This window comes from Lethenteron reissneri, chromosome 39 (assembly GCF_015708825.2).
Source record: "Lethenteron reissneri isolate LAM-NWPU_2019-01 chromosome 39, ASM1570882v1, whole genome shotgun sequence".
Taxonomy (NCBI): Eukaryota; Metazoa; Chordata; class Hyperoartia; order Petromyzontiformes; family Petromyzontidae; genus Lethenteron; species Lethenteron reissneri.
Genome location: NC_083817.1, coordinates 6,674,331 through 6,734,949, shown reverse-complemented (window position 1 = coordinate 6,734,949; position 60,619 = coordinate 6,674,331). Strand labels below are relative to the sequence as shown.

The 60,619-nt window shown below is 46.7% G+C and overlaps 1 protein-coding gene across 2 annotated transcripts; it reads left to right on the top strand.

Moving 5' to 3' along the window:
* Nucleotides 1-6,611: 6,611 nt before the first annotated feature.
* Nucleotides 6,612-49,245, top strand: LOC133351847 (beta-1,4-galactosyltransferase 2-like). 2 transcript variants are annotated; one of them, XM_061567411.1, is made up of 7 exons: nucleotides 6,612-7,695; nucleotides 28,281-28,516; nucleotides 31,994-32,071; nucleotides 32,256-32,443; nucleotides 32,972-33,094; nucleotides 43,589-43,693; nucleotides 44,982-49,245. In XM_061567411.1, exons 1-7 carry the CDS (start codon nucleotides 7,392-7,394, stop codon nucleotides 45,109-45,111), a joined length of 1,164 nt encoding a protein of 387 aa, XP_061423395.1. In that variant the 5' UTR covers nucleotides 6,612-7,391; the 3' UTR covers nucleotides 45,112-49,245. The 2 variants fall into 2 exon arrangements, with proteins under 2 accessions (XP_061423395.1, XP_061423397.1); XM_061567413.1 differs by lacking the exon at nucleotides 31,994-32,071 and having other exon boundaries at nucleotides 6,726-7,695.
* Nucleotides 49,246-60,619: the final 11,374 nt, after the last annotated feature.

Here is a 60,619-nt window from a genome sequence, read left to right as displayed (position 1 = left end):
TTCGCGCGAGGATGCCAGAACCGTCCTCGGATACCGACCACGACTCCGGTGTCCGCTGTTCCTCCGATGGCTCAATCTCAACCCCAACAGGCGAGACGAGACACATCAGATATCCGGACCATTTTGCAATCTCAGACATTTAATGATTCAGGGTTCATCCACACTCAGCATGACACACACATTGACACTGGGCAACTAAATCCGGTTATGCATGGGTGGCCTAGCTTGGGGACACAGTGGAGGAAATTGGCGCGTTGGGTGATCGCAGCGGCTGCGGGTTACTCGGCGATATCTGGCTCTATTCAGGGTATTGAGGTACGTGTCTTGGTAGACACGGGAGCTATCACAAAGAGTTGAGAAATGTTGATCCAATGGCTGGAGTCCTTCTGACTCCGTCGAATATGGCCACTTGTGGATTGGCGCTAGTTGGCACACAGACGGTCCTTCGCCCCGACCTAGTTCCGATTCTTACAAGTACTTAACGTGGTCCGGGTACGGTTGCGGTGTTTAGGCGGGTTTGGTATTGGCTCACGCCATGATCGCATTTTGTGAAAATGATGCCGTTGCGTCGGGAAGTGTGGTTGGTGCAGTAGAGCAAACTGAATTGATGAACGGGATGTGGGCAGAAGCGCTGTGTCAGGAGAATTAGCAGTTGTCTTCGGAGCAGTGACGTGATTTGTGATTGTTCCTGTGCAAGTTCTTCGACGTGTTTAGCAAAAGTGAATGTGATATTGGTCGTACCTCCCTGTTGCAACATCGTATCGACATAGGGGAGGCCTGCCCTATTCATCAGAACTCGTACCGATTGAGTCTAGTAGAAAAGGAACGTGTGCAACGGGCGGTCGACGACATGTTGACCGCCGATATTATTTCTCCATCTACTAGCCCTTGGGGAGCGCCCGTCGTGCTTGTTAAGAAAAAAGATGGCAGTCTTAGGTTTTGTGTTGACTTCCGTAAGTTGAACAAGGTTTCCGTGGCCTTGTCCATTGCATGCTTTTTTTCTACTCTCGACTTGTCATCAGCAGTTGATGATAGTGGTTGTGTGAGCAAGAAATTGCAGGGCTGCACCTGCACCTTTTACAAAATACTTGGTGCGGTTCCATCATAATGTGAGGCTGTTACACCGTGTGTTCGTGCTGCTGTTATACGTTCGGTGGGGAGGGAGTGTGTTCTGACGATATGTCTCGGCCTCGCTGTGCGCTGCGTTGCACCGCTAGCTGAGTAGTTAACCTCGCGTCCAATAAACCCTCGGAGCCAGGATGAACGTCCCACTCCAAACGTCATTTATTGAGTTTAACGAGGTAAAACTGGTAAGAAAACAGCACAGATACAGCATCTGTTAATACCCGGAAACACCAACACAATGAATGAACACTACAGCATCATAACATTGTCTTAGATAACATGTTTCATAACAATAGATCCTGGATAGACCAGGCCCCTACATTACCACTGAATAACTATACAAGAGCATCAGCTGCTGTGTTACATAAAGGCACATCGTGTATTCATCACACTGCACCCCAAATGTACAGTATTACACATAACACTAAATTGTGGATGAGATATTTCGTCATCCTTGCTCTCAGGATCGCAATATAGTTACTTGGGTACAAGTTTGACTCGACTTATTAAATTACAAGTAACATTCACAATAAGGCCTCGTATTTATCATAACAATTTAACGGCATTATAAAGGCATTTACATCATTATAACGGTCATTCTAACATTATAACAGCATTGCCAATATTATAAGAACATAAACGAACTTACAGAATGCTTCTTAAAGTCCCACAATGGACAATTGCGGCTGGCTTCACTGGGACGCGATGTGTGCCGCCATCTTGAATTATGTGTGCAATGGTCGACGCCCGCGTTGTTGAGCGGGAATCTTAAATCGCAACTTCCTGGTCACGTGACCAAAATTAGCATCAAAAACAGGAAATTCCTGTGTACATACGCCCCCCCAATTTGCCGTGAGGCAAAACCCCTGCCGTGAAACACGATATTTGCTGGACATGCACTCTGTCATGATAGAACCTCATTGGAACATCCTGAAACTGAAGTTATTACAAACATAATATCTTTCAAAAATAAGCAGTGGTTTAATATTAGACAATTTTAGCCACTCTCATCATCTCTGTGAGGACACTGTGTAAACATATTTCAACTTTAAAACATTTTCACACTTAACTTGGATAAGTTCCCGTACATTTTGTACATTTGACATTACAAATAAATAAATCAGAAAAGTACATGGGGCATAACTATGGTGACAGTGAGCTATAATAACAACAACCGCCATTCGCCACTAAGTGGCGGTGACGTCACCACGACGCTTGTGCCAGGCCATTACCAAACATGCAAACAGGGCTTATGGAGTTTGAAACTTTTATTTTGTGGGTCGTAACAAATGTTGGCAAGCTTATCGTACGTGATACAGTATGCTATTTCCAATATTTATTGAGAATTATGCGCTGCAACATCAAACAGTAGAAATACGTGGGCTATACATATTGGTTTCTTTACAGAGCAAATAATATGTGTAAGTCATTAATTAATTATTATATTTACGCATGGTCTCAGCTTTGTTTCCAATACTTCATTCGTCTATATTTTAAAGGCTTTGAATCGCTCTGCCAAGCACATCCGACGAGCGCGGTTGGCTACCTACGATGCGAAAGAAGTTCAACGTACATTCGTACAAGCAGGTTAGCAGGTTTCTGAGCCTATTTGAGGAACCGAAGCGGACATTATGCTGCGCCCCCGCCACCTCGGTCTGCATCATTTAAATTGATGAACGCCTCTTGAAATGAGAGAAGAGATTCAGACAAGAGATAGCGATGTAGCACGATGGAGACGTAGAAAAAAATGTAGAGGTGCAGTAGTGGGACGAGAGAAGAGAGATAGATATACACAGGAGACAGAAATATAGTGAAATGAGAGAGATGTTGACAAAGATGCTACATTTCAAGCAACAAAATATGTGAAAACAGGACTCAGCCTTTGTGCAAGATACACGATACAGATGGAGTGAGACTGGTCAAGTCATCTGCAGAGAAGATGGAGATGAGCCACATTCATTAGCATTTACGCTGATTTATTTTCGTGTGAATTTGATGTTTTTTTGTTCAATGCATGTGTAATGACGACTTGACACACTTCTCTTGAGATGGAACTTCATTGAAGACACGTTCACTTGACATCCGGAGGAGATCCCACCGCAACAGCCCCGAGTCTCCCACGAATCTTCCTTATATGTCAACACGAGGCCACGCCCCCCTTCTCAATCATTCTCACTGACTCTGGACGCTCGCTCCACCGGCAGACTCCACCATCCTCCTCCATCACCTGACCACGCTCCCTTCTCGAACATTCCCGTAGCCACCAGTCCCTTCGCACTCAAAACTGATACCCATGTCATTACCTCCCGTGGCCACTAGTCCCCTCAGACCACATGCAGGCTCGATTGTCATTACACATGGAAGCCCTCGAATGGTTTCCACATTAAGCTATGCTGGTGAACTGCCAGATGTCTAATACTAAACAACACTTAATTGAATGATTACCAATCTATATAATTACAATACCCTCCCACTCTCTGCCTCGAATCACTGCACCAGATTGAATTGAATTAAATGATGACGTCACCCTGATGCTGCTCTATTTAATACCGGAAGCAACAGGAGAGCTTCACCATTTTTGCCCGATGAAGCTGATTGTAATTATCATCGAAACGGCGTACTCAAATTTTAAAATGCTGTTGATTCTCTCTTCAGCACACCGGTGGGCTAAAGAAGTGAATTATTTTGTCCTTTAAAAAACGTGACATTTTTTACTGTTTGGCTGTGTCGGGTGGTGGAGGGTTACAACACATTTATAAATAACGCGATCTGACCCAAGAACCTATATTATGAATATGTGTGTGTGTTTCGGTTGTGCCTCAATCAATCACACTTCATTTGACGTGGTAATATCGCCCTCAATAAAGTCGGCACCAGCGCACAAATACATCGCAATGCCCGCCTTTTTGTCCGTGTACATTCTGGTTCCACTGAAAGTTGTTTGCAAAAAAATAACTGTAAACAGGTGATGTACTTTCATCTAGCGAGCAACGTCGTTAAACCCGAACTAAGTGCAATCCTTACCTCGGCAAAAAAACACAAGGGGGCAAACGTTATAAATGTTGTTTCAAATGTATCCCGAGAAAATGATGCTGCAAAGGTCAACGAGTGAATGCGGCGACGCGGGTGCAGTTGATCCCCGGGCCACGGCTCACTGACTCGACAAGTTGCCAAAGCGCATGTTTACCAGGTGTGGCAAAATACTTAACACCCCCCCCTCTCCATGACGAACAGGACGTGGCGAGGCGAACATTGTTGTCGTTGTTGCAATTCTACACGTGATTCCACCCCCCGACGTGTTGATGGAGTGGTGAGTGCATTTCTCTATTCTTGTGCATGATGGCAGCGATATGTTCAGGAGCTAAATGTGAGTGTATGTACTGTTGAACTTCTTTCGCACCGTACGTAGCCAACCGTACTAATCGGAGGTGCCAATGTCGTGGCCTGCTCGCCACGAGCGGGCTTCAGCAGAGAGAGTACGTGTTGTTCTGTTGTTCCTCTGTTGAAGGAGCCATACTACAGCGGGTTACTTCTTCGGTTCAAAGTTTGGGTTGCAGGTCGCGCTTTGGCTTGTGTCCTTAACTTTCCATTTTTGAAGGAGATGTCTGCAGCGACCTGTTGATGTTTTGGTGCGGTTGATGGTCACACAGGTTTCGATTTAAAGCTTTCGTGACTACAGGGATTCAAATTCTTTGTTCGTTCGGTAAAGTCACGTAGAAGGGAAATAATAAAATAAAATAAAAAAATTATAATAAAATAAAATTCTCACGACGTTTCGGCCACAACGCAAGCAGCCGTCCTCAGGTGAAGAACAAAGCTGTCGGAAAGACAGCTGTTTTATTTGTGTTATTTTATTATTTCCCTTCTAGGTGACTTTACCGAAAGAACCAAGAATATGGGTCACACAAGTGTCTCTCGATGAATGTCCAAGCCAGGAGGTGCGAAGTGTTTATTCCGGACTGAGTTTGACTCCCGGTCATGTCTTACTTGAATGACGACTGATGTCTGAAATCGGTCCTGACATGTCCCCCCACCTCCACCCTCTTCACCAACTCACATTGACAAACGTTGTGAAGTATGGCCAAATAACCCCCCACGACTGATACGGCGTGGGGAGACTTTCATCCAGCAGTAGATTGACCAAGGACTGATAAATAATCATCACTATATAATGTATATTGCGGGCAACTCAAACAAATGACCTGCGATATTTTTACGTCAACATTTTACGTAAACAAAAATATATAATCCTTGTAAAATTTCCCCATTTATTAACAATTAACTAAATTGCACCACTTCCATTGCCCCCAATTCTGCCTTTAAAAAATGCTATACAGTATGTATTGAAAGATAACACATACAGCCAGGGGCGGTGGCGCAGTGGTTAACGCACCACGCAATGACACGATAACTAACCACGGCTAGCATCGATGGCGAGTGATGAACCAGTCCTGAGTTCCCTGCTCCACCTTCACCAAACCCCACTGACTGGCGTTGGGAAGTATGATCAAACCTCCCTCCAGCAGTGGTTAAACAAATAACTGTGAATTATCTATATTCCTTTTTTGCCAGTATCCAGATGATGTAAACAAGAATAAGCTCTTTACCCTTTCAAGGTGTAGGCTAATCACTTTCAAGGACAATCCATGCATAATGAAAGCCTGTTTGTTTGCATGGTTTACAAGCATGTGTGTGGTTAATGTAGATTTTGATGACTTGTGACAGACGTCTGCTTGGTGTTTGAACATATTATCGCATGTATTATTTCCGGAAAGGGTGAAGCTTATGTTTTTTTAACCGACCCTATTGACTGTTTAATCACGCATGTGCAGAGGGAGCGGTCCTGAATCCGTCCACTTCACTGTCCAGCACTGGCCAGAGTGGAGAAGTATGGTACAACAAACAATCGTGACCGACATGGCATGGGGACGATATCATCTCGCAATGGATTCACAATGGGCTGCAATAAAAAATCACAAATAATAATGTACATCTTTGGTCAATCCGCTGCTTGATCAAAGCCTCTCCAAGCTACGTCGGCCATCGGAGTTTCTAACCATACTTCATCACGCTGGTCAACACGAGTTAGTGATTGGTGGAGGGGGGGACACGCATAGATCATAAACCCCTTTGCACTGACGTTCACCCGCGTTTATATCGCACTTAGCAAACCATTGCGTCACCGGTTCCACATCAATTATTAAGTGCTGTACAGTTCGTACGTATTATTTATTTAGCTAGCGATTATAAAATAATAATGTGACCTGGATACTTTCTCAAGATGGAACATCTCGTTTGCAAAGGAAGGGATGTCCGGTGCAGCATATTAATAGGACGATAAACAGTTTTAAACACGTGCGTAAATATATAAATGTGTCGTTAAAACCCGCCACCACCCGACACAGCCAACTAGTAAGGGTTGTCACGTAAACAGAACGTGATAATTCGTCACTAGTCCAGCGATGTGCTGTACTGCTATGAAATGGCCTCAGACGATACACCTGAGACCATTTCATAGCATTACTTAATTAACATCCTCGGGGCAATGGCGTAGTGACTACATTATCAGCTCAGAGGGTGTGACAATCAGTCAGACGTGGGGGGCCCAATGTTTGATTTGCGCCATTTACGGAATCCTAAAGTCGCTGCTGCTCTAACGAAATGAAAACAAAACGTGGAACGTTAATTGAAAGCGATCAACATACATAGGCGCTCGCTCTCCTGAGCTAAACGTTCTAACGAATATACCGCTCCATACGGATGGAGACCCTCTTCCGTGGTGACACCACACCCTCGCCGTTGGATGCATTCCACAGATACGTGTCGCTCACGACACCTGGACACCTCCCACCATCTGTATGCGCGTCGGACTCTCTCCGCATTATGGAACACCATCGGTCCCCACCCCTATAAACCCCTCCCCCACCGCCCCACACACACACTTTGTGAAGAAATAACGCACAAAGGTGGGAACCGCGCAAGCAGCGGTGTCTGTCGAGAGGTTCTTTCTGAGTTGCAGCGCCGATCAATCCCCACAGTTTGTCGTCAGATGTCACCTCCGTGACTTTAATCCGCCGTTTTGCCTCTTCCTACCGTAATAGATTACAAATTATTTTGTGCAGCGAGCGAGCAAGCTTGCAAGCCAGCCAGCCGCAGCGGTTACTAATTACTCGTTAACCCAACGTAGAAAGAGAGCATCATCGGCATCAGCAGCAGCATCAAGAGGAAGGGATCAATCGGAGCGGGTGACGCAAAAACGTCTTGAGATGTCGTTGTCAAAACCGCTGGAGACCGTGTGCGTGTCGCTGGTAATCCTGTGCTCGGTCCACCTCTTCGTGGTCTTGGTCGTGTACTCCGAGGTGCCCGCGAAGGCCATTTCGTTCCTGCGCCAAAGAAACCTGACGGACCGATCGGACGCCGACGCCGTGTGGCCCCCTCCGCCGATGAGGAAGACGCACCGGGCGGACCTCGCAAGCGCCACGCTCGGGGTGCAGGAGAACGTCGACGTTTCGGGCCAGAGTCCTCCCCGGGAACCCACGGAGCCGTGTTCCGACGACCCCGCAGGCCTTGGTGAGTAACATCCCGCCCGGCTCGATAACGACAAAAGCAGTAATCATATTTACTTCTCCGGCTCCTCTTCGCTTGTTAACTATACTCGTAACGACCTACAACGATATTGTAACAATACTTTACTCGCGTTTATATTGCGCCCATGAAGTTCATGGGTGGAAAAACCCGATTTTTCCAGCGGCAGGCATCGGTTTTTTTTTTTTAACCAATTAAACCGGATTTATCCCAATCTCAGATGACCGGGTTTAATATAAAAAGACAATTAAACCCGATTGTAAAAAAAACCAGACTGTGCCACCCTTGACGAGGTTACAATGCGTCTGTGAACTTTACCTCGTCTTGGACGCGGTGAGAGGGGCACACAAAAGATAAGTACGACGCAGTCATTGGTAAAACTGTAATCAAATGTTGAACGCTAAACAATGAGTAATAATAATACGATGTGCTCGCCTGTGTGTGTTTGACGCGTTATGATAAAGCTCGGTGTGGTTATTGTTGAAGCAACGTTTTTTACTCAACTTTAGAGCATTTCTACGGGGAGGAAGGGCTGAGTGGATATTGTTAGTGCGGATGGCTCTGTATCCTACACGGGAGAGTGCAATCATTTAACGCGAAATCTCCCTGTTTATTTTATTTTGGGGGGGGGTGGGCTATCTATAAATGGACCGCCGTATATAACATCCACGCAAATCCTCCTTTGAATCTCGGTGGTACGAGACCTCCCCACGGTGCAAAAGCCCCCACGCGTACAACACAATCCTAGTCCGCCATGATCGATTCACTGCTGGATGAAGGACCTCCCCCAAGCCGTCATTTCGCACACGAGCTGATGTAATCGCTTCCTGTGGGTGACCTCTAAGACGCGTTCCGTACCTTGGCTGTCACTACCTCATTATCATTCACCATTGGCCATATTTTATTCTAGCAGCGTCATTTTCTCAAGTTTATATTTAACTTAACATTTTTTTGTCTGTCATTTCTACACGCGGTTAATAAAGGGAATAAAATCAAATACCCCCCCCCCCCCATAACCTTGAACAGACTACGACGATCACTCATGCCAGCAACGGAGCATGAGGAAGTGATTGTACACAGCATTATAATATGCATTTACGGCCGAATCGACTTAGGGGAAGCCCAGAACCGCTTCCGATATTCGTCACCGCTGGTGGACGTGAGCAGCAATGGAACGCGAGTCGCCGCGACATGACATGATATCTCAATATCAACTTCTTGGTTCTTTCGGTAAAGTCACGTAGAAGGGAAGTAATAAAATAGTAAAAATAAAACATAATAAAACAATTCTCACGACGTTTCGGCCACAACGCAAACAGCCGTCCTCAGGTGAAAACCAGATCTGTCGAGGCGACAGCGTCTGAATGAAAAAGCACACGTGCTGTTTCATTCAGACATACTTCCCTTCTACGTGACTTTACCGAAAGATACTAATAGGGTTTTTCCCCTTTTTTCTGGCAACAAAACTGACACCTTTTGCAAGGAATCATGCTTACATTAACCACAATACCTGCAGTCAAATGCAAACCAGATTATTGTTTTTGGTTTGCATTTGACTGCAGGTATTGTGGTTAATGTAAGCATGATTCCTTGCAAAAGGTGTCAGTTTTGTTGCCAGAAAAAAAGGGGAAAAACCCTATTAGTATATTTTGGTACTGGCAAAGGAGATCCCATGATTTACCGAAAGAACTAAGAAGATGAATCCCTGCAGTCACGAAAGCTTTAAATCGAAAAATATCTCAATATCAAGTTTCCCAAATATTTGTAATTGTATTTTACAATTGTATTGTCTTGCATTCTTCCCCGCCCCCCCCTCATGTAATCCCAGCCAGAATAAGGATGACTTAAGTCCTTCAATTGTAATTCACTCAACACGATCCTGCCACGCGTATTTATAATCACTGCAGTTTATCGTGCCGATTGATTTGCTATCAAGTTACACCGAGTAAATCACACAATGACGTGCCACAATAGCGACGTCATGATTAGACGTGCATTAGAGACTTCGAGAGGCGCAACTTTGGCGAACTGTTAACGACCTCGCCTGGTATGGAGGATGCGGTGGGTTCGATCCCGACCCTGACGCCTGCTGTATATTTGGAGTTTGTGTGCCACTCTCTTGCCCCGCGGTCGCGTGCATTTTTCTCCAGGTCCTCCGGGTTTTCCCCTCCACGTTTAGAATCAACATCACGCGTTTCGATTATTTGTCTGCTATAAATTTCCACGTGATAATCCACTTCGTTGAGCTATCATTTGTGGCCAGATCGCTTCTGAAAAAATGCTATATAGCTCGGTGGGCCTGATCTGCTAAAAAAGAGTTTCGTTTGTAGTTTAGTGAAATAACTTAGAGGAAAATGGCAGTTATTTATTACTTAAATTTTAAGTACCTAGTTGTACCTGTTTGCAACTTCAATTATTGTTGGGGGGGGGGAGCCTCAACATTCCATCCATTGCCAACCCCCATGCTAAACCCCCCCCCCCCCCATGCTAACTGCACTACAGCCGTTTGGCCGAGGGCCAGGAGTTGGTTTGACAAGGCAACGTAAGTGAAAAACAACCTCCCTTTGTGCGTATTCAAGTCAAGCGTAGGGGGCAACTTTCAATTTACTAAGTCAGCAGCCAAAGGTGAGTAAGAACTTTGCGTGTATTTGTGGATTTTGACGACAAGAGGATTTAAGAATTCGTTAAACAGTTTGACTGGAGAGTTCCAGAGCGCATTTATTATATTACTGTTTTATATCGTTTCTGAGCTATACATTGTATATACATATCGTCCTTGCACTTATATATTACATGTAATAAGAATTGCCGTATTTTCCACTGTAGACCCAACCTGAACATTTTTCGGCCTCGGTCTATCAAACTCCGCAGTGTACTGCAATGAAATTCAACACAATCTCAACACAGATCTTTATACACATCAATTCATGCTATCCAAACACCTATATATTCATAGCAGCGTTGCCAAGTCTCATGAGAAAAAAACTAGAGGCACTGCCTTTCAAAACAAGCTTAAAATAAGCCGAACAACCCATTTTTAAGAGATAATAGATAATGTATTTATCCAGCAAAGTTACGCTGAGACATAAGACTCGTTTTAATGAGGGTCCTGCCAATTAATGATGAGTGTTCAAACAAATGGGAAGAAAACCGGAGGAACTGCGGAGAAACCCCACGCGTGCAAGGGAGCAACACTATCCCCAGGGTATGGCACCTTGACGTGCACGGGAAGGGAGTTGCATCACATTTTTGTGATCCACCAACACTCACTGCCTCAACAACACTGGATTCCTCCAGGCGTGCATAGCCAACCACGACTGGGCTTGAGAGAGGGTGGAATGTGAAGGTGTTTATAATAACGAAAAAAAAGAAATGTTGTACTGTTGTAGTTTTGCTGCCTACAACATTAAGTTGCACGCAAAATATTTGTAAAATAAATGTGTGTGTAATTAGGTTCATTTTAAAAGAGGCCATCCTCATGCTCTCCACCCTCCCGTGGCCCCTGTTGCCTCAATGGGGCACAGATTGCAGAACATCTCGGACGTGGAACGTAGGATGTTTTATTTAATTGGACACGCCAGAACATTCACAACTGGTGGGTGTTTTCTGATATGAATGGCGGAGTTATGTTTTTATACAGCCAGTCCTCGACTTACAAATGCACGACTTACGAACACCCGTACCTATAAACCAGCTTCCATGGAAAAAATAGTAGTAAAATGTATTTAAAAAAGCGAACTCGCACTTGTTCAGATGAGCGAACCCCCCCCTTTTTTTCGTTGAACCGTAACACGTTTCACAACACTGACCGTATGGGCATTTAAATGTAGTGCATTATTGTGTTCCGACTTACAAACCGTTCGACTTACAAACGAACGTGCCTCTGGAACGAATTGGGTTCGTAAGCCGAGAACTACCTGTACGTTTTGAACTTCTTTCGCACCGTACGTAGCCAACCATGTCAGTCGGAGAGTGTGGATACGAGGATTCTCAATCTCTTAATTACGTGCACAATACATTAACACTTGTCAATTGCCTAAACCGGTCCTACAACCATTATTATCAAACTATAACTTCGTGTTGCAGTCACCTGTAACACAAAAAGATTCCAAATAAAACAGCCTCCAAATAAAACGACCTCCAAATAAAACGAACCCCCGCAAAAAAAACCCATGTAAGCTACTTCTAAAAAAGTTTTATTCCGCTTTTATAAAGCGGGCTTGGCAAAACTGGTGCCAATTGTCGGAGTTACGGAATATCTGGCTCAAACACCCCAGGCATTTGGTCACTCGACATTTGATTGACTAACACAAATGTACTACTGTGCTTTATATACACAGTGCTGTTTTTATGCCTGTGGTTGGTGCGGGTCTTTTTTTTACTTGGGCACTCAGGACCAGTTCAGAATTATTTGGCACAAACTCAGGCCACCAGGCTCATAGTCCGAGTGTGCCAAGGCTAAGCACTGTGGCAGGACAATAAATTACAATACTATCTTATGTAAAGTCGTGTAGAATGCTTGGAGCGCGGTTCGGCAACCTGCGACTTTGGAGACGCATGCGGCTTTTTAAGGACAACCAGAGGCGTAGCTAGGGGGGGGGGGGGCAGGGGGTACATATGTCCCCGGGCGCCAAGGTAAAGGGGCGCCAAAATGAGGCTTACAACGTTACATTATAACTTATTGCGGCGGGCGCGGCAGCCTGAAACTACTGCACAAATCTACACCTCAACCTAAAAGTTTATATATCCCGCCACACACAGCCTACATGTCATGTAATTACATTTTGGTACGCGCGCCTATTAAGAACTTACATGGAAGAACGTCCCAAACAACAGACAGGCGCAGTCTTTCAGCCTTAGTCACTGGCCTGTTTTTTGGTGGCAGAAACTACGATGGCCTATTTTAAGTTCTTATTAGTGACACCACCACGCTCCAGGCGGCTGCAGCAGCCAGAGCAGCCCACGCACGTTCAATTACATCATCATGGTTTAAACGCCGACTAGCGAACGGAGAGGAAGTGAATCGTTCGTGGCTATTATATTCACCAATCAATAAAGCTGCTTACTGTTTTTGTTGTCTATTATTTACATCATCGAGTTCAAACTCACGAGCTTCGTTTGAGTTAACAAACGGTTTTAACAGGTGGAGAAAGCCAGAAAACTAAATTCTCATGAAAACAATCCTAGCCACCGCACAGCTTTTACTGCATGGAAGGAAGCCGAACGAAGGATAGATAATTGATGGTACTGGAATTGACGCAGTGGTTCAAGCTCAGATTCATTTGGAAAAACAACGTTGTTGAGATATATTGCAAAGAATACTCACCTGTATTAAGTTTCTGGTTTCACAAAATTTGGCACTACGTGGCCATGAGGAAAATTTGAATGCGGATGAGGATAAAAATGTTGGAAAAATTATCGCGCTGATCAAACTCGTGCAGTATGACCCATTGTTAGCAAAACACGTACAGCACGCAGGAGAAAATCCGGGATCAGTTTCTTATTTGTCACCGGAAATCCAGAATGAATGTATCCACATATTTGCGTCGACTGTAAAGAACCAATTGTTGAGTGATATCAGGAAAAACAAGTACTACGGTATCTTACTTGACTCAACTCCTGATCTAGGACATCGGGAACAGCTTCCTCAGGTCATAAGATTTGTGGATGTGGATTTTCAAACTAAAAAAGTAACTATCAAATATTTTTTGTAGGTTATATCGATATACATGCAAAAGATGCAGCAAGCCTAGAAAGAGTCATCGTCGAAAGACTGAAATCTGACATACCTCTAGCCGACTGTCGGGCACAATGTTATGACAATGCTGCTGTGATGACTGGGCATATATCCGGCCTTCAACAACGAATATGTGACAAATCACAGAGCATTGTCAACTGTGACAACCACAGCTTAAACTTAGCAGGAGTACACTCAGCTAAACAGGATCCACATTTCGTCACATTTTTTGGAACAGTTGAAAGTATATATTTGTTTTTCTCTCATTCAACAATTCGTTGGGAAGAGTTAAAAAAAGCTGTGCCCATCACAGTAAAGTGGGAGTCTGAAACATGCTGGAGTGCACGATCAGAAGCTGTTAAAGCTATCTATGAAGGACTGGATGAACTAGTAGGGCTGCTAGACAAATTATCGGAGGACGTAACTATGACGCCTGAAACCAGAAGCGATGCAGAACAGTTACAGGCATGCGTATTACATTTTAACTTCATAGTTGTATTACATTTATAGAATGTCATTCTTGGAAAAATGTATCGTGTTCAGATGCGCTTACAGGAATTTTTGGAAAACGGGGCATAGATACAACAGTATCCTACTATGAACTTCAAGGAAGCAGCAACTGATCTTGAATCTTTGGAGCATGAATTTGTCAAGCTACGTGATGAGTTGAGCCAAGTTGCTGTAGAAAACGCCAAAACAAGATGCACAGCCTGGGGGATAGATGTGGACAGAAGAAGATGCCAGGAGAACTGGCAAGAGATGCAGGACTTTCAGCAGAAGAAGAAATTGTGCGCGTTATGAAGAGCGTACTTTATCGACTTCAACAGGAGATGTCAACACGGTTTTTACGACTAAAAGACCTGAACACAAAATATGGATTTCTGCTGGACGTCAAAACTCTTCTATCCGACACAGATTTCGATGCAATTCGTCGAAATTGCACAGATTTTGGAAATTTCTATGACACCGACATCAATGGCCACGAACTTTTCACAGAAATTGGAGATTGAAAAATGCTGCTCAGTAACCGGAATGAAGTTCTACCAGAAACTCCTTTGGATCTTCTTAGTTTTATTGTGTTTTATGGAGACGACATATTTCCGAATTTGCGAATTTCACTGCAAATTTTATTAACAATAGCAGTTTCAATTGCAAGCTGTGAGCGGTCGTTCAGCAAATTGAAACTTTTTTTGTCGTATTTGCGTGCTTCAATGGGACAAGATCGTCTCAGCGATCTTGCTCTTCTTAGCGTTGAAAGAGAAACATTTGAAAAAACAGATTTTGATTACGTGATTGACCAGTTTGCGACAGTGAAATCAAGAAAAATTAATCTTTTGTAGACTATGTCAACCAGTCTACGACAGTGACTGAGTGAGCCATGTAATATCATTTCTATAAATTTGCTTCTTTAAATACAAAGTTTCATTAAAATTTAAATTGTTATTCCTTATTCGATGTAATAGGAAAATGTGCGCCAATTTTATAGTTCGTCCCCGGGCGCAAAATATCCTAGCTCCACCTCTGGGACAACTACTTTTATTAAGGGCCCCACCATCTCCTATTCCCGTGCTTTGCGGCTCTTGAAATATCGAGTTGCTTTACCGAATCCGACAAAATGGCTGTTCTTGTTATTTTGTTTGCCGACTCCCTGGCCTCGGGTGTCTGCAACAAGTACACGATATTATACGTCATCTTTGACTGAAGTCAAAATAATGCATTGCCAAAAATGCAATGAACGCAATTATCGAATGAATGTAAGCGTTACGCAAGCATCTGCCCCATCGGGAATTATTGTCAGGCGTAGTGTCCTTTTATACTGTGAAAAACATCCGGAAGTTAAAGAGATCATCATTTTGACTCTTCAGAAAAGTAAGGGTGCTTGGCCACGACACGTTGCGAGAAGGGATTATGGCCTATTGCCGAGACATGCGACGAGGAGATGGAGTGATGAGAATTCGGCTTGTGTGCAGGTGCTCGGTGGATCATTACAGCGCAGAATCGTGAGAGATGGTGACGGCTTTTGGAGGCATTCATCCAGCAGTGGATAGATCATGACCGATGTTGTTGCTGAAAAAGCACCCTCGAACATATAATTCATGCTAAAAAAATGTGCTGAAAATAGTCGACCGGTTTGTTATTGTGAACTCATTTGCTATTATATATTTTTTTACTTTTAAGGCAGTGTCATTGGCGAATGATTTTGATTTTAAGGGTGGTAAAACAAATACTTGCTCCCGACAAGTACATCGCTTGTATTGTAATTCAGCCACAACCTCGGGTGAGCAAGTGCAGTAATAATTCAGGTTTTTCCAGCCCATATGAAATTGTGCCACCTCAACCAGCATTAGAACAGGACTATTAAATAAAAATAAAAACATGGTTTGTCAGCAAACAGGGATGTTGTTTGTGATATTTGTTGTAAGGCATTTTGAAAACATAATGTGCCTAATATTGGTCCACAGGAATTCTTCCACCACTCAGACCTGTTGCATTTTTATACTCCATAACCAGTTTACAATTCTCTCTCAACCTCTTCACCGGTGGGTAACATCTATGTGGACTCAGAAATCGATCACTGTACAAATATAACCCATAATGAACAGGGGGCGATGGTAATTGTCCACATTTATGTATTATGAAGAAGCACGCTCGCCTGAAACATCACCGGTGTTTTTTTCTTTGAAGGTAGTGTTATTGGCGAATGAGAGTTTTTTTTTCATTATTCCCATTGCGATTAATCATCATCAGCCATGATGAATCAACTGCTTGATGACGGCCTCCCAAAGCCATTACATCTCACGATTCCGCGATGAAAAAATCCACCTAGTTACCTACACGCAAGCCAAGTTCATCGCTCAATCTCCCAAGATCATGTACATTTCTTGACAGTTTGAAACACATTTAACGGTGTACGTTTTCCAATCCATGTCTCTCTACGTAATTCCAAGCGTGCATCTCCATGCTTCTTGGCACACTTAGTTTACAGTTAACATGGTAAATATGTATTATCATAATCATAATCAAACATTGGCTATCCAGTGCAGAATAAAGGCCTCTCCATGCTCTGTTCGCCATTGGTTTTGCTTGACTATACTTCACCATGCTGGTCGTGCAGGTTGGTGATGAAGTGGCACAGAACCGGTTAAGATATCCCTCAACTTAGGCTCGGAATCAAACGTTTTTGTTTTCTGTAATGAGCTAAATGCCAAGTCCATAATCAGCTATGATTAATCCACTGCTGGATGAAGGACTCCCCAAGCCACCACCATGTTTCCCTATCCTGCCATACAACAATCCACCTAGTGCACCTGCCCAGGAGCTAATTTCAACACTCCACCTCCTTTGTAGATGTGCTATACTGAATATGTTAATTGGACACAAGTTAAAATAATTATTTTTCCTTCGTATGGTATTGTCATAGCTGCTGGTGACAATCTAAATGTGGTTCTTTTTTGCCGCATTACTCTTATACAGACCACATTCAATTGTGTGGCTTGCTTTTTGTACTCTGTAATGTGAGGAAATATCCGGCTCACTGACGTACTTCTGTTGGTAATAGACCACACACAGTGCAATGCTGTACACCACAAGAACAAACGGATTAAAGCATACTCGTGCCTTATTTGTTACAAAGAGGTCTACACCCTATAAAACAGTCTGCATTCAGCAGCTTTCCTCCTCTTTCCTCCTGATGACGGTCGCTTGTGTTGTGATATAGTTTTTTGTTTATTTAATATTTAATATTCTTATTAATTTGTACCTATCTACGTGGTTTTCCCGAAAAACCCAGAGAAAATATAGCCCTTTATCAGAAAGCGACCTGGCCAGCAAATGATAGCTCAACGAAGAGACTTATCATCTCGTGGACATTTATAGTAGCCAAATACTCTAAAATGTGTGTTTATTCTAAATGTGGAGGGGAAAAATCGGTGGACACAGACAAAAACTACAGATGACCAATGGTGAAAGAGACATGCAAACTCCAAATATTCAGGTGTCAAGGTCAGGATGGAACTCAAGGCCTCCTGTTTACCAAGGCAGTCAACATCTTGCCACCGTGGCGCCCTTGCCATCGATTTCGGCAAGGGCTGACATCGATGGCAATGTTGGCAATGGGCCGGTATGTTAGACATGGATAGCCGGCAGGGCTGGTTCAGATATCGATGGCGAGTGATGTCTGAACCGGCCCTGCTGACACCCATCTCCTTCACCAAGCCGCATTGACCAGCGTGATGATGCATGGTCAAACAACTGCCATCACCGAAACGTTCGTGGAGGCTTTCATCCAGCAGTGGATTGATAAAAGGCTGTGCTTGATTATTGTTCATCCACATCTACTAAATACACTCTTCACGAGACGGAGTAATCGGAGAACATGTACAATAAACTGCGAACACACAGAGTAGTAGACTTTCGTTGAATAACATTTTATAGCAATTTAAAAGTGGCTCTTTTAGAAGGTTGACTACACACCTCAAGGACATTAGGAGCGGTACCATTGACAGGAAATCCAGGCTTGTGATGTGAAAATGAAAGAAAAAAAATGTCTAAACATTATCCAGGCTTGTGTGTAATACAGTACGTGTCAGGCGGTGAGGCAGTCTTTGTTGAGGTTAGGTTTTTTTTTGCTGCTGACAAACACGTTTTCTCAAAGAACGACAGCCCCACGGCAAACGCAGGAGGCAACAGGCCCTTCTCTATAATCCTACCGCTCTAATTCGGCACAAGGAATGCTGCCGTGGCGGTGTTGTAGTGGCCAACAAATTTGACTAGCATTCCAGCTGTCGCTGGTTCCATCTCCCGGTTTCTTTAACCCGTACAGAACAAGGAGGAACGTACAAACTCGACACAGGCGCACGGGTCTGAAATCGAAACTAAGCTCTACTACATTATGCATGCGCATTATGCGAGCCGATTGATCTTGTCCTTCCTGTTAATTGTGTGTGTGGTAATCCCTATTGAAGTATGGTGGCCTGTATAGGCATGCATTTAAACAATGTATTATTTTATGATTAGCTTCAACGCAGCACTATCCGAACAGTTAAAATTATTTTTATTCCTTTCAATTTCGATAGATTCTCTAATTAGTCTTGGCCAGTCGTAACTAGTTTTGCACAGAACTTCAACATTATCAAAATTAATTGTGTCCTTTTTGGCACGCGTGTTCTGCTACTTTTAACAGTTTGGGAGTATCTAATATTTATTTGGTCTTCTTTTAGTCTCGTGCTGATCAATCGTCCTGTTTGCCCAACATGGCATTTGTCACAAGTGTGGACAGGAAGGACAAGATCAATGGTCTCGCATAATGTGCGTTGACTCATTAATCCCCCCCACGCTTTGCGCAAGAAGAGCACACAAGTGTGGTCACCACATCTACGCCTCTATATAATGAACGAAACAGGTGGACTTCTCCACAAATCGGGCTGTCGCTTGATGAAGCTAGTTGTAATTACTGGCAAAACGTTGTGCTCCGATTGTAGATGTGTTGGAGAGCCAACACATCGGTGTGCTGTACTCGTGACGAATTGGCACGTTCTGTTTACGTGACAACCCTTACTAGTTGGATGTGTCAGGTGGTGGCGGGTTTAACGACACATATTTACACGATCTAACCCAAAAAAACCCTCTTATGGATGATATTGTTCGCGAAAGCCTACGTGTTAAACCAATCTCAAGATGATTGACCACCCTAGTTCATCTTCTTGGTTCTTTCGGTAAAGTCGCGTAGAATAAAAATAATAAAATAATGAGAATAAAACGTAATAAAATAATTCTCACGACGTTTCGGCCACAATGCAAGCAGCCGTCTTCAGGTGGAGAAACAGGTCTGTCGAGAAGGCAGTCTGAATGGCACGCCCCAGGCTTGGAGCGACTATTTCTGCTGGGATGGAGGGGCGAAGAGCGTCTTGACAAAATAATTTCCATATCAAGAGGAATTTAGCATATTTATGGGAAATGCAGATATGCGATTAGTACTACTTGTGAAATGCGTCGGAGGTTTTGCGAGGGGTTTAAAGTCATTATGGCCATACATTATGCAGGATTAGCAGTATCAAAGGGAGGGAGTAAGGTTATAATTAATAAAGGGAAGGAATGTTAATAATATGGCGCCGCAGCAACTAATATGCTTATAGACTATACATTGTAATATTACACTATGTATTATTTTACCCACCCAACTGTATACCACACTGCTGTATATTCACTATACAATTACGATACTATTACCTTATACATTGTATTAACCATTACATTTTAATACTATTTATTATTGTACAATATGCTATACACTATACCATTGACCGTCGCGTGAAAGGTACTAAGAGGAAGCAACAAAATATGTTAATGGGAGAGTGGTGGTAGGAAGCTTGCAGTGGAGCAAAGAATCCATTCCCTGCGGAGAATATAAGATATATAGTCAATGTCAGTGAGTGGACTGCGGTCTGAAAGTCACCGTAAACGTGAACACAATCAGTTAAGATCCTAAATGGTTTATTACGTCCTTCCAATGATTGCTGAGCCAGAATCCATCTTCTCGGTTGAAATTTTCTCTGTGTTTGTATATGTGGATCGCCTCATGGACAAATCTCTCATGGTAGCTGGATGGCTTGCAGAGAACCTCTGTCTTGGAGAAGTCAATGTCATGCGAGCCCACTGAATTGTAACAGTGATCTGCCACGGCTGAGGTGTTTGTCCTACCGTGTTTCAAGTCTGCTTCATGTTCACGGATGCGGTCCGAGACATGTCGTTTGGTTTCTCCAATGTAACTGCTACCACAGAGGCAACTTAGTTTGTAAACGCCAGGGTACTGTATGTCTGGAACTACGTCTTTTACAGACGGGACCAGATCACGGATTTTATGTACTGTGTTGAATCGGACCTGGATCTTGTGTTTACCAGGATTTTGGAGATATTTTTTGTGACCCCAGCAATGTAGGGTAAGGTGATGGTTTTGAAAGGCTCCTCAACAGGATCCTTCTTGATGGTTGGAGTGATGGCTTTGCGGATTGTGTAGTCGGAGTAACCATTAGCCTTAATAGCTTGGTGTACGTGTTTAATCGCATATCTGCATTTCCCATTAATATGCTAAATTCCTCTTGATATGCAAATTATTTTGTCAAGACGCTCTTCGCCCCTCCATCCCAGCATAAATAGTCGTTCCAAGCCTGGGGCGTGCCATGCAGACTCTGCCTTCTCGACAGACCTGTTCTCCACCTGACGACGGCTGCTTGCGTTGTGGCCGAAACGTCGTGAGAATTATTTTATAATGTTTTATTTTCATTATTTTATTATTTTTCTTCTACGTGACTTTACCGAAAGAACCAAGAAGATGAATCCCTGCAGTCACGAAAGCTTTAAATCGAAATTCACCCTAGTTCAGTCAAGTCATGGCCCTGGGCCAGAAGTGGAAATTCCACATTCAAATGGCAAGGATAATTTCTCGTATAGGTTAACCACTGTTTATTGTTTTCATCCATGAAGGGGTACTTATTTTATGAACCCCATAGAATGATGTGCTGAATCGGCTGAACTCGCACGCCTCTATTTGTGACTTGAGGACCTTAACCACCACGCTGTCTGACTGCAAAATGGATATCCATCAACATTTACTCTGTCATGGCTTGGGCGGAGGCCTTCATCCATCAGTGGAATGATCATGGCTGGTGATGAGTATTTTATGATAGGCACAATGTATGGAGCAATAATGCAATAGTCAGTGCCCTGTACTCTGATCCCAGAATACGGGAAAATCTTTAAAATGCATTCATAAATGATTCATCTTTATGTTACCTGGAGTGTTTGTAAAAGGTCATGTTTGTTTACTTCACGTTGATTCAATAACAAGTACACTGTCAAAGAACAACTGTTAGCAGCTTCCACATTCTGTAAAAACAACTTTTATCTCACCCCTCAGCATTACAATGCAAATGTAAGTCGATTGAAATAGAATTAGGTTTGATACTGGTGACAATTACTGTATTCAGTAATCAACTACTTTATTGTGATTAATTACTCGTGCCTTTGAAGGCGAAAAACTCCCTTTGAGCAACACCCAATATGAAGCGGCTGATGACGCCGATGATATCACCATTTGACTCTGGGAAATCAGCTTTTTGGGACTGGTGCAATTAGTTACCGCTTTGTGGGGAATTAAACAGTGGTTGTCCTATGGATAGACTTAACCCCGTCATAGGAATGTGGAATCTCCACCACTGGCTCAGAAAGGTAACAAGATATGAGCACTGCCTTCAATGCTCATTTGAATAGGAAATCACTTAGGCTTGTTGTTATAGCAACCGATCTGAATGAAATCTGATCGTGTTGTGGTTCACATTGCATTATAAGGTGTGTTTTGCCAATGAGTGATTGCCCTTGGGCACATCCTGTATTTGGATCTCCCACACACACACACTGGTAAACACAAAATAACAATTGCGGGTCATTGTGGAGAATAAAAGTAACATATGCCATCATCAGCAGGACAAATGCCTCTTTCACAAATCTGCCTTTCCACATACAAATGTACATTTACACACAGCCTTCTAGTACGGTACTTTTCAACTTAAGTGTATCATCAGCAGTCAGATGCTAATGATTGTTTTGTGTCACGTATTATATGAGGGTGCTACGGTGGCGAGATGTTAACTATTTTTCCTGGTATACAGGAGGTCGTGGGTTCAATCCCGACACTGATGCCCGTATATTTGAAGTTTGCATGTTTTCCCATGGGTGGATTTTTCTCCGCGTCCACTGGTTTTTCCCCTCCACATTTAGAATGAACATGCGTTTTTAAATATTTAGCTTCTATAAATTTTCACACGATAAGCCACTTCATTGAGCTATGGTTTGTGGCCATGTCGCTTCTCAAAAAGAGCTATATAGCTCAGTGGGTCTTACCTGGTAAACTGAAAATAGCTTCATTAATATAGTTTTACATCACAAGCACCCATCTTTAACAGAGAGGAAGGCTTCGTTGTCTTTTGATATCTGTCAGGTCACCAGCACCAGTTCCAGCAAGCCGTGGGACGAGGACTTTTAATTCATCCACAACCTTTCCGCACTGCACTACTTGTGCTTCATGTAACTAATGTAAACATTTCCGCGTATTCTTTTTTACATGATTTATGGGGAGCATTTCCGTAAAATCGGATTTCCATAAGTCGGGTCTTCCACAACCCAGAGACTGTCTGTATATACAAAGAACATGTTTTTACATGGAACAACATATATTGGAAGGTGTATTATTTGCTTACTTATATTTGTTACTGAAGTAAAAGTTCGGTACAATCGACCATTGCAGTTTGAGAGGATGCAATATATCAGCCCATTCCAATTTAAGATTCTCAGCTGCAAGCAGCAGGAATTTTGTGTAATTTTAACTCCAGGTAGTGTAAAACGAACCTCGTTTGTATTCTCACAACACTGGTTCTCCTTTGAGCTGATCGGATTTCTAGTTTCTACAAAAAAACTAAAAGGAATGCATTCCAATGCAGCAATTGCGCAAACAAAACCACTGGCCTCGACATTTTAAAGTTGTTCACGCAGTGCCATATGAAATGACCAAATTCATCGCAGCTGCTCACGCCATTGCTGATTTGATATGCTAAGGGTCCACTTCACCTTGACCCGCATTGACCAGGATGAAGAACAACCCAGAGCCCAGGCCTACTGATAGTATCATAGGCCTTGACCAGGTCAATAAAGCAGAGATGTAGGTCTTGCTGGAATTCCCTACACCTCTGGTGTAGCAGATGGACAGAAAATATGGTGTCTGTGCAGGACCGCCCTTTCCTGAAACCACATTGAGGCTCCGAAAGCCTCTCCTCAGCGTGCTTAGAAAGGCGATGTTGAATAATCCTTGCCAGGACCTTTCCCGGCACACTGAGGAGTGAGATGCCCCTGTAGTTGTTACAGTCTGTGCGGTCCCCCTTAAAGAGGGGGGGACCACCAGGGCATCCTTCCAGTCCTGCGGAACGTGTCCAGTGGGCCAGACTGTTGTTATGATGTCATGTAGGCCAGTTTGTGCACAAACGCCACCCTCCCTCAGCATTTCGCTTGGGAGATCATCTCTGCCCGGTGCCTTTCCTGGTCTCAGACTCTGGATCGCCTTTAGTACTTTCTCAACAGATGGCACCTCAGCCAGCCACTCACTTCAAATATTTGGGGCACCACAGCCTCTGCATTGTCATCCCCACTTTGTCCCACGATGTTTCCTATGTCAAGGGATTTCCCCTCCCCCAGGACTTCACAGAAATGCTCAGCAAATCTGCAAACCTGTTCCTGGGAGTCGGAGATTGGATCACCGTTTTTTCCCCTAATGATGGTAATAGGTGTGGCACTGCAGGTTACTTTTTTGATGGAGTTAGGTAAACACAACACAACAACACAACAACCGCCATTCGCCACTAAGTGGCGGTGACGTCACCACGATGCTTGTGCCAGGCCAAGTGCACCTTGAGGCCACGTGAAGTGTCGAACGCCCGCTGGCAGGAGGTCATGGGGCAGACCCAGGTGCCACGGGTTGACTGACCGAGATGACCGAGATGACTGGCTGATGCACCACCTGTGCCCCCTACTGTGCCAACTTGCTGTGCTTTAGCCACCCGGCGCTCCGCTCGTTATTGTGAGCGTCGCTCCTCCGCCCTCCGTTGTTGTTGGAGGGCGACTGCCTCCAACTGCCCAGTAGCGTCCTTCACGAGCCTCCTCCACTGAGGCCGATCTTGACACCGCTGGTACCAGTCATCGGCAAGTCCACTCAGCTCCACGTCCTCCTGTACCACATCACTCCATCTCCTCTCCAGCCCGTGCCGCGCCCGTCTAGCCCCCTTGATCCGGCCGAACAAAAGCTGTTTAGGCATGCGGTGGCTGGGCATGCGGGCTACATGACCCAGCCAACGCAGCCTTGCCTGCCGGAGGAGCTCACTGATGGGACTTTGCCCAGATCTTAGGTAAACACATACTTATACACATACATAGTTCTTGTTCTACCTAACTTTCTACTGTTCTATTTTTTAGTTTCACTTTGAGTCAAGTTCTGGATATGTTGGATCTAGATGACCTCCCAGACCAGGCATGCAACATTGCAGTTATCCCTCAAAATGAGAAAGATGCTGTCCTCAGTGATTGTGATAGCGATGGGTGAGATATGGACTATGAGGGGGAGACAGGCCATTTGCCAGCCAATCTGTTGAATGCATATGCTGAACTTATGTAAACAGATCATGACAGGAACAACGTTATCAGTGATGATGACCTACCCCTCCCCCACCCCCCTCCACTGTTGATAATAAAGAGCCAAGGGCCTCTATAAGCCATATTGGGCAGCCAGAAGAGCCAAGGGCAAAGCTGCAGTTGGTCAAAAATAAAGATCAAGTGTTCAAACGATCGAAGAGGCCTGCCACCGCTGTGATTCCAAACCACATAGTATACAGCCCAAATGCTGCAGAATGTGTAAAACAAAGCTGCCCCAACCCAATGGATGTTTTCCTACTAATGTATCCACCCATCCGAAGAGAGATCACCATTGAAATGTCCAACCTCTACAACCACCCAGACCAAGGACAAGCAACTGTATCTGAGTATGGATGAGCTCCTTACATTATATGGCATCATTATCACATCTGGGTACAGCTTTATTACAAGAAGACATGTACCGGTCACTTGACAGTGATGTACACAATAATAGCATTTCAGATGCAATGGCGGAGAAATCGCTTTGATGAAATAATGGCCTCAGTTCATATGGTTTACAACACAAAGTTCACTCACGACCCGTTTTTTTAATGCTAGGCTATTCTTCTCCGAGCTCAATCAGTCATACAAAGTCATTCCATTTCAGGAATGGCTGTCAGTGGATGAGAGCATGATCTGATACTATGGCTGACATGGATGTAAGCAATTCATAAGAGGTAAACCAATCCGTTTTGTTTACAAGCTATGGAACCTTGCCTCATCCAGTGGTTACATGTATCACATTGAGCCATATGGTGGATCCCACACTTTCCTCCCTGAGACTGGGTTGGGTCAGGGACCCAGTGTCGTTCTCGGTCTTGCAGAACAATCTCAGGTGCCTCAAGGTTGCAAGTTCCTTAATGACAACCTCTCCAGTTCGCCTGCACTCCTTGATGAAATGACTAAAAGAAGATATGGGAGCTCTGGAACGATGAGGAAAAATCGTCTGTTTGACGTTTTATTATTCAAACCACAGAAGGACTTCATGAAGTTACGTCGGGGAACCTTTTGAGGTTCTGACCCAAGGAGACAAGTTGCTAGTTCGTTGGAAAGACAATAACATTGTCACAGTGGCAACAAACATGGAGGAGAAATACAGTGAAACCCCTCTGTCAAGAGATGGAACAAGGAGCGACGTGCCTTTGACAAAGTCCCACAACCAAAATGCATAAACCGATACAATGAGCACATTGATGGTGTTGACCTTCACGACCTACAGGTTTCAAGATATCATATCTCGATCAGGTCTAAGAAGTGGTGGTGGCCCATCTTTGCATGGCCACTCAACAGTGCACTCGTAAACAGCCATTTCCTTTCACAGAGACGTTATGGGAGGGACCATCGACCTGCTCACCTTCTCATGGATAGTGGCACAGTCTCTTATGCAAATGTTTGGGACGAAACCACTGAGCCACGGAAGGAGATCTCTACTGGCTGCCACTGTTGACGATTGGGCAAGATATGACAGCTTCTCACTGGCCAATCAACACGATGCACCGGTTCCAGGGATGTCGTCATTGTGACAAACGCATACCTATGCATGTGATGAATGCAAAGCGCCACTGCACATTGAGTGCTTCAAGATATACCATGGACACAGTAGCAAAGGAGATAAGTGAATGAAACACAGCTGAAAAATCCAATGAAAGAAAAATAGAAAAGTCAAATAAGGGTGAGGAGAAGCAATACAACGGACTCTATGAAGAAAAGAAAAATCGACGAAAAAGGGAAAAAGACAATCAAAATGACTGAAATGTTTTTGGAAAAGAGTAGGTCTGACTGATCGTGGTTCAAAATAGTGATGGACAAACTAAATCGTGCACTTGGTTCTGAAGCCTACTGCCAGTGACAGAGTTAAATGTGTTAATAACTGGGCTGGGATATATAAGAATTTTCATGACTGGATAGGAGAAATGTGTTAATGCAGTATACATCACGTTATCCCACCAGTCACAATTGTGACCGACCATAAACACACTTTTTACACATATTTTTCCATAAAAAATTCAAAAAAATGATTGCTTATTTCACAGGGTTACTAATGGCACATGATTTGGATATTTTCATGTCTGGGAAAAATTCGGGATTGAATGGGTTAAAGCTCTGAAGTCTCCTGCTCTTAGCGTGACGTGAGGATTCCCACAGTCTAATGCTAGCGAAGTGAAATTTCGCACAAATCTAGTACCGGTAAATATCTCCACAGCACCTCGTAACGTAGCCATGTAATGATTCGCCCTCCCTTGGCGATTTAATTTAGTTGCAATTCAATTCAAGATTGTATTCTTTTATTCGTCTCATTTCACCTAATTTATTTGGAGTTTTATCCTTTTTTCTTCTCTCATTTGCGTAAGTGTTACCCCGTGAGTTGAAATTTTAACCCTGCAATTAATTACTGATCCTTTGGTCATGGTAGGGCCTCCACTGATCCCCTCTAAAAAAATCTAACATTAGCTTGAAAAAATAAACATTTGCATATCAATTTAAAGCTTTCGTGACTGCAGGGATTCATCTTCTTGGTTCTTTCGGTAAAGTCACGTACAAGGGAAGTAATAAAATAATAAAAAATAAAAATAAAACATAATAAAATAATTTTATTATTTTTATTTTTATTATTTTACTACTTCCCTTCTACATGACTTTACCGAAAGAACCAAGAAGATTTGCATATCATTTGCATGAATTGTGCATAGCCAAATATCACGCGCACAAGAATGTAATTTCATTGGTGGATAATTTTTAAATATAATTTCACCCTTTGACATTCCACTTCTGGGGTTGTTTGACCATGCTGCAGTGCACCGAGGAAGACCAAACATGGCAACTGTCTGCACAGTGGATGTATACCCATTAAGATTGGTGGGAGGTGGAAGGCAAAGATTTTACACCCTCACACCAGGATTTAGTAACTGAGACACAACATTTCAACTGCTTTAAAGAGCGAATATTTTTGTCTGCTTTAGAGGGTGACTTTAAAATTCCAAAGGCTAAAACTTGACAGTAATTCCACCGCTTGTTGTCAAACACACTGAGACTGTGACAAAATTTTAAAAAATGCAGACTAAATTAACATTGAATGCCCCCTTCAGAACCATGCCAGCCTGGGACCATTGTTTTCCAAGTTGAGTCGGGCCCAAACTGTTAAACTGGCCTCATCAGTAGGGGGCAAGGGACAGCGTCAATTATTTCTATAACTTTTTACCAGTCGATTGTGTGAATCAGCCATTCCACATTCATTGCACGCGACGTCAGCAGAAACCTAGCACCTCCTGAGCGGCACGGAGCTAGCTTGGCATGGCCCCGCCGCGCGGCTCTGTTGTACAGTGGAAAAGCAGTATCAGTCTCATAACGAGCTAGCTGAGTGTGACCTGCTTAACACATATTACATTATCATGATAACATTATCATGATAACACAGTATTGATTTTGAAGGCGTGTAAATTTGAGAGGAAACAAGATAAAAAATATTTTTTTTTCCTGTGTTTCCAATCCACTGTGTAGTCGTTTTCATAATCGATTACTGGTTCTCAAAGTCAGGAAGCGGTCATTGGTTTCAGTGGAATTTTAGTAATGAATGCACTGTTTGTCACACGTATTTATGCAGTGGGGCCCCTTCTGGTGGAATTCAACATTCCCGTGACCTTGGAGGAGACAAAGACCATGAACCCAAAGGTGCAAGAAGGTGGCCGGTTCCGTCCCGCAAACTGCATCTCCAAACAGAAGGTGGCCATCATCATCCCCTTCCGGCACCGGGATGAGCACCTCAAGTACTGGCTCTACTACCTGCACCCGATACTCCAGCGGCAGACCATCGAGTATGGCATCTACGTCATCAACCAGGTAGGAACGGCACACCACCCGCATCCGTGGCTGCCCCCTGGTTAAACAACGCAGGAATTTTAGCCGCAAAGTAAATGGGCGGCCGTCCAATTTCAAAGTGGATGTTAAACGTACCGTGGCGTTATATATACAAACAATTATAACCCGTAAAAACAAAGTTTTTCACTATAAATCCTTTATATGCGTGGCGGCTAGAGTCCTCTCGTCCTCTGGCTTGAGATGGCTGCCACCTATGGGTCAGATGATTGCATGCCACCATTAAGCAATTGGTAATTAAATATAATATTTTTGTCCTAAAAAGTGTAAAATTTTGGGAAAAAAAATTCACGAACATTAATTGTCACGTACAACGAGTCTGTGTGCAAAATGTCAGCTCGATTGGATCACGGGAAGTGGGTTAAAAAACGACTGAAAGATTTGCACGGTCGTAAGCGCGCAAGCAAGCAAGTGAACTTAATATAAAGGATTTAAAAATATATTCGCCTGTGGAGGACGCGGGGATCGATCCCGCGACCTTTGGCATGGGAAGCGAGGGCGCTACCAACTGCGCTACTCCGCCAGGGCCTGTGGAGGTGTCACGCTCTGTGTAATATGTTTAATATAAGTTGTTCATAATAAAGGTTTTTGGGTTAGATTGCGTTATTATCAATGTGTCGCAACCCTCCACCACCCGACATCGCTAATCAGTAAAAAACGTGTCACGTTGACAAAGACAAATAGTTCACTACTTTAGCCCACCGGTGTGTTGAAGAGTGGATCCATAAGATTTACAATTTGAGTACGCCATTTCGCTGAAAATTACATCCAGCGTCTTCGGGCGATTTTCCAGAATAGTGGAGCCATCCACCTGCTTCCGGTCTTAAATAGTGCAGGATGATGTCATCATTGTTGAACCCCATCATGATTCGAGATCAGGGGTGGTGGTGTATGCAATTATGTAATAGATAATTTTATTATTATTTAGATTTGAACATCATAAAATGCGTATATTTTCGTTCAAAACCACTTGAATCTGACATATCTCAAAAAGAATAATATAGAACAATGGTTTTCGTTTAATTTTAGTTGCCGTTTAATGCTTATCCAAGAAAAAAAGCAATCTTATATTTTGAACGGTTTCTGAATGACACACTAACATGTTTATGGGGCGTTTAAAATCTAGATTTGGGGGCCTTAAAATAAAAAGTCGGATTTTCTGATTTTTCTTGAAAGCTACCAATGTACCAAATTTCATCTTTCTACCTTGTCGGGAAGTACCCGAGAGGCTTATCCATGTAGCACCTGCCCCATCGCTCCATATCCCCGGTGGATGTATGCTCGAGTACATTCCACGCCTTGACTGCCACTATAATTATTCTTGACCATCGGCCATCTAACTAAAACTTTTTTTTTACCAGGTAAGGCCCACTGAGCTATGTATCTCATTTTCAGATGCGACCTGGCCATAAATGATAATTCAACGAAGAGGCATATCACCTGGAAATGTATTTCAGCCAAACACATCACTCGAAACATCATGTCTTCTAGCCACCACGTGTCCTGCCTAATCCCACTAACTTTTCTGACCATTTTAAAGTATGTTATTGGCCTGTGTGTGTGTTCTCTAATCCATGCGTTCACATTCCGGTCCCACAATGTAATTCAAAGCATGCACCCGACCCCTTTCTTCTTTGAGCATTTAATTTTTTGTTGTAATAACAACTAATTAATACACACCATGATCCTAATATTAAGTCTTGACAATTCGTAGAAGCCTCTCGAGCATAGGCGGAGTTTGACTTCTATATTTGGGGGGGGTTTCGCTTTGTCCCTTACGTTATGAATGGCGGGTGCATATAATTAATTTATTTTTGTTAATCTTAATTGTAAACTCCTGAAAATAAATTAATAAAGGTGCCCAGTTTGGGCGGGGCATTGACCCCCACGAGACTCTGTCATGTTTGGGAGCAAGTTACACGTTCATTAATTCTGACCTTGTTGTTACAGTGCCACCTGCTGCTTACTAAGCGAGTTTTACCAAATATCCCCTCAATTGATTTCTTAATGTCTATTGAAAACAAGTAGTACACTTCCACTGATTTAATATGCATCAAATCATGCATTTTTTATTTTCCACTGAATGGCAAATTGCCTGGGATTTAAATGGGGTTCCCAATTATTGTGAATTGGTTATCTCAGTTGCCAATAATTGCACAGAGAAGGTTTTGTTCAATTTGAGCTTACGGCAATGTGGAATGATATGGTTTGCGGTTGATTGCTACGCAATGACCAACTCAAAAGCAGGCCATAGAAGAATGTACTCCCCCTGCCCAATGTGGATTAGTGGGAATTGAAGGGACCCTGAGATGTGGTTCTATGATGCCATTCTCCACAGGCCGTTCTCTCACAGGGGATAAAAGGTGAATAACATTGCTCTCCGTTAGGCTTCTGTGCATTTCCTTGTCTCATAACATAGAAATTACCCCCCCTCAATCATTGTAAGCTGAGTTTGTTTTATAAGGTCCCTCTGATGAGTTTCAACAGCACGTCTGTGTACACTGGCGATCAATATCGATTACGGCTAGTGGGTGACAGGTGGGGGCTCTTAAGTACTGTAATCGTGTACTATCCACCCCAACCACGTGTCTCGTGAAGGCCTGTATGTCGGCCTGCTGAGTGTGAGAATACATATTGTGGCATTTTACAGATATTCAAAATAAATGTGTTTCCATCGATCTGGAGGCCCCTCGTCTCTTCAAATCGAGCGTGCAACAAATAATAGTCTGTTATAGTTCATTATTATTCCACTGCTAGGGGGTTGTTTGACCATACTTCACCACGGAGGTTAATGCGGGTTGGTAATTGGCAGGGGCCTCTGACCAGTTTAGATTTCCACTCGCCACTGATGTTAGCTGTGACCGGGAATCAGACTTCGGTTCCCGAATTCATAACACCGTGAGTCAACCACTACATGTCACTACTGTCCCAAATGCTAAAAAAAAAAAAATTCTTGACTCGAATCACACGGTTTGAAGCCTAGCATGTAGAAAATGCCAGATTTTTTCATGAGAACTACTCAGGGTGTGCATATTCCAAGTTACAATCATCTTCTCATTGTACTAAAGTGGAGGATGAGCCAAACAGAACAAGCAGGTCCCTTGCTGAATGAATCGTGAGACTCAGTGAGGCATCCCTGTGTATGAACTGGACATTCGTGTAATTATAATTGTTAACATTCGGAGCAGTCAGTGCTGTAGCATTGAGGCTGGTGAGCCGAGTTTGATTCGTGACCAAAGCAAACGTCGGTGACCAGTGTGGTTATACATGGTTAAACCACCCATTAACTGACAGTGTGGGAAGTGATTGACTGACAAAGGGGGGATGGACAATTAGTATTTTCTATCATCAATGTCACTTTGTGGGCAGAAGATGGCAGCACATCAATTCCATTGTTATATTATTCTTTGCTTCCCACAACCACAAATCCACACTGACTAGGTCGATGACGCATTATCAGATAAGCCCCATGACCGACACAGCGTGGGGAAGCGCTCATCAAGCAGTGGAGTGACTAAGGTCTGTAAAACGTTATTGCGAATTATTTCATGGTCGTTAATATGAATGTCGGCGCGTAGTTAACGTGCATTTCTCACGGTCACACACACGTTACGTTCGGGTGATCAACTAAACACTCGCTTTGGCATAACCTATTACCTCCTAATGTCTGGCAAACTGGACCATGCGCATGTGGTGGCTGCAGTTTGGAGAGGGGGTGTTCAACCGAGCCAAGCTCATGAACATCGGCTACGTGGAGGCCCTCAAGGACGCCCCCTACGACTGTTTCATCTTCAGCGACGTCGACCTGGTGCCCATGGACGACCGCAACCTCTACCGCTGCTACGACAACCCCCGGCACTTCTCCGTCGCCATGGACAAGTTCGGATTCCAGTAAGGGTCAACACCAGCCATGTAGTGTCGGGGGGGGGGGGGGGGGGAAGGAGCTGAAGGGGAATAAGCCCACCCTGATGAATGGCCCAACTAGTCTAAATTCCTCTTCATCGTCGTCATTATCAACCATGGTCAGTCCACTGCTTGTTGAAGGCTTTCCCCAAACCGTCACCACCACTTGGGATCCCGCGATGCAAAAATCCAACTTCGCATCCCCTCGCACAAACCGATGTAATCGCTCAATTTTATTGGCGGACGTCCTCTTGGATGCGTTCCATTCCTTGGCTGCCATTCCGTTATTGTTCCTGACAATTGGCCATCATTTGTGTACAGGTCCTCGTGTGTAAAATTGCACGCAATGTTGTGTACGTCTTGTCAACATTGCGGGTGCATAGGCTTACCAAAGCATGTATGTGAACACCCACACCAAACAATTTATTACTAAGATTCTATATCAAGTGTAAAAGTAGCGAACCGAAGAATGCCGCAACATTTTTTAATCGCATTCGTGCCAATGTTTATTTTCAGCCTCCCGTACAACTCGTACTTTGGCGGAGTGTCGGGCCTCTCCAAGGCTCAGTTTGAGAAGATAAACGGCTTCCCCAACAACTACTGGGGCTGGGGCGGCGAAGACGATGACATCTATACCAGGTGAGAAGCCGGGCGGCCGAGCTGCAAGAATGCCCCTTGGTGCTGCCCTGGCTGCCCCGCATTGTCGTTGTTGATTCCGGGCCCTGGTGGTTTTGTCCCGGGTCATGCCCTGGTGGTTTTGTCCCGGGTCATGCCCATGGTGTTGCTCACTCTGCTTCTCTTCCGTGTTTCCCTGCCCCTGACTCGGGAGTGCTGATAAAACACAAACAAAAAACGTCCACCAGGCATGAACTTGTCAGAAAAAGTAATGCAATAATACGTTAAAAGCAATGTATTATTATGTGAAACACCTTTGTGCAGTATAATAAACGGACAAGAAGCCCCCTTCCAATATCTGCCACTCCATTATTTTTTTCTTACATATCCCACCAGCAACATGACCTTCTGAGAGTCATTTTTGTCAGCGGCTTTGGTGTCATACAAGAAAACCCTGGACTAATTTTAACATTCATTATCTAAAGAGCTTTCTTGAACCATCGCTGATGTACTGCCATGGTTGACTGCGTAAGGTGCAAAATAGGTTCAACATACGTATAGGCAAGGACCCTCTCTTTTCAATATGGGTCCTAGTTCAACGCAAAACTATATAATACATCACGCAAAATAACCATGAGCATTATTGTGGGGAATTATGAATGACAAAATAAGTAAAAGTACAAAAGCTTGTGGAATTGAGTACATCCATTTAATTTGTGACAAATGGCATGTGGAGTTGTACGTAATAAGCTGTTCATATTTATTGGTGTTGTAATGAAGCAACGCGATTATCTGGTTCCCCTGTACGGACACATTCATGTCAATAGTAGCAAGGCTGGGTTCTGATGTGTACTGAAAATTTGTGGCTAGCAGACCTTGGCATTAGAATTTAGCGACTGAAGGTATTGCCACGAAAGAATGCAACTGTAAATTATAGTGAGGGGCGACAGTGCATTATTACATCAATGAATGTGCAGAGGACATCCTTGGTGAAGAATATGGTTCTGTTTATTTCTCTTTTTTCTTACGCAATCGTCACTGCAGCTCTTATAGAGTTCACCTTTGACGTCCACGTATCAAAATAATTGTTCTTCCACAGCAAAAAATTAACAAAACCTGAGACCTATCTATATCCCCAGAGCGATGGCATTGACCTGTTGGTGAAACAGTCCATTAAACTTGAGCATTCCACGATTAAGACTGGCCAAACAAATCGGCAAGTGGCTGTAAGTACGTTTGCTCAACGATCCTATTGACAGTTGTTACTCAAAGTATTTAACCTGCATAATCCTTTGAGATGGGACGGCTCTTTTTCAGTGGGGTCCCAAGTCCTTAAAGCTTGCAAGACCGTCTCTGTGGAGTTGTCTTTAAAGGGAAAATATAAAATAGACAATGTTTTGGGAAATGTCCCAGAACACCACCTGTTGTGTATTTTATTTTACTTTTTTTAAGGCCACAGTGTTTTTGAAAAATGTGTGTTTTTGGTTTTTGTGTTTGTGCACCACTGCCAACTCAACATCGCCAAATTATTCTAGCCAAACTAAACATAATTTTGTCATGTCCGTTGTGATTTGCGCACTGGTACCGACAATCATATTCGCATGCGGATGCAGCACACGATTGGTTTCAAACAATATGCAAAAATGCGTAAATTGTAGTTTCATTAAAATAAGTATTACGTATTGCGTACATCACGTCAGTGTACATAATCTATGTAAATGGTGTCGTACATGAGACTAATGTACATAATGTATGTAATGCATTATGCATATTGGGCGAATGTCCACGGCTTGGGCCTTATTATGTACATTAGCTTAACTTTAGCTTGATGAACACATACCTGTCAACCCCTTATCAGTGCCTACTTTATGACAGACCAATTCAGACCTCATTGGCCACACCGTGCCCTTATAAATCTCAACGTTTATCCCACAAAGCCCGTATTGAAACGGCTGTACACCATATTAACCTAAACATTTCCCAGGACAAGAATACGGGTAAACCGTATGGGTTGACAGGTATGTAAACATAAGGACCAAGCAGTGGATGCCAGCCATTTTGTACATGTGCAAAAATACATCCACTTTTCCTGAAGAAGTGCATTGTGGTCCTCTTGTGTTATAAGGTTTTACATCCCACGCTGTTATTCTGTTATCTTGGGGTTTTTTAAAATCACCATCTATAGTTTTGATGTGTGAGTAGGTTTTATTATGAATCCAGGCAGCATTGCAACTTAGGGCTGCGTGACTCATGGCGAAAAGATAGCTGAAATATGAGCTGTGGAAAATGACCACGTGAGCTCAATAGAATGTCTGGGGGATGGGGGGGTTATGTGAATTTGAGGAAGTGGGTACATTTTGCTTATCTGCCACCGTGCAAAAACACATGCAGTTATTATTACGGTATTATTTATTGTAGATGTGGTAAGAGACAGGAATGACAAGAACCACCTATGTTTACAGCAGCTAAAGCAGAGTTTTTAAACACACTCAGGACTGGTACTTGCACTGTTGCACATACGCTCAGTGATAAACGACATAGATTGTAACAACAATACTGTAAATAGGGCATAATGAATAGCGGTCACATTGTAAACTGTCCTGTGTAACCTTCAAAGGCTGTTGGGGCAAGTGCTGTTAGCGAGTAGTGCCTATGAAGGCCGGCATGGGACACGAGGGGGTGGGTGGCTCGCACCACGACCGGCCACCTTTAACTCCCCAGTGGTGATGTTTGCACGCCACACCAGGTAATCATTTGAGGCTGAGTTGACCTAGGGGAAGCCCAGAATCCATTCAGATAATCGTCACTGGTGTTGGTCATGGGCTAGAATCGATCGCGGGTAGCCGGGTTGGCAGCACAGAGCGCTAACCATTGCACTACTTCTCCCGACAAACACACACAAGGGCACGCACGCACACAACAACAACCGCCATTCGCCACTAAGTGGCGGTGATGCAACCACGATGCTTGTGCCAGGCTGTGTGCACGTTGAGGCTACATGAAGTGTCGAACGCCCGCTGGCACGAGGTCACAGGGCAGAACCAGGTGCCACGGGTCGACTGACTGAAATGACTGACTGCACCACCTGTGCCCCCTACTGTGACAACTTGCTGTGCTCTAGCCACCTGGCACTCCGCTCATTGTTGTGAGCGTCGCTCCTCCACTCTCCATTGTTGTTGGAGGGTGACTGCCTCCAACTACCCAGTAGCATCCTGTACGAGCATCCTCCACAGAGGCCGATCTTGACACTGCTGGTACCAGTCATCGGCAAGTCCACTCAGCTCCACATCCTCCTGTACCACATCACCCCATCTCTTCTCTAGCTCGTGCCGTGCCCGTTTAGCCCCCTCGATCCAGCCAAACAAAAGCTGTTTATGCATGTGGTAGCTTGGCATGCGGACTACATGACCCAGCCTGCCGGAGGAGCTCACTGATGGTACTTTGTCCAGATCTTTCAAGGATTTGTGAGCTCCTCACACAATCCAGCCTGGTTAAACCCAGGATGGATTATAGGCAGGCCAGCCTAAATGTTTCTAACCAGCGAAAATGTTCCATTAGGGGTGGGGTCCACATTTTGCAAGCGTAAAGAAGGGAGGGAATGACTGTGGCTGAGAAGATCTGAAGCTTCGTGGGGAGTGACAGACCAGGTAGCTTCCACACAGCGTTATGCAACCGATGAAAAGACAATGCCGCTCGACTGATTCGGAGTGAGACCTCTGCTGTCAAACCAGAGCTGATCATGAGCACACTGCCCAGGTATGGGAAACTCTCCACTCTCTCCACAACTGCCCCATCACCAATTGGGAGTTGTGGGGTGGAGTGTCCGATGGTACAAAATACCCAGGCAGGTGCTTAGTTTTGGTGGGGCTGATGGTAAGTGGAAAGCTCCAGGTTTAGCAGCAGTGCCTCTAACTCCTCCTCTGAGTGAGCAGCAATTACTAGATCATTGGCATACATAACATGGTTGAGCAATAGGGAGCCATCCCTTGACCGCACCCGGGCATCGATCAGCCTCCCATTATATCTGTACCAGATGTAAATTCCTCCAGTACAGCTATTGAAGGCTTCACGAACTTAGTGGTCAAAATAGATGTTAAATAATGTGGGAGCCAGAGGACATCCCTGTCACACCCCAAGGTGAATAGGGAATGGCTCCGACTCCTGGCCACGTAGTTTTACCCGGGCCCGTTCATCATCATGAAGGTCCTTAATGATCACGAGCAGAGGGTCAGGGACCCCGAAAGTACGAAGAACAACCCAGAGCTCAGGCCTACTGATGGTATCATATGCCTTGACCAGGTCAATGAAGCAGAGATGTAGGACTTGTTAGAATTCCCTACACCTCTGCTGTAGCAGACGGACAGAAAATATAGCATATGTGCAGGACCGCCCTTTTCTAAAACCGCATTGGGGCTCCGCAAGCCTCTCCTCAGCATGCCTGGCAAGGCGATGTTGAATAATCCTTGCTAGGACCTTTCCCGGAACACTGGGGAGTGAGATGCCCCTGTAGTTGTTACAGTCTGTGCGGTCCCCCTTCTTAAAGAGGGGGACCACCAGGGCATCCTTCCAATCCTGCAGAACCCGTCCGGTGGTCCAGACTGCTGTTATGATGTCATGTAGGGCAGTTTGTGCACAAACGCCACCCTCCCTCAGCATTTCGCTTGGGAGATCATCTCTGCCCAGTGCCTTTCCTAGTCTCAGACTCCGGATCGCCTTCAGTACTTCCTCAACAGATAGCACCTTAGCCAACAACTCACAGGGGGTGACTTCTTCTTCCAATATTTGAGGCACTACAGCCTCAGCAGGGTCATCCCCACTTTGTCCCATGATGTTTTCCAGGCTGAGGGATTTCCCCTGCTCCAGGAACTCCCTGAAATGCTCCGCAAATCTGCAAACCTGTTCCTGGGGGTCAGAGATTGGATCATCGTTCTTTCCCATAATGATGGTAATAGGTGTGGCGCTGCAGGTTACTTTTTGATAGAATTAAAGAGCGATTTGTGATCACGGGCCATTTCGGCAGACTCCATCTCCTCAGCAACCCGCGACCACCACCCATCCTTGCAGCACCTGACGGCTTTCTGAACCTCTGAGTGAAGGCTGCGGTAAGCCTCCTCATTCTCTGACGTGGGATGCTGTAGACGATGAGAATGGGCTTGTCACTTTTTCTCAGCCAGCCTGAACACCTCCTCTGTCAGCCAGGGTCTCTGGGGAGGTCTGTACTGTGTACCCAAAGCAGGCATTGCAGCTGCATGAGCCACAGTCCTAAACCTTACCCATTTTCCCTCGACATCAGGAGTGAGGGACGATGCCAACCCCAGCCACAAATGATGATGAAATTCTCGCTTGCAACTTTCATCAGCTATCTGAGACCAATCACACTGTGTTTGAATGGGGTTCTGGGTGTACACCCACCACTGAAGTGGAAGAATGGCAGGCGCATCTTACAGATGACAAGTCGATGATCAGTGGGCAGATCAGTTCCACGGTCGGTCCTGATGTCAAGGACATGGGCCTGCAGCCACTGTTCCGCCACTATGTAGTCCAGCAGATGTTCTTGCTTAGACCCAGCATGCATCCATGATGTGTGGATGTGCCGATGCCAGAAAAGCTTGTTGGTAATTACAAGCCCATGGGCTGCACAAAAATCAAGCAGCTTCCTGCCGTTGTTATTGAGCTGATCTGGCTCATTCCTTCCAATCACTCCAGACCAGGTGCCAGCATCATGACCAACTCGGGCATTGAAGTCACCCAACAAGATCACTCTATCCCGAGGGGCCACTTTAGCTAGCACCTGTGACAGGAGGTCATAGAAGGCATCTGACTCATCGGCCTTGCCTGCATTCCTCCACGGATATTCGTCTTCGTTGGGGGCATAAGTAACCACGACCACCACTCTTCACCTCTGGTTGATGGGAAGACGAGGCCAAAGTAGCCTGGGGCTTACAGCTTCCCACAACTCGCCACCACGCTCCCACGCCCTCTTCATTCTTTTGTTCAGAAGAAGAGCCACTCCCTGTTGTTTGGCAGTCTCCTGCCCCAAGTAGAGGACTGCCCACCCCTCATGGTGGCAGTAGCCAGAGCTGGTCCACCAGACCTCCTGAATACCATAGAGATCCAGGCGGTACCAGTTCAGCTCCCGACAAAGGAGTGGCAGCCTCTCCTCCGCAGTGAGCGTTCGAACATTCCACGTGACCACCCGTAGTGTTTTTTAGTTTTTTTCTGGAGGAGACTCCAGGGTGAGGATTCAGTCTCCTAGCTCTGCCAAATGGAGTTTGGCTGGGAGACGTCGTAGACGCCTGTCCCACCAGGGACTCCAGCACAAGCTTAATGAAATGTTTTCATCGTGGTTTTGTGGTAATTATATGAAGGTGGAGAGGTTACCAGCCCCTCGCACCTGTACAGAGCCCCCATTTGGCCGCTGTGGTGGTTACAAATGCCATGAGGGGAATGGACAATCTAAATTGGCCCTCCCCCCACGACACTGCCCACCACAGCGTTGTCGTCCAGCACCAACGAGAAGGTAGGGGGTTGTTTTTACCAGACGTGCATACATGCGCGCACACACATGCGTGCACATACACACTCGCAGCGCGAGGCTGACTCATTACATCTTGCGGAGGATCGCTCCGCTTAACAAAATAGTTCCACAGTTCACGTGAGAGTTCGCGTTTTAAGTCTATGTTAAAATATATATATATCTCGTGGAACCTGGTTCGTAAATGCGGATGTGCATAAGTCAAGGACTGCCTGGATAGCCGATAATGCTGACCTTGAATTCTGGGTTAAAACAAGTGTTTATGGTTGAAGAAACTGGTTGTGATTGGAGAAGCTGGTTATGACAGGGCACTGATTATGAGTTAAGAAACTGGATCAGACTGGAGAAGCATAATCTGGACAAGCTGGCCATTTCGAAAAAAGTATATATTAATTTAGCGAATGCTCTTTGACGCGACTTACCACAGTCAAAGCACTAGATACATTTACAATATTTCTAGATAAACACATGTTATTTGAGCGAACGTCAGCCCACATAGCCACAGAGCCATTTTGCAGCCTCCTCCGGCACGTGCAGGGCAATCGGCTCACCCGGCATACCCTGACACGTTTCCACCTAGCCAAGTGGAAGGTGCCATGCTGTTGAGGGTCGTGTACCAAGTGAAAATCGTACTGTGATGCTCACTCCACAAGCGCCTTGCCATTGTCATCAGACACTGCATATTGCCACTCTGTATGGTGGCTGTTAAAACTCCAACGTATATCGCAGAATGCTGAAACTTGGGTAGACTGACTGGTATACCCCATGAGCAATTTTGGGGGTTATATACATTGCAGACTGTATAAGAGGCAATGCGCACAGGACCACAGATAACAGAGGGCGGCAGCAGTTCGACGTCAACCAGTTCACATTTTACATACATTGCACAGCCATATTGTGGGTGCAGTGAGCAACAGACAGGGGTCATATTCAGCTATCTCGAAACTCTCTGCTTGGTCGTCAGAAACATGTGTCTCCTGTAAGCAGACGATGTCGATATTGTGTGAAGTGGCTACTTCATGAATGACATCACGTTTAGCCTCTGATATTCCTTCCACATTAAGCTGAAGAACACGGAGTGCTGGCCCCACAGCCCTGGAGCCTAAGCCCTGGACAGGAGGTGTAACTGGTGTGACTATAGTCACGTATTGGCCAGGATCATGACGATTCGGCCAGCTAGCTGCAGCTTTGGTTTTCCCAGACATAGCTCACATGACTGGGTACTTGCGGAGGACACGACGAGGACATAGCTGCATATGAACCTTATGGCGGTACCCCGGCTCTCGCATAATGTCCGTGATGCGGCAAACGACTCATCTCGAAGAGCTGTACACGATGCACTATTCAAAGTAGATTTTTTTATAACGGATTTTTTATGCTAAAGTTTGGCATTTCGACATCGCGGAGTAGCACTGATCTCGAATTCATTGGTACCCCAGTCGCGGAGTTAAGTACACCCCTGGATAAAAAGTGTCCCAGAAATCAAATATTTCATTGCCTCACCATTTTGTATTATTTGGTACCCCGAGGTACTGCGATATGAAATAAAAGTTCGTTTTATAATGCCAAGGCAGCTTCACTTTTATTTTTTATACATCATGCTACATTAGAAAAAAAGTTTTGTTGACTGGCTGCCCTCCTGGCTGGATTCCTGACTGGCTACTACTAAAGTGTGCGTGCACAGTAATAACATTACCGCGCATATCTGCGCGACACAGTCATCTCGCAACATTGATCCGGGTCCATGTGTAATGTAGCTCTGAGACTATATACACTTGGGTAACTTAGATAACTCTATTCTGAGACAACATAACTCTCGACTTCCAAGACTACAAGGTGCCCACTCCAGGATGATGAAAACGACCTGCTCCAAGGTGATGACGGCGACGGCAGTTCCCCCACAACAGCAGCCCAGAGCCCCGGTTCACGGCGGCTTTTATCCCCCTCACGACCTGGCCACACCCCTTTTCCCCAAGCCCTCTCTCATAGCACCTGGTCCTGTCTGTCTCTCCCCTTATTATAATTTACCACCGTTAGGTCCCGTGCTTCCCCTCACACGACCCTGTCAAAGCTTGTCACATCAATCATTATTAGCGACCACTTAGGTTCCATGTGACACTGTCTGTTCCCTACGTTAATTAGTAACCATGGCTATGGGGAGCCGTACTGTCCCTACATCACCCCGTACTGCCCTTACACATGTAAAGACAGTAGGAGGGATAGAGGGACAGTGTGGTTCCCCGGGACCATGGTTACTAATGGATGTGCTAATGATGATTGATGGGACAAGCGTTGACAGGGTCACGTGAGGGGGAGCACGGGATCCAATGACGGGAAAGTGTAATAAGGGTGGAGATTGACAGAGGCAGGTGTGGTGAGGAGAATTCAAGAATAGGTGCGTGGTCGGATCGGGTGAGGCACACACCGGACCTGGGGGCTGTTGGTGTGGGGAATCGCCTTCGTCGCCATCACCTTGGAATGGGTCATCTCTATCGTCTTCGTTATCTTGAGACTAGAAGCTATGCTATCCCAGAATAGAGTCGTCTAATTTCCCAAGTGTATATAGTCACTCGTGGTTACTCGTTGAGTTGTCAGCGGACTTTATTCATAATAAATATACAGAAAGACAAGACGGTGTCTCTGAGAGCTACATTACACGTGCATAGTACAGACATCACGCCTACCCACCCTCCACCCCGGCCATGGATCCCGTGCAAATGCGCGACCAGTGCTATGGTATCTAAATAAAAAAAAAGGTTGTGTGCAAATATTACACTAAGGATCGTGAAAATAAGAAGGAAACAATAAAACTTAATACTACCAGCCACAAAGACCATACCACGTGGTGTTTATGCCATCTATGCCCCGAGTCTTGATGCCGAGTGTACCGAGCTACTTCGACAATATGAGCAGTCTGGCTACCTGGAGGTAACGACTCATCTGATTGGTAACCTCAACATCATGCGGCGTTCTCGCTGGAAGGAACTCGTCACCAATGCACACTTCTGTAAATGAAGCAGGAAGGGCCTGAGCAACTTGTCCGCAAGCTCGGTGCTGCCCAGTGATCACCAGGGCGCAATCGACCACCGGTTACACCAAATCAAGTCGCGAGTCACTGGGTGCAGGTTGCCAAAACCAGCTGGACCAAGGCACATGAGCTTGATGTATGCCACGAGTGGCGGAAATGCCTGCATCTTAGCTTATTAAACAGCCTCGACATAGCACGGTGTGCTCGCTGGGAAGAATTTGAAAACTTTTTTTCTGGTTGGCAGGACGCTAAGTCCGGAGGCAGACAGTCATATCCAAAGGAGATTTGGGCTGCTCATTAGAAATACATCTAAAGGGGAAATGTATGTCTTGTACTGATTAATGTATAATATAGTTACAATTCTAGTTTGTTTGTTGAACCAGGTGAGAACTCAAGATATCTGGACCCCTCTCACTTGAAAGTGGCCTAGATCACCAACACGAAAACATAAAGTACAGTGATTGGGTGTATTCACTGGTATGTTAAAAAAAGTATAGAATATGGGATTTATTCTTCGGTCCCTTTCTATCACTTCTTGATGTAGGTGAAGACGACATGTCTGAGAGTGTTGGCTTGCACAGAGTGCATAAACAAGGTCAATTCCGAAGCAACAGGTCTGCACTAACGCTCACCGCATGTGCCGCCACCAGACTGAGTCGTTGTTTTGGTCGTGGCGCACAGCGTCGCTCTACGTGTATGCCGAAATTGGACCATTCGGTATGGCAATTCGGCTCATGGTGAATTACTCGTACTGTATATATACGGAAAGTGCAGCCGTGCCGAATTATCCCCAATTACGAATGATCAAATACCGAAATAACGAAGTTTTACTGTATTGTGATATCTTAGCAATGAATGTTGTTTGTACCTCCTAAAGGGTGCAACCCAAGTTGTGATGTTGCAGGCAGGATGGAGTTGCATTTTCCACTTTTGTCTTCCCCCGCCACCCCCACAGAGTGTCTCTGGCTGGAATGCACATCTCTCGACCATCGGGCGAGATTGGCCGATACCGAATGATAAAGCACACGAATGACAAGAACAACGAGCCGAACCCACAAAGGCGAGTTGGACCAGCATCGGCTCAGCGCGTGGTGTGCGTTGCGTGAACACAGTTCATATGCGTGAACACAGTTCCGTTGCATGAGCAGAAACGAGAGGCAAATAAATGGCATTGTATGGAGTCCTATGATCCTTGTGAAGTAACACAATCGTATTGCTTTTAGACCAGGAAGCCACGATATATACCGATTAGAAATGGCCAACAGCAAGCTTTAAATGAGGTGATCCGGTGTTCCCAATGCCCCAATAATGAGCGGTAAATGAATTGGATCATTGGAAGGGTGGTGGGTAGGTTGGTGTGTGTGTGACTGGTGGGCGGATGAGTGTGTACGTGCACGTATGCACACTGTTGGCATCAGCACGCTGCTATAATCTGCTCAGTGCATGCGCGTGTCTGTGTACTGTGCGTGCACCCGTGTGTGTGTGTGGTGCGTGCCTCGAGCTGCCTGTGAGAGCCCAGCCTCTGAGCCGCTCAAACAAAAGTGCTCCTGGTGGACGGCTGCTGCTGCTGCGAGTGCTGGCTACGCGTGTGCTGCTTGCTGCTGCTGCTCGCTAGTTTGGTGGTTTTGGGGGGGAAGTAATGTTTTTCTTATTCTTCTCCGTCGTCTGTCTTATCCCCCCCACCACCACCACCACACCCCTCTCTCCCCCATCCTTGCTTGAGTGTGCGTGTGTGCGTCTGCCATCAACCACCGCCGCCGCCGCTGCCCGGAGTCGCATGCGCGAGTGTAGTTTAGAGGCCGACCAAAACTGAATTTCTGGTTTCAGCCGAAAATTAAACCAGACCGAAAGTTACAAATTTACTTTTGGCCAAAACCGAAAGTAAACCAAAAGTAAACCGAAAGTAAAAAATTGACTTTTGGCCGAAACTATGCCAAAAGAGGCCATTTGACAACTTTCAGCGCCGAAACCAAAACCAAATTTCGTTCGGCCTCTAATTCTTGGTGATGCGGTCGTAGGCACCGTGTTTAGTGGACTGCGTTGTAAACCCAGTCACCCGGGTTCAACACCAAACTATGTCTAACAGTGGTGATGATTATGCTGACTGGTCATGAACCTCCACTCGGTTTATTTAGTCCTAAATGAGTATCTAATGCATTGTGTATACACCAGCACTCGAGAGACAAAGGTGGCCGGGGAAGGTTCTGGCCACACCCACATGCTCATGTGCCATTCCGGCCCTCATAGGTGCTTGCAGCACTTTCCACAACCACCTTTGTAAGTTACATGGCGAATCTTTGTCTTTGCGTGTGCTGTGCGTGTGCTGTGCGTGTGCTGCGTGTGTGTAGGTTCAACTTGATTCAGTCAACCAGCAACACGATGTGGAAAGACGGCATCAACTCACTTCAGTACTCGCTGGTGGAAAAAAAACTCGACCCACTCTATACGAACGTCACGGTGAACGTCGGCAACCCTTAGGAGTAGAGACCCAATGTGTCCACCTTTCCAGGTTTGACTGGTATGACCTGGGTTTGACCCAGAGAGTCCGGGAAATTGGTATCTGTTGTCAGGTGGCAAGAATTGAATTTTACCGAGATCTGGTGGCGTCGTGTTAAACTTTCTAACAGCATTCCTGTCAACCCCTTATCAGTGCCTACTTTATTACAGACCAATTCGGACATTATTGGTCACACTATGCCCTTATACATCTCATCGTTCATCCTAGAAAGTCCCATCACAAGGGAGAAACACAAATATAAAAAGATGTTGCCCATATTGAAACAGCTGTACGCCGTATGGGCATGAAAACTATTTTTCCCTGTACAAGAATATGGGTTGACTGGTATTTAACAGTGCACTGCACAGTCTCGATAGACCTCGGCTGACTGAAAATGTCCGAGTTTGGTCTCTGGAAAGTAAAAAGGGTGACAATCTTCTCTAAAGGGACCTCACTATATATCCGTGGTCATTTATTCCACAGATATATAGTGAGTTGTGTTTATATTGTAAATTAAGTATTCTAAATTCAGTGGCAAAGCCTGGTTGGCATGAGCCCCCTCCATTTTTTTTGTAACCCAGAATCTGGGCCCCACTGACATGTAAGCAACGGTGCAGTTTCACCACCTGCACACTTGATAGCTGCGCCAATGATTGGATTTACATGCAAGGTGTGAGTGCATTGTATAAATTACGGTTCGTTTTTGTTTTTGACCTGGCCTGAGAGGCTCTGTATTTGGGGTCAATCGCGGGGATTATAAATGCCCGAAAAATAAGAGTAGGTTCTACCCTTTCTGGCAATACTACAGGTATTAAGATATTCAAACACCAAATAGAAACCTTTTGCAAGGAAATAAAGTCTGTATTAACCACACGTACTTATGTTGAACATGCAAACAAACTCTGATAATATATGCATTATCTTTGAAACTGATTGGCCTACACCAGAGACAGCCTTCTTTATTGCCTAGTCTCACCGGGGTCAGACCAGAGAACGCCAAAAGGCGAACAGCACAAAGGCAGTGCAGGGTGAGCAGCAGACTATCCCGAGGGTGAGCAGCTCCTCACCCCGAGCTATAAATGCTGTGATACGTGCATTGTCTTTGTACTGTTTGTATGTTCACCACAATCACGTGGTGAATACAGACTTCATTCCTTGCAAAAGGTTTCTATTTGGTATTTGAACATCTTAACACCTGTTTTATTGCCAGAAAGGGTAAAGCCTATTCTTATTTTTCATACTTTGATACTGACAAAAAAGGTATCATGATATAATTGCCTCCTGTAGCGATATAGAATCTGCTGAATATAGACAGTGGCTAATAACAATCCTTGTTAATACATATTTTTACTTTGTAGAATTTATTTTTATATTAATGCTGATGGAAGGTCTCTTCATAAACACACTTTTCAGCGTGATGAAGAATGGTCAAATAAGTTCCCACGACCCCCCGCACGGCACGGAGACACCCTCGTCCAGCAGGGGATTGACGTGGCTGTACATGTACATACTGAATGGTACTTGGTGAATATTTGGTAAAGACACTTGGACATTAAGACATATACATAAGAATCCAAAATAGTTTATGCATTTTGTCGAATTACCAAGTATTTAACTATCTATGTTTACCTGTGGTGTATGTATCAGTGTTGAGTCCAGGCTTAGTTAAAGGGAAACATGATCAAAGTGAAAATAATCACTAAAGTCTACCAGTATGATACAAAGTGTTGAGTTGTTATCTCTTCATACCCATACAGGTTGTATTATGTGAGACTTTGGAAAGATTTCAGACATGGGGTGGAATTATATTTTCATCGGTTTTAGGAGTTGGAGAAAATTAATGTCATCCTCCACTGCCTTTGGAATTGTCGCTCAAAAGCACAAAAAAAACAGACTTGTTTTTAAATCCCGTGCAATATCGGGCATGTAATTTTGTAAACATTTAAAGTGCATGTGGGCAGTAGCAATGTTTTCATCTGAAAATATTCTGATTTATAAAATGTGCTGGTAAACATATGTAAAATATGGCCTTGAGCCAGTTTGGTCTACAAGAATGTGTATTAGCCCAGAAATATGTTTCTTTATTTTGTAATTTGCTTCCTAAATGTTAGTTGAGACACATTTACTGTGTTGTCCTTTAATTCCCACAGCTTTCCATTAGCCAAGCTTTGAGATTCTCAATCACTGGGTTCGGGTCCCTGAATCCCTTAGCTCAGAGGTCGACAACCTGCGGATCTTTAAGGACTGCTTCGTGACGTTATTTATCAAGGAACGTCTCGTATTCACGTGCATTGCGGCTCATAAAATATGGAGTTTTTTTTACCGAATTCGAAAAAAATGGCTGCTTTTGTTATTTTGGTTGCAGACCACTGACCAAACCCACATGTGCAGAGTCGATATCAAGCCAGTGGTGCTGCCACTGGGAGTGTCGTGGATGTCCCCAACCCTCTCAGCATTTTGAGATAAGGCCAAGAGACTCCCAAAACATTATTGGGTACAAGTTCAGTGTTTTTCAGTTTCCATGGTTTTTCCTGCCTTTAACAATGTGACGTCATTGATAATGATGACAGAAACTTTAAATGCATAAGGAATCGTTGGCTTCGGAGTCAGAAGCCAATAGTCGCATATATTTAGTATAATCAAAGCATAAAATGCCTCGTTGATCAAGTGGGGCTTGAAACTCCCAGATCCCATCTGCAATCTAACTTCCACAGAGTGTCTGGACCCCTGACTAGCATCACTGTCCTGTGCAGTGTTGATGGGGTAGCTCTTGCACAGTTGCACGTGCACACACACACACGTAAATGATCGTGCTGTTCTACAAGGACTAGAGAGCTGGCCTCAGTAAACTTGCTCTTGCAGTCTATGGATTTACGTTTAAATTACTTAATACATGTGAAAAGCGGTGGTGCAGTGGTGAGTACAATGAACTACGAACCTGGTGACCTGTGGTTGATTCCCCGCCCCGGCTAACGTCATTATCGAGTTATATCCGAACTAGTCGTGGCCTCCCCTCTTCAATAATTATCGCTACTAATAATCAGTGTGGGGAAGTATGATCACAAAACCCCCGTGACAGACATAGCTTCATCCAGCAGTGGATTAACAAGAGACTGGAAATTATCACTTGTTTTCAAACACATAAATGATAATCACTGACATAGATTCTCATGAAGTTCGAGAAAGACAAGAGAGCTGAAATTTGGCACAAGTAATGCTTCGATCTATAAAAATGTGTTTAAATGTATGCGTCAACAAATATGAAAATATAATATACATGCCAATTGATGTATCGATCATATTCTTAACAATGAACCTTACCGGTGGCTTACAATTGTTCGTGGCTGAATTTAACATCGACTTTTCGCTCAAACTGCTTTGAGCTTCATCAGGGGTAGTCTTCTCGGGAATCGGGTTGGTGTACGGTATTGGTTTTTTTATTTTGTTAATACACGTTGGTATCTAGGCCATGTTTCACAAAAATATATATTTTTTAAACATTTAAGCACATGTTGCTGTGGTGCAAGCTGTTCTTGTTGAACAATGTGAATAAACAACATAGCTAAGACATTTAATATTTGTTGGGAAAAATGTAACTGTAATAGACAAAACTGAACGAGTAACTGTAAAATTACGCTCCTATGCACATACTTGTGACTATATGTATTATGGTGTTGTGTTTTAAATGTATTTATATGTATAATTTAATCATTGTCAAAAGGTAGAAATAATTCATTATAACATCGTGTTCTACTCCCTTGGTGTTTTGGCCTATTGGGGCATGACCATTCCTTCACCAATTTCTTGCAGCAATCATTCCACTACCCGTACTCACAATCCATTCGATCTGGTTATCCTCTCATGAGCCCTGGCAGAAAATAATGTGTTTTTTTTATCTTTTGAACAATGTCCTTAGAATACATGAACATGCGGTATGGATACTTTAACTGATTTGCACTGTGTGGTGTGATGTGAGCCGTTTAATATTATTTTGTTTATTTGTATTTCTTAATGAAAAGATGATTCAGAATGTTTAACCATTCTCTCCAGGTAATCTTTATGATTATGGTATAATGTGGGCAATAGTGCGTGGCACATTCACAATAAAATTTGATATGGTGATCTCATGTTTGGACGAGAGCAGTTTAATATAATTTCTTACAGGTGTTCATCAGAGGTGCATCTTTGTCGCTGCCACTTTGTGCTGTCGCCGTTTACCGATTGACGAGAAGAGCAACTGCAGTGTCAGGGTCCCAGATTTGCCCAGTTCAAATATCTACAAATTGTTCAATTGGGATTACACACGGCAATCATCACCTCTTACTGGCACCTGCAATTTCCCCCGCACCACTGATCGGCACGGTTGGCTTCGTACGGCGAGAAAGAAGTTCATAATACATACAAATACAAGTTTGTAGGCCAGGTGTTGAGTCACGGTGGGGGGGGGGATACACGTTCACATATTTGAGATGCGATTTAAAGCTTTCTCAGGCGCCTTAGAATATTGGGCGCTATATAAAAAAACAATTAAAATCACGAAACTCATGTAGGTGCAGCCCTGTAATTTCTTGCTCACGCCACTGCTGGCAGAATGGCCTCTGCTAAAGGGATCTCCGTGACCCTCGTGATATAACGGGATAGGTGAATTAATGGATATCAAAAGTGAGTTTTTTATACCAAAAGGCAAACGGCAATAGCAAATGTTTGTTTAAAAATAAAAAAAATACTCTCAAAGTATGTGAAGAAAGGACAATACACATACATTCACTATTTTTCCTCCTGATGACGATCGTTTGTGTTGTGATCGAAACGTCGTAGTTTTTTGTTTCTTTTTTTTATTAATTTGAACCGATCTACGTGACTTTACCGAAAGACCCAAAGAATACGAATTCCTGCAGTCACGAAAGCTTTAAGTCAAGATGGAATAAATGTTATTAATTAACCTCAATTGTAAATACGTATTCATAAAAGTACTGTATATCAAAGGAGGCTTTGCCGGAAAACGCCCTTTTGTATTTCTAAGAATTCCATCTTCAGAAATGATTATGCGAGTATTTGTCAGGAGTGGAAAAAAACTTTTTTTTTCAGATCCGAATTTGAGGTTTAACGTTAGAACCTTAATAAACCTAATAAACATCGTGGTTTTATTCGCAATACTCCCAGATCAGTACTAGTCCTCTGACGAATCCATGTCGTCGCCTTGGACATAGAACTGCATTCGGCGAACGCCGCAAGTTGCTCTTGAGGCAGACCAACTTCTCCACGGAACTGGGCGCCAAGCTGTTCCTGAGCTTGCTGTGTATGAAGCCCATTTTTGAGAAGTTGCGCTCCGAGGCTGCAGAGGATATCGCCATCGTGAACAGCTTGATGCCGATCTTCTGAAGATCGGGCCAGGCCACGCCGTCAGACTGCCAATACGGCAAAGGTGTCTTACGTCCCTTGAGCAGCATAATTAATCTAAACCCGCCGGCATCCTCCTGCTGCGCCGAAATGACGTACTCGGTGAGCTGCATAAAGGGCGCCTCTCGTCATTAACTGCCGTCTCATCCTCGATTGGTGTCTCCAGTTAAATGTTCTCCAGCTCTTTTCGATTAGCCAGGCTCAAGCCCTCTCCAATGAAGCGAGGATCTAACAGATACGCCAGTCCATGGGCCTTTCCATACATGAACTGAAAGCGACATGCTGCCAACTTGATCAAGTAATTGATCTCTTCAGTGCTCGTATGACCGCCTTCGTGCAGCTTGGCAACCTCAGCAGGGAGGGCGTGAAAATCCGGCAAGACTTCAGAGACTAGTACGGAATCGGATTGATATTTGACAATCAATGCGTCGATGGTCGTGAGAATGACGAGGGACATCTGCAATAGAGAGACGAAGTTGTCGCTCGTAATGATGGTCTTGATTCGCATGCGCTCGGATTTTTGAGCTGCCATCCCCTTGATGAAGTCGCGAGCTGTGACAATGGAATGCAGAATCCTCTCCGACGACAACAGCGTCTCGCAACAGCCTTTTATCGTTCCCCAACGTGTAAGAGCCGGCCGGACTAATGCTCGAACGCCAGCGATCTTCTGTTCAGCCTGCAGCTGTGCCTTGAGAACGTGACTTGTGAAACAATTTGACCGTGTCCTTGCACCCCACTATGAACTCAAGCAGGTATTCAAACAGATAGTCGATCAAGGATGTGTGTTCTGATTGGCCGGCTTTCATCGTCTTCGTGGCAGACAATGTCTTTGACAAGCAAATGCAGAACATGCGACGTACAGCCTTGGACATCGGATGGGTGAGCATTCGAGAGCTGTTCCCACATTCTTGTTGGTGGATGTGTTGTCGGTGACCGTGCCAGTGAATATAGTCTTCAGATGGGACGCCACCACATGTTGAAGATCCGAGGCGATCCAGTCAGCGTTGTGGCCCTGCTCTCCAGTGGACACCGACTCGAGAAACAACGGTGTGGACGGCGATGTGATCATGTACTTCACAATCGGATCATTCTTGATGCTTGACCACGCATCAGATGTCAGGCAAACGGACTTATTGTCCAGGACGTTGTCAACCTTCTTCATGTCGATGTACGCCCTGTCGAGCAATGGTCCGGCCAGCCTCTTCTTGTTCGGCAGCACTGCATCTGGGCGAAGGGCCTTCACAGCGATCACCAGGTTCTCCTCCTCGACCCGCTGGAACGACGTGCCCGAGATAAAGTAATGCATTGCTATGGCCTGCTCGAACTTTTCCTTCGCTTATCGAGCTTGGGTATGAGGTGATCTTTGATCGATCCTTGCTTCATCGACGAGGCATTCGATATAGATGGAGTTGAGCTGCCGCTTGCCTTCAATGGCTTCGCCCACTTCTTGTTAGACGCATACTACTCAGGAAAATCATCTATCTCGGTGCCATTCATTGCCCTCCGAAAAGTGGCGCATGCATTCAGGTGCCTCCACCTGCTCACTCTTCTTGTGATGGTTGAATCTGGTGCGGCAATGTTTGCAGATGGCGCTCTTCAACTTGTGCGGTTCCGGATCATCACTGAAGTAGTGCCAAAACTGGCCCATCGAGCGTCCTCTGGCCTTCCCTGCGTTCGCCGACACCTCGTTGGCCACTCCATTCTTCTCCATCACATATATGACATCACTATCACATTTTTCGGAATCGAGTGAATCCTCATCAAGGTCCTGATCCATGATCCTGCTCGTGGTGGAAATTGGGTTCGTTTGATGACACTAGTAACTCAGGTAATGGCAAGATTTCTGATTTCCAGGCTCCGGCCTTCCGCAGTCTGTGACTCCAGTCAGACTTCCTGCAAACCAAAATGGCGTCTTTTTATAATAAACCTCAAAACCTCACCCTAACTGGCCCTTCTGGATATTATCAAACCTAATTGTTTTAAACGTCACCTTGCACCAATGGTATGTGTGCCTTCCATGCAAAGCAAGCTATCGTAAATTGTCAGCTTTTCAACCTCTAAGCAGTCCCCCTTGCTTGCAGGTGTGCGGTGTATGTGTAAAGTAGGAGCCGACACCAGATTGCAGGGGTCTCGTCCTTTATTCCTTTCCTTCCATCCACACCTGTCCCCCAGCCGTCCCAATATCGTTCCCGCCAAAGGCCCCTTCTTCCCGCCCGTTCTCTCCTTATATCTCCTCGATCACCCCTCCCACTAACCCATCTATTGGTGGGAATCCTTCCCCTGACACCCCTACATCACCCCCCCCCCCCCCCCCGGAGAAAAAATAACCGTCCTCGGTTCTGCCTCCCCCATGGACCATTTAAATCTCCCCATGCCTCCCACCACTGACAGTGACGACAGCCCTTCCCCCCCCCCCCCCCCCACAACCATACAATGCAACATAACACAACAAAATCAATTGCGCGGCCTGCCCAGGTCTCCAGCCAGCATCCCGTAACAGCCCGGACATCCACAGGCAGCAGATGACCGTGGCGGCCCCCTCCTTCGAAGGCCCTCTCGTCGCGGTCCCTGGTTCGGTGGTGCCGGTGTCGCCTTGCCTGGCGCCGCTGTCTCTCCGGCCCCCGCTCGTGCTGCCGCTCCGTCAGGCCTCACATGGGGTGCTGTAGGTGACAACGGAACACAGGGCACCGAACCCCCTGCCGGTTGGCGCGTGGTGGTCGGCGACCTTGGCCTGGGTAGGGATGATGATGATGTTGGCAGTGATGTTGGTGGTGATGTTGGTGAAGATGACGGTGGAGAGATGTATGGCTTAAGGCGGGTGGGGTGTACAAACCATCGTCGCTTACCCAGTTGGACCTGGACGCACTGCGGTCGGAGTGCTTTAATGACCTCGACCGGCCCTTTCCAGGGTCGGTGCAGCTTTGGTGAGAGGCCAACCGGCACCTGAGGACAGTGTAGCCATGCCTGGTCCCCGACTTTAAAGGGCTTGGCTGTCACTGTCCTCTCCCGTATCCGTACATTACTCTCTTGGCTCGTGGCCGATGCGGCCTCGGCTGCTTGGCGGGCCTCTCTCAAATAAATGAGGGAGGTCTTTAGTGCCTTCGGCCATGCGTCGGCTCTTGCGGGAATGTCCGTCAGCTGCACCTCAATAGGCGGAACGGGATCCCGTCCGTACATCAGGAAAAACGGCGAGAACCCCGTCGCCGCGTGTGGGGCCACCCTGTACGCCGCTAAGACAGATGGAATGTGGAGGTCCCAGTCGGAATGGTTTTCGTCCACCACTTGGGACAGCATGGCCGCTATGGTGCGGTTAAGCCGCTCTACCATCCCATCGGTCTGGGGATGATACGGAGATGTTCGGACCTTTTTAGTGCCCAGGATAGAGCAGACGTCCTTCAATAGCTGTGAGGAGAAATTCCTGCCCTGATCCGTGAGCAACCGCTCCGGTGCCCCCTTATCAAGGACATAGCCTCCCACGAAGGCATCGGCGATGGTCTGTGCCGTTTGGTCCGGGAGGGCCCACGCCATCGGCCACCTCGTGCAGTACTCGACTCCGACCAACAGGTATTTATTTCCCCGTGGCGTGACCGGCAGTGGTCCCAGGATGTCCAACGCAACCAATTCGTTGACCCTGGTCACCGTGATGGGCTGTAGGGGCGCCCGGCTTACCCGGGGTGGCGGCTTTCGCCGCGCACATTCGACGCAGGTAGCGACCCATCGATGCACGTCAGCGGTCATACCTGGCCAAAAGTACCGACTCTGTAATGTGTACAGTGTCTTCCGCCCCGCCAGGTGCAGCAGCTGGCGGCCGTGTACGTCCATAACCAATTGTTGACGCAGCGACTCCGGAACTACCAGGCATCGTCGGCGCCCTGTCGGGTCCCATCGCATGAGGAGATCCTCCCATACAATGTACTCCTCCCCCCCTGCCTCTGCTGAGGCGCGTAGTGTTCGCAGTGGGGCTTCCTCCAGCTGTAGCCGTCTCCAATCGTCCAAGGTCAGCCCCAGGTCGTGATCGGCCAGCTGGACCTCACCCTGTGCGCCCTCCGCCGTGCGTACGGGAGCGATGACCGTCCCCTCCGGCCTCACCTCCTTGCAGCGTGCCCCGCCTGTGGTGCATGCACAAGGGCCCTGGGGCGCCAGTCGGGTCAATGCGTCTGCGTTGGCATGTCTGGTCCCTTTGCGATGCACTACTTGGTACCTGTACTCCTGCAGGCGCTCTATCCATCTGGCCAGCTGGCCCGAAGGCTGGTCGATGCGGAGCGAATACTGCAAGGCCGCGTGGTCAGTGCGGACCGTAAATTTGCGACCATACAGGTAGGGTCGAAATTGCTGCACGAAGTGAACGACCGCCAGGAGTTCCCTACGTGTGACGCAGTAGCGCTGCTCCGCTGATGAAAGCACGCGACTACCATAGGCGATAACCACCTCCCGACCCTGCTGGACTTGCGACAAAACACTGCCGATGCCCACATCGCTGGCGTCCGTGTCCAGGATAAAGGGAAGGCCAAAATCCGGAAAGGCCAATGGTGGTGCATCTGTCAGACATGAGCGCAGCTGCTGGAATGCCTCTTCCTCCAGAGGGCCCCAATAAAACCTCTGGTTCTTCGCCGTCAACACGTGCAAGGGCTTGGCAATGGTTGCAAAGTTGGGTACAAACCGGCGGTAATAAGAAACGAAACCCACAAACCGGCGTACCTCTGGAACCGATGTGGGAACAGCCCAGGCCCTCACGCAGGCCGTCTTTTCCGGGTCTGTAGCCACTCCAGACTTACTGACGACGTGGCCCAAGTAGCGTACCGACGACTGCATAAGGTGGCACTTCGACGGCTTGAGCTTCAAGTTCGCGTTCCGGAACCGCAGGAATACCTGACGTAATCGGTCAATGTGTTCCTCGAATGATCGGCTGAAGACAATGACGTCATCCAGGTAGATGAGGCACGTTTCCCATTGGAGGCCTGCTAAGGCCAACTCCATTATGCGTTGGAACGTCGCCGGCGCAGTCTGGAGGCCCATAGGCAGGCAGTTGAACTCGAACAGGCCCTGTGGTGTCCGGAACGCTGTTTTAGGCCGGGAGTCCGCGTCTAGTGGGACCTGCCAGAACCCAGACAATAAATCCAGCGTACTGAAAAATTTTGCTCCCGCCAGTGCATCCAATGAGTCGTCGATACGTGGTAGGGGATATGCGTCGGCCAGCGTGACGGCATTTAGGCGTCGGAAGTCCACACAGAATCTCAGTGACCCATCTGACTTCTTGACTAGGACCACCGGTGCCCCCCAGGGACTCGAGGATGGAGAAATTATGTCGGCCCACAGCATCTCCTGCACCGCTTGTTGAATGTGCCCTTTTTCCATTGGGCTCATTCTATATGTGTTTTGGCGCAGGGGTGCGGCATCTCCCGTGTTGATGTGGTGCTGCGACAGATTTGTGCGCCCTAGGTCGAACGGTCCCCGGCTGAACACGTCCGAGAACTCCTGCAATAACGAGTGCAGCTGCTGTTTCTGGTCGGGCGGCAATCCCGGCTCAGGCCCCGCCAGCTGGTCCATCCACGATTCGGCCCCTCTGTCCTCGGACTGGCTGATGCTGCCTACCAGCTCGGGCTCTGTCCCTGGGGCTCCTAGTGACAAGGGACTAACGTGGGCCAGAACTGTTCCCTTCTGCACCGTCGCTGTTCTATCGGAGGTGTTCAGCACCTGAATGAACAGATGCTGGTTCCTCTGTACAATAGTTTCGGCTCCCACCAGCGCATGGCGATCCATGGCAGCTGACGCCGGAGACACCAGGATGGGTGAGTCTGGTCGGGCTGTCACGAGGGGGGACCGATATTGCAGCGGAACCAGCATCTGGGCTGCCGGGGGAATGGAGACAGACTTACTGACCAGAGCCTGCACGTAGGGTACACCCCGGCTGGCCCCCTCCGCCTTTAGGAAATGGAGATGCATTCCCTGGACTTCCACCCGCCCATTGGCCAGATCGATTTTCATTGGCATCCGCCTCAGAAAGTCCGTCCCCAACAGGCAGGGTACGGGCAACGTTGCGGAGACAAGGATGGGTCTTGCTACCGAAAGCTGCCCAATCTGTATCGGGGCTTCAACCTGGCCCAGGAAGCCCATGCTGCCTCCATTTGCTGCAATGAACGTTGTCTTGACAGGGACTAAAGGTCAGATTTTATCCGGCAGCATCTCGTGCATGGTGCTCGATATGATCGTGGCTGATGCCCCCGTATCCAGCAAGATACGTGCCGACACTCCCGCGATTTCACCGACCAGGACCGAGGTTCCCGACGTGGCCGCTACCACCCGCCTTGCCAGCTTCCTCCATTGTGTGGCTGAGTCCGGCCACTGACCAGGCGGCGTCTCGTTATCCTGTGGTGCCTGGTGAAATGATGGGGGATGGATGTGAATGGACTGAAGATGGGGTTCCTCCCTTTGGAGTGCGTCGCAGCAGGGTGAGCGCGCCCTTGTTACATAGTGTGGGCTTACCCGTGGGTTGCGGGCTGGGCTCTCTATGTGGTGCAAATTGCCCCCCCTTGGTGACGTAGGATGGGCCCCCCTTGTGGTGTGGGGGCCCCCCCCATTGTAGGGGGCAGTGGGGACTGGGGGGTGGGCCTTCCCGTGAGCCCCTCCCTTCTCCCCTCCCTTCCCTTTGTCACGGGGGCGTGGTCCCCCTGGTTCCGTCTCGCTCTGCCGCAAAGCGGTGGTGAGGCGGGCCGTGGAACTGCTCCAGGGCGCAATGTCAATCTTGTGGACTGCCTCCGCCCCCGGGCCGTTGCCCCTGGCAACTCGCCGGCGTCGCCAGTAACTGGTGACGTCACGCCCGCCGGCGACGTCACGCCCGCCCGCGAAACCACGCCCGCCCGCGAAACCACGCCCGCCCGCGACGTCACGCCTGCCCGCGACGTCACGCCCACCCGCGACGTCACCTCCGCCCGCGACGTCACCTCCACCCGTGACGTCACCTCCGCCCGCGACGTCACCTCCGCCCGCGACGTCACCTCCGCCCGCGACGTCACGTCCGCCCGCGACGTCACCTCCGCCCGCGACGTCACGTCCGCCCGCGACGTCCCTCCCGGCCTCGGCGCGACTCCCGACGCGGTCTCCGGCCCCGGCGCGACTCCCGACGCGGTCTCCGGCCTCGGCGCGATCCCCGACGCGGTCCACGGCCCCGGCGCAATTCCCAGCGCGATCTGCGACACCACTTTTGGCCGCGACGTCACTTCCGGATGCAACGTCACGTCCGTTCGCGACGCCACTCCGGGTCGCGACGCCACTTCTGGTCGCGACGCAATCACAGGCCCCGGCGCTATCCCCGGCGCGATCCCCTTCCCTCGACCCGGACAATGGGGACCGGGGAACGACACCGACGGCGCCCACCCCGAGGAGACTCCCGGTAAGTTCGCGGCGTCGGAATTGTAATTGCTCGGCCCGACCGAGAGGCCGGGCGGGACGGCGTCACTCGCCTGGATCCTGTCGGCGTTCGGCCCCGGCGGGTTCCAGGTGACGTTGGCGGCCTCCGGCTCTGTGCGGCACCCCCTCGCCACATGCCCCTCTCGACCACAACGGTGGCAGACCCACGGGGCGTTCCGTCGGGGGGGCTCGGCGCGATGTTGTAGAGGCGGCTGCCAGCGACGCGGCGGCTGGTCGCGCCCATGGTCCCTCTGCTCCGCCAGTCCCCGGATCGCCGCGTACACCTCCCGCAGCGATGGCTCCATCTCAGACGTCGGGGGTCCGTCCCCAGCTGCCCCACAGGCAGCCTGTGGCGACGGTGCAGGTTCGGCGGTTGGTGTCGCTGGACCCAGTAGCGCCGCGGCAACGGCTCGGCTGTTCCCCCCCGCCGCGCCAGCCACCGGGCCCACGGGTGGCGCCCGGCCCATGACCTGCTCGTGGGCTTGGATGGTCCGGGCAGCCCACAGCGAGGTGCGTTCCCCCGGCGTCACCACGGGCATTACAACGCCGGCGCGGCAAGCGTAGGCGATGAGGTGCTCGACCACGAGGTCCTCGAGCGCTTCTTCAGCCAGGCGAGGGAAAGCTCTCCTCGCCAACACGAGCAGTGCACCCCTGTAGGCTAAAGGGGATTCTTTAGCCCCTCGCTGGCGATCCTGGAACCGTTTAAAGGCTCCTTCCGCCGGGCAATAGATCTCCCCCAAAGCCTCGTAGGCCGCCTGTAGCGTGGTCTTGCTGTGCGAGGGAAGGGAGGTGTAAGAGGCGAGTGCTTCCTTGCCCAGAACGGATGGCAGCGCTCGTAGTGCCTCTTCGTCTGTCCACTCGAGAGCGTGGAAGGCAGCCTCGAATCGGCAGACAAACTCCTCCCAGTCTTCTTCCTCAGCCACGAACTTGTCGACGGGCCCCAGCCGACGCGGCCGTCCGGCCACCTGCTCTCCGTGTTGGGTGTTTAGCCCTGGGGGTTTTGGCGGGACCGGCGGCGGCTGGCGTGACGAGGTTGGTTGCGGCTCTTGCCCGGCCGGCTGGTCGGCCTCCGGGTCCCGTGGCCTCTCCTCCCGTAGTACGCGTGGGGGTGGGGGTCCCGGTGCTGGCGGGCCCCCCATAGGGAGCCTCTGTAGGAGCTCCTGGAGTGCCCTCTCCACGCGGGCCATGCGGTCCTCCATGGGGTCCTCCAGGCGATCCGGGCCCCCTGCTGCTGCTTCTGATAGCAGGCCCTCTTGTTGCCCGGGATGGGAAGGATCCCCGGCCCCTGCTTCCTCCTCCCTTGGCTCCTTCCCGCGGGGATTTTTCTTTGTAGCCATGAGATCCCACCGCTGCCACCAGATGTAAAGTAGGAGCCGACACCAGATTGCAGGGGTCTCGTCCTTTATTCCTTTCCTTCCATCCACACCTGTCCCCCAGCCGTCCCAATATCGTTCCCGCCAAAGGCCCCTTCTTCCCGCCCGTTCTCTCCTTATATCTCCTCGATCACCCCTCCCACTAACCCATCTATTGGTGGGAATCCTTCCCCTGACACCCCTACATATGCAAATCCACAATGGTGGTGGAACCGTCTGCCATTAGGCATTCACTTCGTTGCTAAAGTTTACGGTTCAGTTCCATTTGCCACCCCTATTAATAAACTGCGGGTGTAAATAACCATACAAATCCGCTTTAGGCCCCACTCTTTCCTGCTTAGGCCCCACCCTATAGTGGGGGGGCTGTAGGAGGACAGGGGTCTGTAGGGAGGGCGGGGACCTTTCGGGGGGGGGGGGGACAGTAGTGGGGGGGGGGGCTGTAGGGGGGTATGTAGGGGGGGCGGGGACAGTAGTGGGGGGGCTGAAGGGGGGGCTGTAGGGGGCGGGGACTGTATGCGGGGGGGTGGGGATAGTAGTGGGGGGATGGGGGGGGACTGTATGGTGGGGCGGGGATAGTAGTGGGGGGGACTTCACGACCCAACAACAATCGCCGCTATTCGCCACCATGGCGCGTGTACCAGTCCAGGTAAACTGCGAGGCCACGTGAAGTGTCGAAGGGCTTGCTGACAAGAGGAATCATGGCACAGACCCAGGTGCCATGGGTTGACTGACAGATGCACCACATTTTTTTCAGTTTCATTTATTTGGTATAGCCCTGTGAGCCATTCGGCTCTTGAATCAGGTGCAACCGCAACAAACAAAAAACAAAAACATGAAACAAAACATGAACAAGAAAACATCTTAAAGTGACTATGTGACTACTATGTTGTTGGGGGGCGCCTATGGCCTGCGGCAGCCCCCAACAGACTGGTCAAGTAAATCCTTACGATCCACTCGCACAGCGTGCGGTGGGCCTTCATCCAGCAGTGGATTTAAGCACCCCAAATACTCCAGTACTAATGTAGAACCGTGTGCATTGTTTGTCAGGTTTAATTTTTAAAGAACTCACCTTCAACTACTTTTTAACCTAATGGCTTGAGAGACGATCAGATGTACGGCTGATAGTGAATTACGATTAAAAAACTATAAAACAACGTGAACAGCTTCGCTGTACTTGACGACTTTTAATAAGTCGAATAAGAGCGGCTTTACGCGGCTTTCACTTAAAACTTTCACTCTACAGACCTTTTTTGACGATCCCGCGATGTCACTTTAATGTGAATGAATGAAAATGTATGTAAACTTTAGT

What these genes read in the sequence shown, in the direction of transcription:
- LOC133351847 (XM_061567411.1), top strand. Translation starts at nt 7,392, where the DNA reads ATGTCGTTGTCAAAACCGCTGGAGACCGTGTGCGTGTCGCTGGTAATC. An exon ending in CGACGACCCCGCAGGCCTTG is followed by an intron (nt 7,696 to 28,280) that starts GTGAGTAACATC and finishes GTATTTATGCAG; the next exon opens with TGGGGCCCCTTCTGGTGGAA. An exon ending in CAAGCAGTGGAGTGACTAAG is followed by an intron (nt 32,072 to 32,255) that starts GTCTGTAAAACG and finishes TGGTGGCTGCAG; the next exon opens with TTTGGAGAGGGGGTGTTCAA.